Below are 57,577 nucleotides of genomic sequence, written 5' to 3' on the forward strand. Positions count from 1 at the left end.
AAAAGGGGCCCCAGAGCTCAGCCCCTCATTGCCCCCACCACAATTTCCCATTTCCAGCCCCAAATCACCCTTGGCCAACAGACACGGATCCCAACTGGGCCAAGTTCCTGTTAAAAACAAACAAAACCTTGACCTCCTTTGGGACCACGTGCCCTCAGCCTTTCCCAGCTTAACCCTCAACCTCTGCCTCCAGAGAAATCCTGGCCCCCAAACACTTCACCTTTCCTTAATGTTTATTGGAAATAATCACATTTTTGGAGAGAGGCCTTTCCCCTTCCCAGCTTAACCCTGGCTCCAAGGACACTCTTGGCCTCTAAATACTTCACCTTTCTTTGAAGTTTATTGGAAATAATCACATTTTTGGAGAGAGGTCAGAGCTTCGTGAAGATCAGCTGTTTCTCAGTTCTTTGACCCAATTTATCCTAAATATTGACAATAATGACAAGTGGTGCATTTCATACTCCACAGGGCAAGCTGGGCTTGACAAGCAAACACTCATTTCATTCCAGCCGTTAAAACATCAGGAATTTTGGGGGAAGGCTCAGGAAAATTCACTCTGCTCCCTGAGCTCCAAGAAGCCCCCATAATTCCATCCCGACCCGCACAATTTAATCAAGATAAACCCAGGGCAGCAGCAGGAAAAGAAGGGTTCAGAAGCAGCTCATGCCAGTGTCACCCCCGACCCACAGCTGGAGGCTGGGTAAGAGGAGCAAAGTGGAAGCAGAAGCCTCCATTTCTGGATTATTTTGAAGACGTTGCCTGGAACCCTGGCAGGACACAGCCACATTTTTCCCTTTCCCTGGGGGATTTGGCCCAGAATATCAGCCTTTAAAAGGGCTGATTTCTTTTTTTTTTTTTTTTTTTCTATCAACAGTTCTTAGAAGCCACAATAGCACTTCTAATTATTTTTGGTTTTTTGGTTTTTTTTCTCCAAAAGAATTAATTGTAAACTGCCTAAAAATAAGCCTGGAGAGACTCAAGAGGGGAAGGCAACCTCAGCTCCTGGGAGCTCTGCACTGTTCACTGAGGGATGGGGGAAACCTTTCCAGACCCAGAGACCTCCTGAAGAGGCTCAAAAAGAGAAATTAAAATAAAATAAAATAAAATAAAATAAAATAAAATAAAATAAAATAAAATAAAATAAAATAAAATAAAATAAAGAAAAAGAAAATAAAAGAAAATAAAGTAAAGTAAAATTAAATTAAAATAAAATAAAATAAAGTAAAATAAAATAAAATAAAATAAAGTAAAAGAAAAGAAAGTAAAATAAAGTAAAATTAAAATAAAATAAAATAAAATAAAATAAAGTAAAAAAAAGTAAAATAAAGTAAAATAAAATTAAAATAAAATAAAATAAAATAAAATAAAGAAAATTAAAGAAAATAAAAGAAAATAAAGTAAAATAAAGTAAAAATAAAATAAAATAAAATAAAAATAAAATGGAACAGCCACACATTCGAGCTGATAACCAAAAGGAGCTGCCATTAGGAGCAATTCTCCCCTCTGAAATCGATGTTTAAAAACCACCCTCACAGGGAAGGATTTTTCCCCAGTATCCAACCTAAACTTCTCCTCTTTCAGTTAGGAAGGTCCTCATCATATTGTTCTAATTCAGGGCCTGGAAAGGTTTCCCCCATCCCTCAGTGGACAATGCAGGAGCTGAGGTTCCCTTCCCCTCTTGAGTCTCTCCAGGCTTATTTTTAGGCAGTTTACAATTAATTCTTTTGGAGAAAAAAAACAAAAAACAACCAATTAGAAGTGCCATTGTGCCATTGAATAGGATGATGAGGACCTTTCTAACTGGGAGAGGAGAAGTTTAGGTTGAATATTGGGGAGAAATCCACAGCTGGAGCTGTGCCAGGGGAGGTTTAAGGGGTACCAGGGCAATGCTCTTCCTATTGGGGGTATTTTTTATTTTTGGCTTCAGCTCTGAGGGCACAGAGATGGATTTCACTGGGCCAAGCTGCAGAAAGCAATTAAGGAGCTCTGCCTTCCCCTTGCAGAGGAGGAGAAAAGTTTCCTGCTGCAGCCAAGCAACTCTGACAAATCAAAGACTTTGCCAGGGAGGATCTTCAAGCCTCTTGTTAGAGAAGCAGAAAGGCAACGCTGAGCTGAAAGGCAGGGCAGGAAATGTCAGTTCCTCTCTGGAAAAACATTCTTGGGGATCACAGGAATTGCAGAAATGGGGAAGTTAAGTGTGCCAGTAATTGAAAATAAAGAGACCGAGGACTTGCAGCGACAAAGCTCCAGGTAATGCTGCACACACCAAAAATCCTTCTGGACAGGGCTCTGGCAGAGGTTATCAGGACTCCTAAAAACTGCTGGAAACCATCCCTGTTCCCTTCCCTCCTGGATTTTTGTGGAAGGAGGATTTCACCTTGGGGTTGAAAAAATCATCCTGTGAATTCCCCTACCCAAACTCCAGCCCTTTTTGAGGCAGATGGGCTGGAACAGATGTGTTGCCATGCCAACACATCTGTCTGGGCCATCCCAAGGTTTGGGTAATTCAGGTTCTGAGGGGTTTTAACCCTTCCCCTTGGGTTTGGTCACAGAACTCTCACAGGTGCTGCTGGAAAAGGAAAGTGGTGCTCGATTTCCCCTGCCCAGGGATCCACCAGCTCTGCATGCAGCAAGGTCAAAAAAACCACCACAGAAACACCATAAAAACACCACAAAAAGACCACAAAAAGCACCACAAAACCACCACAAAAACACCATAAAAACGCCACAAAACCACCCCAAAACCCCCTGAAGATCCAGCATCTCTGGCCCAGCAGGAATTGCCCAAGGCCTGAGTCACAAAGCAGCCCCTGAGAGGGGCATGTCCTGCTCTGAAGCCCACAAAAAGGGGCCCCGGAGCTCAGCCCCTCATTGCCCTGCCCTGTCAGAGGGGAGGATGCAAACAGGACCTGGCAGGTCCTGGAAGGTGCCCCCAGCCCTGTCTTTAGGAACACCCCCGTGCCACTGCTGCACAAACGGGAGCTGCCAGTGTGGGAGACTTTGGGGCAGGAGGAGCAAACACCAAAACCAAGAGAGCAGCAGCATTTTCCCAGCTTGCCTGGCACAGTAAATATTGACTGGTTAAGGGGGAAAAGCCAGCTCGTCCTCCCTTTTGGTGGCACGGAGGAGGAGCCCTCCCCAGCCACAAGGACGCAGGGAAATCCCTCAGCAAATATTTCTGGAAGGTGGTGCTGGATGATTGATCTGCACAATCAGGGCAGAGGAACCCCAGAGGCTGCAGCAGTCCCCAGAGAGGAGCTGGAAGCACCCAGGGAATTCCCATGGCAGGGGAATGGGTTCTCCACAGCCCTGGAGCCAGAGCGGAGCACAGAGAGCTCCAGCAGAGCAGGAAACCAAGCCCAGCTCCTCCCGGGGAGATGCTGGACCCTCCCTGCCCTGTTTGATGAGGGATTCCTCTGCAGAGGCTGCAGGAACTCAGCTTTTGCCTGCAAGACTTTCCCTGGGCAGGGTTTGCTGTCCAAGCAGCACCAGCACCTCAGTCAGCTGAGCAGAACTGGCCTGGGCTATTTAGGGCGTGAAGAACAGAGCACAAGAACACATCAGCAGTTCAGATCCCCCCTCTGGGAGTGCAGAGTCCACAGAAACTCATCTGGGAACTCACCAGCAAAAAGAACAGCTCATGGAATATCCTGAATGGGAACAACCTGAGAAATGCACATTTTTCAGGTGTTCCTGGTGGTTCTGCAGGTGTCCAAGGTGTTTTTCAGCTGTTCCTGGTGGTTCTGCAGGTGTTCAAGGCGTTTTTCAGGTGTTCCAGGTGATTTCCATGGCTGGAGAGGGGGAACCTCCCTCCCTTTCTGTCCCTGGTCCCCAAGGTCCCCACCAGGGACGCTCCTCAGGCTGGAAAGGAGGGACAGAGGTCCAAGAGTGCAGCCAGCACCGAGCATGGCCTGCAGAGGAGAGCTGAAGGATCCCAGAAACAGCTGGGATCTGGGGTTTGCCACCCTGCTGACATTGGGGTGGATGTCTCACCATGCCCAGCTGGAATCTGGGGGGCTGGAAGGAGGAGCTCAGGTGGGGAGAAGCTCCCACAGCAGCTCAGGCAGGTGCTGGCCAAGCAGAGATCCCTTTGCCTTGCCAGCTTTGGAGAGGCAGAGAGAAAATCATGGGGGTTTGTAAGCAAAGCTGTCTCTAAGGCAGCAGTTTGCAGAGTCTAATAATAGGGTTTGGGCTGGGTGTGATTCAGGCAGAGCTGCACAGAGCTCCTGTCCTGGGAGCAGATTCCCAGGAAGCTGTGAAGGGAAGGAGCCAAACCTGGGAATGAATTCCTCTCCTTGGGTTCTCACACCTGAGCACCCCTGGCACCTGCTGCAGAGGCTGCCAGGGGTGTGGAAAAGCCAAAATCCGGGTGAGAGCACGACCCTGCCGTGCCCTGAGCACCAGGCAGGGCCCAGCCCAGAGCTGGCAGGGTGGAATCACCCCCAGCCACATCCACAGCCCTGGAGCTGCTGACTCCAAGTGCTGGAGCTTCCCCAGCAGCTCCCGGGGGAGGATGAAAAACAGGAAAGGTCAAACCAGCCTGGGCTTTGTGCAAGGGAGAGAACAGGGCTGGGCTGGGCAGCACCTGGACAGGCTGCTCTGAGGCTGGGGCATCCCAGGGAGCAGCTCCCCACCCTGCTGCTCACTCGGAGCCTGCCCAAGCTGCTCGTTTCAACACAGGATTCCTCTGAACGCCCTCAGGCTGGACGGGGGTTACATCCATGCCACGAGGAGCAGCCCAGAGCTGCTGGGTGGGACGCAGGAGCTTCAGCCTTTCTGTGCAAAGATGTTTGTCTGCAGCCTGTGAGATCTGTGAGAAGGTGTGCTGGGGGAGATCAAACAGGAGAGCCTTATCAATGTGATTGCCTGGCAAAAGATCTGGAGAATATGGAAACTATAAACGAGATTGAAATGAAAGCAAGCTTTGAGATCCCTCAGTTACTGAACAACTGGAAAACAATGGTGTGGCTGCTGAAGGTGATCCCCTTTTGATGGAACAACACCCTCTGCTTGCAGACAGCCCCAAGGGGCAGAGCAGACCCTACAGCTTGGCAGAAGGGGCCCAAAGAGTTTTTAGGGTTTAAAATGTAACACAGGATGGTGATGTAATGATTCTTATAGGCTGTATGGAAATGCTGTAGGATTTGTATCTTGGACTAGATTGGTCAGTGAGAATTAGAATATTCAACACAGAAGATTTATGGTGTTGTAATGGGAACCTCGCTCTCTTACCCTCTTACTCTCTTTCCCTTTTACTCTCTCCCCCTTTCTTCTCTCACTCCTGCTCCAGCTGTGCCTGGCAGCTCCCAGCAGGGCCCTGCACTTGGCCCTTTGCAATAAACCCCAAGTTCCAGGCCCTGGTTTCAGAGATCTCTCATCTCTGTCCATCCCCACCATCCTACCCCCCAGTGCTCCCACAAGGTGTTTGCAGCCTGTGGGATCTGTGAAAAGCTGTTTGTTGGTGGGATCTGTCCTGTCTAACACTCACCCAGCAATTCACCTCCCCAGCAGAACCCACAGGGCTGAGCACTGCCCCTGCTCACTCCCAGGGACAAACACTCGCTGTGTTCCTCTGGAAAAGGCTGGTAACTCCTAATTATGGCCAAGTTATCAGCTCCAGAACAGGAAAGGAAGGTGGAGCAGGCACAGTGGTTTCCAGTGGGTGCTCACAGCACTGTGCCCACACCAGCCAGGGCTGAGGGCAGGGACAGTGACAGTGACAGCCCAGAGCTGCTGCCATCCCTGCTCGGGCTGTGCCTGCTGTGACTCCAGCTCAGGGGTGAGCAAGGGAGGAGCAGCCAGCAGGGCAAGCCCAGGTTTGGATTCAGCAGCACCACAGAGCTTCCCTGAGGGGGGAGAGGATGGACTCAGACACAGACACAGAACCTGGTGCCAGCTCTGCCCTCCCCAGCCACTGCACGAAACCCTCAGAGCTCCCCAGGGAAGGTGGGACCCGCATTTCCCCAGGGATGGCACCACTCAGACACCCCCCTAAATCTGAATTTAGAGCCTCAGCTTCCAGCTGCTGCCCCAGGGAGTGGGGGGCACTGGGATCCTCCATGGTGTGACCATCCAGGCCCCAGGCAGGGCACTGATTGTAGCACAAGCATTAAGAAAAAAATCCCTTAATGGGATTCAGAACCTCCTCCTGTTTCTGAGGCTGATGCTGTGATTCAGCCCAGCCTTGCTGCTCTTCCAGCTCCTCCTGCTCTGTCCCAGCAGGACCAGGTTGGATCCCAGCCCTCCCACCCTGCTGAGAGCTGCACCCACCACCTGAACCAACACAGGGATCCCCAGAGCTTTTCCTTTTTTGGATCCCAAACATCCAAATCTGCTCCCCAAGCCCCCTGCTCAGAGCAACCCAACCACAGCCACAGCACGAAGGAGGTGCAGAACATCCCCTCTGCTCCATCCCAATCCCAATCCCACCCCATCCCATCCCAATCCCAATCCCAATCCCACAGAGTTCCAGGCATGTGAGTGAAAACAGCTCCCTCCATCCAGCTGGTGATGCTGCACATTTAAAAATGGAAATTAAACAAGCACAGCACTGCTCTGAGGCATGTTGGACCCACGTAACACATCCTGGCTATTCTGGGAAACAGAACTGCAAAAAAAAAAAAAAAAGAAAGGATTCATCCTTCTCTCTGCATGATTCCAGAATTTTTAAGATGCTGAAGTCCAGAAGTCAAAGGATCTTGAAAAAATCATTATAAATAGCAAACACACACTTGGCTTCACAGATAACACAAACATTGATCCCATTAAACACATAATTGTCCCAGTTTGGTTCTTTCTTCCCAAAAGCAGAGGTTTTTCCCTGGCAATGTCTCCTGGACAGAGCAGCTTTGGCTGTTCCTCTGTGGTGCACGAGGGTTCACTCCTGGAGATCCAGTGCATTCCAGTTCACTGTCAGGTGTTCTTCCTCCTTTTCCCTTTGGAAAATTCCTAAACTTTGTTACCTGAAAGAAAAATTCCCTGGGTGAAAGCCACAGCAGGTGAGGAGAGCAGAGGGGCAGGTGGGGGAGACACAGAGAGAATTTGAGCTGGATTTTCCCACATTTGCAGCCTGAGCAGAACCTCAAGGTGCCACCCCCTGTTTTATTTTCCATTTTTCTCTTCTCTGGCGTAAGAGGGAACAGGGGGAGCAGCAGGGATAACCCATCTTATCTTCCATTTTATTTTCTATTTTTCTTTTCTCTGGTATAAGAGGGCCATTTTATTTTCCATTTTTCTTTTCTCTGGTGTAAGGGGAGTTTGGGGGGCAGCAGGGATACCCCATCTCATTTTCCATTTTTCTCTTCTCTGGTATAAGAGGGCCCTTTTATTTTCCATTTTTCTCTTCTCTGGTGTAAGAGGGAACACGGGGAGCAGCAGGGATAACCCATCTCATTTTCCATTTTTCTCCTCTCTCATGTACGGGGGGTTTGGGGAAGAGCAGGGATAACCCATCTCATTTTCCATTTTACTCTTCTCTGGTGTAGGAGGGGAACACAGGGAGCAGCAGGGATACCCCATCTCATTTTCCATTTCATTTTCCATTTTACTCTTCTCTGGTGTAGGAGGGGAACACAGGGAGCAGCAGGGATACCCCATCTCATTTTCCATTTCATTTTCCATTTTACTCTTCTCTGGTGTAAGAGGGGAACACAGGGAGCAGCAGGGATACCCCATCTCATTTTCCATTTTACTCTTCTCTCGTGTAAGGGAAGTTTGGGGAGCAGCAGGGATACCCCATCTTATATTCCATTTTATTTTCCATTTTTCTCTTCTCTGGTGTATGGGGGGTTCAGGGAGCAGCAGGGATAACCCATCTCATTTTCCATTTTACTCTTCTCTGGTGTAGGAGGGAACACGGGGAGCAGCAGGGATAACCCATCTTATTTTCCATTTTACTCTTCTCTCGTGTAAAGGAAGTTTGGGGAGCAGCAGGGATACCCCATCTCATTTTCCATTTTTCTCTTCTCTGGTGTAAGAGGGGAACACAGGGAGCAGCAGGGATACCCCATTTCATTTTCCATTTTTCTCTTCTCTGGTGTAGGAGGGGACACAGGGAGCAGCAGGGATAACCCATCTCATTTTCCATTTTACTCTCTGGTGTAGGAGGGAACACAGGGAGCAGCAGGGATAACCCATTTCATTTTCCATTTTTCTCTTCTCTGGTGTAGGAGGGGACACAGGGAGCAGCAGGGACACCCCATCCACAGGTGGCTGCTGGATTTTCCACTGGCTCGAGGCGGAGGAGCGGAGGCTGCCAGGGCTGCTCAGGGAACCCTCCCAGCCCCATCCTTCCCTCGGGGGGGCTCCAGGAGTGCCAGCAGCTGCTCTGGGTGGGATTTTGGCCGGCCCAGGTGTGTCCTAGCCCCCCAGTTTCCTCCTGGGCTGCCTCCTGCGGGCCTTCAGGATGCTGTAGTTGGCGTAGCGCGTGTGCTGCTCCGACAGCAGCGGGACGTAGAACGCGCGCAGCAGCCGCGAGGACCTGGGGCAGCAGGAAGGGAAAGGAAAAATAAAATAAATCATCCCCTCAGCGCCCAACCCTCTCCTCCTGGTGCCACCAGAGCTGGCTGGCACAGGTCTAAGAGTCCAGGCTGTGTGGCATTCACGTTCTCTGCAGAAATCCCTTCGAGAAATCTCTTGAAAAATCCCTTTCGCCCAGAATTTTTCTCCTGGGAAGCCTCAGAGAAAAAGGAAAACAATTTTATCTATTTATTTTTTCATCTATTTATTTTTATCTTTTTTAAAAATATATTTATTTTATCTATTTTATTTTTTATCTATTTTATTTCTTATCTATTTTATTTTTATTTATTTTATTTTTTATTTATTTTATTTTTTATCTATTTTATTTTTGTTAATTTAACAATTTTATATCATTTGCTTCTCCTGTGTTTTGCTCATGTGGAATGTATTTGGGGACTGTTCACCCACAGGTGATTCTTTCACTGGATTCTGTTGTGAGTTGTTTTCACTCTTTGGCCAGTCAGGGCCAAGCTGTGTCAGGACTCTGGAGAGAGTCACAAGTTTTCATTATTACCTTTTTAGCATTCTGTAAGTATTCTTTCTGTATTATTTATGAGAGGAATAGCAGATTTGTATTTCCAAACAAGCTGTGGGGCTGCTGGTGGATAAAACCAGCACTGGGAGAGAAAAGAAACAATGGGAAGGATTCCACTGATTGATGAATGGATAAAGAGATTTGCTTTTACAAATAAACTTTAGGTTTGCTGATAAATGAAATTGGATATTGAAAGATGAAAGAAACAATGGGGAAGGAAAACCCCTAAATTCCCTAAGAATTAAAAATTAAGAGGGAGGGTTATATATTAGAGGGAAACCTTAGTATAGTATTATTTTATACAATATAGTATCACAAAATAATAAATGAGCCTTCTGAGACCATGGAGTCAGATTCATAATTCCCTCCTTATCCGGGGTTCAACACAAATCCAACACATCCTCATGCCCACCGTCCATTTCCAGCAGGACTGAGTGGGACAGAGGGCAGGGAGATAATTACTGAGAGTAATTATGGAGTATTGAAATTATTGAGAGAAATTCAACTGAACTGTAATTATTGAAAGACATGGAATCCCAGATATCAGCAACCAGGGGCTCCTGGGGGTCACACAGCTCTGTCTTTCGGGGCACTGTGAAGGTGAAGGGGCCGTTTCCCCCCTGGAATCTCCTCTTTTCTATCCCATCTTTTCTATCCCATCTTTTCTATCCCATCCTTTTTCCCCCACGCCTCTCTGAGAAGCAAAAAGCAGCTCCAGTGGGCACTGGCATTTTGCAGTTTGGCTCTGGAGCCGATCTTCTGTGGAAATATTGAATTACAGAGGGCTGGGCAGCTCGAAACCCACACTCACCCCACGCCCTGCCAGGGCTGGGAGCTGGCATTTCACAGCCTTTCAAAAACGGGACCAGTGGAGCACGGAGGCCTTAATGATGTCTGGGTGAAATTAGCACCTTTGATTGGGTTGCTAATTGCTGGAGCTGTGCTGGCTGAGGGCATTGTGAATGAATGGATTCTCTCACTAATGGTACGGTCCGGGTTTCGGTGTGAAGTGGACAAATAAAACCTCCTTCAGCAGCAGCTCTGAGCTTGGTGAGGCTTCAAAAATCTGAGCAACCCATTGAAATCGGGGCTGAGGCAGAGCTTTGCTTCCTCAGCACCACAGCTGCTCTTTTTATGTCTTTAAGATCACCTGGATGGGAAAACATCAACCCTGCCAGCCACGAGTGTCACCCCAGCCACAGAAACCTTGGAAAAGCAGCAGCAGCAGCTCTCAGACTCCCAGATCTGCATTGCTGAGTGCTCAGGGATGGCACACTCCTGCTGGCCACTTCTCCCCCAGCTCTGCTGCTCTGCACACCCAATTCGAGCGAATTTTATTAATTTTTTTTTCCCCCATCAGAAAGACGGATTGTGTTTTGTTTGCCTGCACTGGAGATCTTTCAAAAACGCAGCAGAAAAACAAAGGCAGGAACAGCCACTGGGAGCTGCATCTCCCCAGGGGCTGCCGAGGCTCTGGCACAGCCTGGCTGGGCTCAGCTGGGACCAGCAGCTCCTGCAGCCTCGCAGCTCAGAGACAGAGGGGACCTTCACCTCCTGTCACCTCCCCGTGCCAGCTCAGCCACCTCAGACAGCAGATGGCACACGGAAGGGGCTGGGTGACAGATGACAGGGAATATATTTAATGTTCTATTTGCATTTGCTGCTAAATTTGTCCCCCGGAGATGGAGTGTGTGGAGCCTGGATCAGCACTCGGCTCCCAGCAGCAGGGCTGCTCCAGGCTGGCTGAGCAGGGGCTGCTTTGCCAGGGATTTTGGGCTCTGAAAGAGGCACTGCTGCAGGACAGAGCAGCTCCCAGAGCTGGGAGCACAGTGAGCCTTGGAGCTAAGCCTGTGTCTGCCTGAATTTCAGGAGAAACAGCTCAAAAGCTGCTCCAGCAGTGCCAGAGGAAGCTGTTGTGGGATGGAAGGAAATCCCAAGTGAAGATGTTCCAGATGTTCCCAGATTCCCAGACTAACGTGGACTGGCAGCACTTGGACACCTGCACTGGTGAGAGATCCCTCCTAAAACTGCATTTTGTAACCTGAGATTGGGAGAGGCAGGAGCAGAGCAGGGAATGGCAGGAATGAGGCTGAGCTCTGCCACGGAGCCACCTGGGCAGGTCCCAGAGACACCTGGGCCAGTTCCAGTCACAGGGACAGGTCCCAGAGCCACCTGGGAAGGTCCCATTGCCACCTGGGCGGGTCCCAGAGACACAAGGACAGGTCCCAATGCCACCTGGGCAGGTCCCAGTGCCACCTGGGCGGGTCCCAGAGCCTCCCAGCCACAAGAAGCTCATGATCAAAGCTCTCTGAAAGCCCTTTAATGCTTGCACTTCCTCTGGAGGTTAAGTTCTGTACCAACACACACATTTCAGAAGTAATTCAGCGACTTTAAAAACAAAAATATGGAAAACAACCCGAGGAAAACAGCATTAAAGGGAACAAGACAGCCTCTTATCAATGCTATGCTCCTGCAAGGTGACCCAATCATTAATTTTGCACAGAGAATTTTATTTTTTTTTGATGGAAAACCCAAGTGTTTGGAGCAAGCAGACAGCTCAGCCCTAAAGAGCTGGAAAATATGTGCTCCTCAGAGGGGAGCTGTGATATATTTCCCCTTTTCTGTGCCAGATTCAGAGCATTCAGCCAATATAGAATTAAATGGACCTTGGCAAAGCAGCTTCCTGAGGAGCATAATTAGCTGGTGGCTCGGAGTGCTCTCTAATTCAATTAGCAGCAGCATTTATCAGAGCCAGCTGAGATTTACATTTGCACTCGCTGACGTCAATGGGAGACTCACAGTGAGCCCCAGAGCCTCCAGTGCAGCAGGACTGAACCGAGCTGCTGGGGTCATTGATTGCACTGATTTCATTGATTTTCACACAAGAGCTGCGCTTTGGGCTGAGCTGGGGAGGTGCTCCATGCTTTGGGTTGATTTCTTTTTTGCCCCTTGCTCTGCAACCGCAGAGCTGCAAACTTGAAACCTCAACTCAGCTCCAGAGATCAGGCAAGCAAGATAAAGCAGCTGTGAGAACACACGAATGTGGCTTTAAAGCAGAAATGCACATTTAAGGGCAAATCCTCTGCACAAGGAGAGCCTTTGATGCCTCAATTGCCTCATTAATAAAAGTCATTGGCCACCTCCCCCTTGCCCCAGTGTAGCAGCAGGTTGTCCTGGAAAATGCAGCTCATGGAAGACCTTGCCAAGGAAAGCTGCTTGTGTCAGGGAGCTGGGAACACCAGAGCCCTCCTGGGAGCTGCCCAAACACCCCCATCCCTGCCCTGCTCTTCCCAGCCCCACTCCCTGCAGGGCCCAGGCAGGAAGCAATCGGGTCCCTCATGGAAAACAGGAGGGCACTGAACTCTGGGCTGGTTTGGTACAGAGGTTTTTCCAGCCTCTGTCCTGGGGTGACACCTTCAGGAGCTCTGAAGGGCTAAATCACATCCTGGTGCAGCTGAGGAGTGTTCCTGTGTTTGCAGGAATGCAGGAACATCATTCCCAGCCCTGATCCCACTCCCTGCCAGCCTGGAGCAAATCCCAGAGCCTGCAGCGAGGTGCTCAGTGAGCAGCACAGCTCTGCAGGACACACTCCAGCAGGGACCTCTCCCATGGATTTTCTGGTGCCTCATCAAGGTGTGGCCCTGCTGACTGCCTCCCCTCTCTGCCAGCTTCCAGAACATTCTTCAGATCTCGTCCCCTCTGATGATTTATGCCTGTCTTGAATCTGGCTGGGACAGAACAGAGGGAAAAGTCCCCTGGGAGGAGGTGACATCCACCTCATTTCTTTGGAAAGCAACTCCCAAAAAACATGGCTTCAGCAGGAAGCTTTATAAAGAAATTGTTTATTTCTTTATAAAAATATTCCTCCCCACCCTCCTCCCAGAGTTTCACCCTCTAAAGCAACTTAGGTCATAAATTTTGCAAGCAGGAGTTTGACAAAGGCTCCATTTTGCTGGGAATTGCATTTCAAGCTGGCATTTGCCCATGGATCTCTCCTCCCTGCCCACTTTTGCAAACAGAAATCCCAGACTGCCCCATCCCTCCCTCTCCAAAGTGCGAATCCTACCTGGAAGCATCAAGGAATGGCTTGTAGGCAATGGTCACCCACTCCTCCCTGTTGGAGGAGTACCTGGGCTCCCTGGGGGTCTCTGCTGCTGTGTCCAAGTCCACCAGGTAGTGGCATTTGGAGATGTCCATCTGCAGGGACACAGACAGTGCTGGCTTTAGGCTCACTCACAGCAATCAGAAGGGGCTGCACTCCCAGCAGCAGGTGGAAAGCTCTGTGCAGGACACAGGTGACCCCATTCATTGTGTGGGGGAATCCAGCAGGAGAGCACATTATGAAACCTCCTCCTTCCTGCTGGGAGCCCTGTGTCTTACCCTGCCCTACTCCCTCCAACTCTTCCTTGAGTGATTTCAGCTCAGTCTCCCACAAAATTTTACTGCCAACTTTCTTGGCCGTGCTTGAGATCCCCTTCTTGAAGCACCTTTGGGGTTTGATGTAACAATCTAGGCTGGAAACAATTTAATTAGGTGGATAGCAGATGGCTCTGTGGCATCACAACTGAGTGGCAAATGAAATTACACCACAGGAAACGCAGCTGAGGATGCTGAATCCACTTTGTGCTCTGTGTGAGAGGAACATTCCAGGCCCTGGGAGAGGCTCTGCCTCATTAGCACAAGGACTCCCAAACCACTAACGGAGTTTTTCTGGAAGTGATGGAGAATCATTCAGAGAAAGACAAGTTGCTGCCTCAAGGACCTCACTTGTCTCATCCTAAATGTTGCCCTGACTCCAAATTCCAGGTGCAAGCCACGTTTCCCTTGTATTTTCACATTCCTTCAATCACTATGAAGCCAAGGATGATATTCCTCCTGCTCTGAGGGCCAACACAGCACCTCTGCATTCATTTTGGGATTTACACAAGAGCTGGGTGATGCCCAGACCTTGAAATGAAAGAAAGGAACTCGTTCTACTGAACAAAGCTGTGAGGGATTTCTAAACTACATCCTCTCCTCTTCTGTTCCCCTTTCCTCTTCCTCCTCCCACTCTTTCTTTATTTGATACCACTGCTCTGCCAAGTGGAGGAGAGCTGAGTTGGATCCCACCCTGGCTGACAGGAGTGGGAACAGCCCAGAGCTGGAGCTCAGGGCACATCTGCTGCTGCCACGGGGTCTGGAGGGTGCTGGAAGTGAGGAGAAAATGCTTTAAAACCCTTTTCATTGAAGGCAGCTGCTGTTAGCAGCTTTCAGCCTAATCTGCTGGTCCTGCTTGGATGTATCTTGGGAAGAAATAATATTCCTTATCTGTTTCTTAGCACTTTCAGAGACAAATGCACCTCCCCAGCTGGGCAAGTGCAAGGTAAGTGCAGCTCGATGTGATTAAGGAAAGAGAGATTGCAAAACAAGATCAAATCACTCTTCCCCCAGTGTCTCATAGCAACAGGAACACTGAGGTTCCCTCTTCCATTTCCAAGCAGAGCAGTAATAGATACTCACACCTGAAACAGTGAGATCACAGCCACTAATGGCTTTATCCATGGCTCAGATAATCCTCCTGAACCATTTGTTTTCTCCCCTTTAAATGACCAAGAGCCTCGTGCTATTGAGATTTATCCCCTCTCACAGTCCTCACCAGTTCTTGCTAATTATTCTTCTACTCTTTAAAAAAATCTGAATATGCTGGTACTCACTAAATCTGGGGAAAGATCTTGATCTCCTGGTGTAATTAGCAGGCCAAAAGTAAGAGTTTTAAGCCCCTGTTTAATTTCTGATTTCTCAAGTCCTAGGCCCTTGAGCTTGCATGAGAAAGAACAAAGTTGTAGGGTGACATTAAGGAGCAAGCATGAAACAAAAGTGTGTTTTGCTCTATTAGTCACAGGCTGGAGCAGCCAGCTGTCTGTGCTAAAAATAAGCCCCAGTTAAAGATTTCATAAATTAAATGCACTGCAGCAGACAGCTCCTCTCAGGTGGGAACACGCCTCCTTCCCATTTCCAGTAACTGCATAATGAGCCTCAAAATAAGAATTTTAACCCAGAAGACTGCCAAGATTGAACCTGTCAGTAATTTTAAACATTGCTAGCTAGCAATAATTTTAAGACATTCCTATCTGTGTTTTGTTTAGTTCAACCAGGAAATAAATCAATAATACCAATATACATTATCTTAACAGATTCCCATTAATGCAATTAAGTTCCAAATTAAGTTCCTCCTCCTCAGCTGAAAATATGATGAATAGTTTTATATTTAAAAAGAAATAAAAGAGGAAAATTTCAATTCCTGCTCAGTGACAAATATTTTCTGTGGGGGACTTCAAATTACTCATTCCTGTGATCACATTAACACACTACACTAAACCCAAAACTGCAGTAATTAGGAATTCTTACTTCTGCTGCTTCTTTTATTATCATTATGTCTTCAAACTGGCAGATGAAAGGCAAACAGAAGCCACTCACAAGAATGGGGAGATTTCCAAGTGCTGCAGAGGGACCAATTTTGCTTTGGAACTCCCCAGGAAGCAGAAATGGGGAGAGGTATTGAATTAATTTACATTATCCAGCAGAAACGGGGAGATCCACCGTGAGGCATTGCAATAATTTCCATTATCCAGTGAGGTAAGGGAAAGAAAGCAGAACAAATCCTTACATATCGAGATGGCTCCTCTTTGTTCTGGTCGTTCATGTCTGCAGGAATGATCCTGGTGGCCAAGGGCCCCTTGGCAAAGGGTTTGGGCAACTGGCCCCGGAATTCTGACAGGATGAACTGGAGCTGCCAGCTGCAGAGAGCAGGGAGAGCATGGTGTGAGAGCAGCAGCACCAAGGACTCCATCCCCAGGAACCTGTGGCCAGTGTGCTCATCAGAACCCTTCAGAATCCTTTACTTGGGTACTTCTGACACCAAAACCAAGGACTCCATCCCCAGGTGATTCCCAGGAACTTGTGGCCAGTGTGCTCATCAGAACCCTTCAGAATCCTTTACTTGGGTACTTTTGGGCCCCAAAACCAGAACCAAGGACTCCATCCCCAGGCACAGCAAGGATTCCCAGGAACTTGGGGCCAATTTTTCTGATGAAAAACCTTCAGAATCCTTTATTTGGGTACTTTTGAGCCCCCAAAACCAAGGACACCATCCCCAGGCACACCAGAGACTCCCAGGAACTTGGGGCCAGTTTTTCTGATGAAAAACCTTCAGAATCCTTTATCTGGGTGCTTTAATATTGTTTATGACACTGCTGGTGACACCAGAGATCCAATTCCTGAGGGTTCCCCACACCCATTACTGTGCCCCTCGTTATCCACCTGCCCTAATTGCCCCTTTCCCATGGCAGCACTCACTTGTCTGGCAGGAGGAAGCTGCTGGGGAACCTGTGCCACTCCTTTCCCACACAGACATGGACTGGCCTCCCCTCTGGCACCGTGTGGATGCTGGGGTCAGTGGCAATCCTGTGGAATTCAGGGTACAGGTCCAGGGGCCCGTGGTAGCCTGTGGGAGGCAGAACATCATAATTAAGGTTAAAGGAAGAAGGGTTATTTAATTAAAGCCTGCAGAAGTTGTTTCATGTATAATTTTTTAACTGGTAACTCAGTGAATAAATGAAATGGTCTCTGCTAAGAAGTGGCTGGATTCAAAGCTTCCCCTCTTACCCTTGGTGCCCCTACCAATTTTATTCACATTTCCCTGTCCTGGCTGTCAATGGCCACCAAAACCCTCAAAAAAATACTGATGAGGTGGGAAGGCTTTGATTCCATCTCCATTAAGGACTCATGCACCTAATTCACATTTTTCACAGGAAAATGCTTTTCCAAGTGGGATTATCCATCTGAAGGCTGAAGTATCTCCTTTGAAAAGAGTCAGGTTTTAGATCAGTGGAGTTTACTGGTGAAAGGTGAAGAGGGTTTTTAAAACCCGAGGATTTTTTAAAATCCTTAAAATTTTTAAGGATTTTTTTTTTGTAATTCTGGTGACCCATTCACACATATATATGGATGAATGTATAATTAATAATTAATTAATGGTGACCAGCAGAATTTATTCCTTCCCCTGCAGCAACAACACCCAAACTTCTCAAGGACAAACTTCTCAATAAATTATTTTACCTGCAGGGCACAGGTAACATAATTTGAAGGTTTTCAAGCAAAACCTTTGTGGGGGAATCCAGCAGGAGTCCACATTATGAAACCTCCTCCTTCCTGCTGGGAATCCTGTGTCTTACCCTGCCTTACTCCCTTAAACTCTTCCTTGAGGGATTTCAGCTCAGTCTCCCAGGAAATTTCCCTTTTCTACAGCACAACTTGTGCAGCCCCGAGCCCCAGAGCCAGGAGAGCAGAGGGCAAATGTGAAACACCAACCTTTGAATAAGGCAACAGAGCGTGACAGTGACAAAAGGCCAAAGAGGAGGACAGTCCCCAGGGCCAGCCAGTTGGAGGACACTGTGTAGTGCTCCAGGCGGTAGCGCTGGAAGATGAAGTGGTAACATTTCTCAGGGAAGAGATTAAAAAAAAAAGAGAGACAATATGAAGTTACTCCAACTCTGATCCATTCAGCAAAGTTCTCATTTTTTCATAAAGCTCTTACAACAGTGTATCCCCCACCAGATTTTTTAATTCAGAGCCATCAAAATGACAGAAGCTCATAGGGTTTGGTCTTATTTAAGTGATAATTTGGGGGATTTCAGTGCTTTTTATGCTTTTAGGAAGGCCTCTGGACTAAAGTTCTCTCTCAGGGGCTCCAGCTTGGTTGCTCCCAGGTAAACCAGGGGCAAGAGTTCCTTTCAGAATTTCCTGCACACTCACCTGATTTTCCATGCTGGACTGAACTCCTGCCTAACACAAGCTCCATGACCCAGATTTCCAGAGTGACCTCTGGTTGTTTACCCTGCCTGCACAAACCACAGCTTTGAAGTGAATAAAACACCACAGAGCACATTCTGCGTCCAGCTTTGAACACAAGTCACTCTGGAAGTGATAAAAGAAAAACTGATAAAAAGAAAAATTGATAAAAAGAAAAACTGATTAAAGAAAAATCGATAAAAAGAAAAATCGATAAAAAGAAAAATTGATAAAAAGAAAAATCGATAAAAAGAAAAACTGATAAAAAGAAAAGCCCTTTAGGTTCATTTTTTTTTTTCAATTAAAAAGCCATTCTGGGAATAGCCAGGAGGAAATGCATCCAGTCCCTGCCTTGGTCCCTCCCTGCTGCTCTGCAGGAGTGGTTATTCACTCCCTACCCTCAGCTGCTTTCTGCTTCTCTTGTCCTGTTTGCATTTTTCTCATAACATCCACATAGTTTGGAGGGGGACAGTGACAAGCTTGTCCTGCTGGTGGGCAATCAGCTCCAGATTCTCAGCTGGATGCTCCATACTGGGCAAAATGTCATCAAACAGTGGCAAAATATGCAAGAAATGTACAGGAAACCTTCCTCAAGCCATAGTTACAATAAAAATAAATGAACACTGCTCTGTGATGTTCTGAGAGCACAGAGGAATTCTCAGTCAGAGCCAGAAAATTGGTGCCATTCCAAGCTGGATCCTGTGTGAAGGCAAGGACTGGAACCCATCTGGGAGTGATGGAGATCCAGGGTGAGAACAGCACCTGAGCAGAGGAAGGATGAGGGACTGAGGGTGGGCAGGAATTGCAGCAGTGCTGCACAGCAGGGTGAGGCCAAACAGCTGGAACAGGCTCCAGCAGGGACTCCTGGCTGCATTCCTGAGCCTTTTGAACAGCAGGAGATGAATAATTCTGAGCTTTGGGAAGGTTTATATCAGTCTCTATTAGTGCTTTGCTCTGTGAAGTGTTTCAAGTGATGTTTACTAAACATCCAGTTTTTGGCTCTTCCAAATGTTCAATGCAATTCCCAACATTTAAATGAGATCCTTTTGCCTTTTTTTCAGCCCAGTGAGGGAGGGATTCCTTCTGAGACACATCAAAATGCATTTCCCACACACCCACATTCCTGCCCTTGGAGCTGAGCAGCCAAGGAGGCACAATTCCATCAGCAGGCCACTGAACCCTCAGCAACCTCTTGGATTTTGGGTGCTGCTGGCACTAGAGCACCACAACTCCAGAATTCCCATTTGGGACTGGAGAACAACTCAAAGTCATCATGAAATAACAGCTGGGAAATATTCTCAGCTGTTTATTAAAAACCACTGGAATTTACCTGAAGAGCAGAGAGAGCCACAGCACCAGAGAGGCAGATGAGGGGGTAGATGGGGAAGAGAAATCTCTCTTCTTTGTGGGGCTGGCTGAAGAAAATCAGGATCCAGATGTACATGGGAGCCAGGGTCAGCCAGTAGGGACGGCCCAGATTCTGAACTGGAGGAAACAAAACCTCAGCAAAGGAGCAATGCAAGGATTCCTTCTCTTGCACAATCCCCTCTCACAGCCAAAGCCCACTCTGGAGACCCAAACACGCCCTGTCCTGAGCACCACTGCTGCCAAAACCCCAGGGAACACACCCCAAACAGCCAGCAGGGCATTCTCCTCAGAGGACTTTCGCAGATTCCTACAATACTGACAATTCCAACGGCCTTAGGAAGAGCAGAAGCAGAAAACAAGAGTGAGTGGATCCAAGAAGACACAAAAGCCATCAGGAGCTGCCAGGTCTGAGGAGGCAGACAGGAGTGCTGCCTTTCCTGCTGGGCACTGTACACACAAAGATCAGAAAAGGCCTCCTCAGGAGCTGCCCTTCCCCTCCCAAATGGTTGTTTAGAGCCCGAAGTTTGCCCAGCCTTCATTGCCTCATTACAAAAATAACACCGGGAGAGGTCTCCCAGGCGCCTTCTGCCGAACGGAGGAAATAACTGATTCAAAAATAACAACAATTACCCTGAATTTCAGTCACACTGAGGAGGGCTCTACACTGCCTGACAATTTTCAGTCCCTTTCCTACCCCTCGCTACTCCCAACAGCAGAGTTAAGCAATTAAGCCACCGGCATTTCACAGACAATAAGAACAAAGCACTTGGCAGAGTCGCTCCTGCTGTTAAGTACAAGAACACCAAGTGAACAGCAGGAAATCTTGCATTTACAGGAGCTCCTACTGAGCTTTTACTGCTTTCTGAGACTTTGTCACTCACAGCCAAGGAACAGACACAAGCAAACACCCCTTAACATACATTTTCATCGAGGATTGTGTTACTGTTTGTTGTAGTCAGTAAAAAAAACCCAAAAAAACAGAGCAAAGCAGTGACTGGACTGATGAATCTGGATCTGGAGGCTGCTGCTGAGCCTTGATGAATTTTCCTTAGGAAAACAGCAGAAAGGAATTTACACTTCCCCTCTGGAGTCACTCTCAAGTGTCATGTGCTCAAACTGATGTCATTTTGTTCAAGAAAAAGCCCAGTGTGAAATAGGGAATATTCTGGTTCTTCTTTTTTTTTTTTTTTTTTGTTTTTTTAAACTCTCAGTATATCCACACCCACAGGGACACTTCCCAGAGCAGGGCTCAGTCCTGGCAGCTGAAAAACCCACAGTGCCCAGAACAGTCCAGCTTCAATCCCAAAAGGTTTCTCCCCATTCCCAGCTGCAGACAAGGTGGGAACAACACCAGGTTCAGCTTCCTCCCTCTTCAGGATTATTGACTGGGCCACTCCTGATGGATTAAATGTCACAATGGAGCTCAGGAACCTTGTCAGGCTCACCTTTTTTAACACATTTTTCCTCTTGAGGTAGAGGCAAGGAACAATCCTGGATCTTAATGAGCTCCAGGAACTCTCCTGGTGCTCCAAAGGCTCTCCCTGCTGCCAGGTTCACTCCCAGTAAGGAAAAGCTGCTCTTGGGCAGGCAAACCCTGCACTCACCACGGAATTTCTGCAGAAGACACTCCATCAGACAGGTCAGAGGCAGCACGAGCAGGGCCAGCACAAAAACCACATTGAAGTTCAGAAAGCCATTGATGAAATAGAAGTACCAGGGCTCTGTACCTGAAGGGTGAGAAAAAAGGAAAAGAAAAAAGGTTTGAGGCACAAGCATGAATGGATGGAGCAGCAGCTTTGGCCCTTCTCTGCCTGACACAGCCCTGTGTGAGTATCTCACACTCACCCCTGCCCAAGGAACTCCACTGTCTTCCTGCTCAGAAATTATATTTCTCCTTATTTTTAATCTGAGGGTGAAAAATAGCCAGTATTCCAGCTGCTGCTCATGAACCCCAGAGCCAGCAGAACTCTGTGACACAGAGCTCAGCCCTGCATTCAGAAGGACAGCAAGGAAGCAGAGGTGGAGACTTGTAAAACTGGGAAATTTGACCCCAAATTCATTCTTTCTTCCTAACTGCAGAGGAGTCACAGAAAACCACACAATGTCCTGTAATTCTGGAGTGAGGATGTTCATTCTGGGTTGGCAGCAACAGAAAAGGTACCAAAAAGGATTAAGAAGGAAAGGAGTCTGTATTCTCCCTTCACCCCAACAAAGACTCTGCCACTAAATGCTGGTTTTGGTCCCTCCTTTCACTCAGCACTATTGAAATGTCCCAAATTCAGCCTGTTCTGACACAAACAGGAGCCAGGCAGCTCTGCCTCCACACTTGGGAACTGGCTGCAAGCTCTGGAGGATGTAAACTGAAAGAAACTCCAGTCCAACTGTCATTTATTTAGACTCTTAATTCAGGATGCTTAAAGCCCTTAACAATGAGGAATGCCAGTTCCTCTCCACACATTTCCCACTCTCTCAGTGTGATTAGCTCAATCAGCCAGTAAATGACACGCGGGGGCTTTAATCACTGCACTGTTGTGACATGTGTCACATGCCACAGCAATTTCCTGCAATCAGAGCCACTTACATCGGGTCCGTGTTGAAATTAATCAGACAACTGAATAGCAGCAAGGAAAACCCGAGAGTTCTGCAGCTCCTGCAGCTAAAAAAAGGGGAGAAGCTGCACTGGGGATGTCACAAACATGGCCCTGGAGTCACTGCCTGGCCAAGCAGCTTGGGTTCATAGAGGAAACCCTGAGTTATCAGCTCGGAAAGCAAACAGCAATTATATAAAAAAGTTCTAAATCTTTGAAGGGCAAGTCCAGGGACCATCCTGTCACCTTTGTGGCTGGAATGGAAAGCAAAGGGAATTCACCCTGAATTCACCTCTCTCTGCTCTGGTTTCAGATCTGGCAGCCTGGGGGTCAGGAGTGAAGGACACTCCATGAAACACAACTCCATGATCCAAACAGAGCCCAGATAACACTGCTAATAAACAGAGCAGCTGCTCTGAGGCTTTCACCAAAGGAAAAGCTGCTCGCTCACATTTTTGTGCAGTGTGACTGAATTGCCCAGAAAAAACAAGCACTGGAGCCTCCCCTCATTCTCCAATGAGGGATTTTCTTCTCTGTGAGAGGCTAAAAAAAATAAAATAAAAAGGGGGAAAATAAGAGAAGAGAACAGTGCACAGCAGGCAAAGAGCACCAGGCTGGCTCACTGGTGACGCAGCCATTCAGAGGCACTCAGGCTCAAAGCCTCCCAGGGCAAAAGGGGTTTTATTCTTCTTAATTCTTCTTATCCACACGGCTCAAGGTGAACTGCAGCCTCAAAAAGGAACAACCCCACTGCAGGCAAGAAGTCCTGGCCCAGAACATCATCTCTGAAGCAGGCAGAGGCACTGAGAGCTCTCCAGTAAAGGGAATATGCTTGCAGAGCAGGAGAGGAGCTGGAGAATGTTCCTGCAAGGATGCACATCCCAGAGCTGGGCAGGGGTGGGATCCAGGAGACAGACTGGTGAAAGCAGTGGGAAAGGAACACCCAGGCAGCTCCTGGCACGGTGGTTCCATGGGGAAAAGCAGCTGGAAGCTCTGTCAGACCCCAGTGAGAAAATGCTTTGAACTCTGAGGTCTGGGAATGGGCCCAGGAGCAATTCCAGAACTCAGGAGTGAATCAAATTTAGCCAGGCTGCACCTTGACCACAGGAATGGTGAGGGCAGCTCAGGCCAGAGCAGGGGAGCTGTAAAAGAGGTTTGGGACAAGGAGCCCCACCCTGGGCTGAAGCCTGAGTGCAGGAACTGCAGCTGGCAAGCAGAAACCAAGCTGCAATAATTTGGTCATGAGTCACAGCCCTCGTTCTGATTCAGTGCTGCTACAATGAACAGTCTGCTCACTGAATTTCATTTATTCTCACTCTGCTGAAGAAGCAGGGCTCCACGGAGAAAGGTGGCACACACAGAGCAGCTCCAGCACCTTCCACCCAAGCTGAATAAGGCTTCCTAAAGTGGGACAAAACTCTGGTCACAAATTAAGTACACAAAAACACCCCAAAGCCTCAGAAACAGGGATGGACTCTTGGCAGCTGTTTTCCCTTGGCTGTAGAAACCAAATCACTCCAGGGAAATATTAATTGCACAGACAATATTTATGTAGAGGGAGCTTATTGCTAAAGACAGAGGAAAAAAAAATTAATTGAACCTTGTCTCACAAACACTGCAGTGCTTACACTGGAGATGATCTGGGCTGGTGACTCTGCCCCCATCATGTGAACGTTGGGAAATCCCAGCGTCCAGAGCCAAGAGGGATTGGCCAGCCTTTCATCTCCCCTGGCAGTGTTATTTTTCCCCAGTGTTTTGGAGCTCTCTAAACACACAGCGTTGTCCTGGCCACACTGCATTAAAGAGCAATTCCAGGCAGGCTCCTTTACTAGCCCGAGGATGTTGTGTGAATGTCACTGTGAATAAAACTCTTCAGGACAGATGGGTCCCTGGAGGCTTCTGGAAACAACTCATGCACCAGTGTGGAAAAGGTCAGGCACAAGGCCCTGCCAAAACCTATCAGAGACAGAGCCTGGAGTTTACTTACACAAAACTCCCAGCCCCACACTTCAGAGCCTTCCTGCAGAGGCCAAGAGCCCTGGCAGAGCAGCTGCTGTCCTGCTGTGCCAGGCACAAGTGACAAATCAGCACTGAGCACCACCCAGAACAGCCCCTCAGTGCCAGCTGCCAGAGAAAGCCCTGATGTTGCTGCTCCCCACTGCTGAGCCCTCCTGGAACAGCTCCTCTGGCCTCACACAGAGCACAGAGATGCTGCAGGCATCCCCTGGTCTCTGCCAGCCCTTCTGAAGCCCCGCTAGAAATGAATTTCCACCTCTAGAAGTGCAGGATATGGACAGAAGGAAGTGTGGATTCTGCACCATTCCTCACTTTGCCAAAGTTCTGCAGCCTGACTGCGAGGAGCAGCAGCCAGGGACTGATTCAAGCTGACAAACACACACGGGCCACTTGTGCCCAGCCAGTGAGACACCTCCTGGCAGTTTCACGGGAGTGGAAAGTGCAGGAAAGCAGCACAGCTCCCAGGCTGGAGGAACCGGGAGCGCATTGCCAGCTCGACAGAGACATCCCGTGTCCAGAAGCAGCAGCTGCAGCCCTCGGAGCTGGCAGGAACAGGAGCTGGCAGCTGCTTTTGCTGTAGGGCACGGCACAAGAAGCACTGCAAATCGAGGGCCAGGACAGCCAGGAAACCTCGGGCTGCCTCCCTGGCTTGGTACCCCAAACTCACCGTAGAGATCAGGCCCATGAGGGGTGAAGACATTGTACAAAACGATGTTGAGAGGTGCCACCACCAGCTTCCCATAGTAATAGCTGTCCACCAGCACCAAGGGCACCTGGAGGAAAGCAGATTTTGGTTAAAGTGCAGCAGCTCCAGCAGATTTTCCTAAAGGAACTCATTCCTTGTGTTGCCATCCATTCCCTCTTTGTGTTGTGGCATGTCACAGACACATTTTATGGAAAATCCTTTCCTTAGGATTTTTCCTCCTGAGAAGCTGAGAGGCCTCAGGAACAAAATGTAACCAATGGTTATCTGCTGCTGTGGAATGCAACAGGTGCATCTGGGATTGGTCTCATGTGGTTGTTTCTGATTAATGGCCAATCACAGCCCAGCTGGTTCGGACTGTCTCCGTCAGTCACAAGCCTTTGTTATCATTCCTTTCCTTTTCTATTCTTAGCCAGCCTTCTGATGAAATCCCTTCTTCTATTCTTTTAGTATAGTTTTAATATAATACATATCATAAAATAATAAATCAGCCTTCTGAAACATGGAGTCAGATCCTGGTCTCTTCCCTCATCCTGGGCCCCCTGTGAACACCAGCACAGTGGCAGGCACTCACCAAAAACAGGATCAAGGACACCACACACCAGTTCAGGAAACTTTTCCACCTCTTCTTCAGGATCAACAGGTCAAAGGCAATAGGAAGCCTGGAAGAGAGACCAGCTGTCAGCTGGAGGCTTTGAGAACCCCACTGCAGCTTCTGCTGCCCCTTCAAAGCAAGAGACAGAACCACCACTCTGCTCCTACTCCAGATTCATCATTCAGCCCAGGTTTTACCCGAATTAATGCCAGGAAATCTGCCCAACCTGAGTTTTCCAAAAGCCAGGAAGGCTGTAGCAACGATCCTGGGCTAAGCTGGCTAAGCTGGTTCTCCCCAGGCAGGTGAAAAGCAGCTGAGAAAGGGCAGAGAGTGCTCCTTACCCCAGGGCTGCGCTGAAGGGCCAGCCCAGCAGGGCCCCAGCAGCCACCCCCAGCACTGCCACCGAGGTCCTGTCCATGTACCAGCCTGTCATGGCCACCACCGTGGTGTACATGCAGAAACTGCTGGGCAGGAAAGCTGCAACACAAGGGGATTAAAGGTCAGCACAGCTTCCCCACACTTCACACAACGCCTGCTGCAGGTCTTACAGCGGCTGGGAAAACAGGTACAGCCAGCCAGAGGGGACAGCACACACAAAGGCAAAGTGCCAAAGTGCCAAAGTGCCAGCTCCTTCCTTAGAACAAAGGCTGTCCAAGGAAGGCAGGACAAGAGCCTGTTTAAAGGCACTGCAAATATTAAAAAACAGGAGGCAGCAACAGAAACAGGCCTGGAAATTGTAACACAGAGAACAAAACTTGAATCAGTGCTTGTTCTGTCGTGGGAATACAACAAAGAGCACCCTGGAGATGTGATTTTCTTCTCTCTGAACCTTTGTCAGTGCCAGTGCCAAGCCAACTCACCTGCAGAAGCACAGAACATGCCCGTGCTGAGCACCAGGAAGGCCAACATCAGCCTGCTCACGTGCAGCCCAAACTTCTTGCACACAGCCCTGGGGAAGCAGCAGAGAAACAGGTACCACAAAACAGCCCCAGGGAAAAATCAGCAGCACCAAGGCATGCAGAACCACAAACAACCCATGAGAGCTCTGAGCTGGGGCATTCCCAACACTCAGCTGCTGCCTCTCCTGGGGTTCCAGACCCTGAGTTACCCCAGTAAAAAACTCTGGGTGGGGCCTGGATTCTCCCAGCTGTGCTTGTGCAAATCTCAGGAGTTGTGGCTGCACTGCTGCACACTTCCATCCATCCCCTCACCCCTCACAAAACCCCACCATGCAAAACAGCCACAGTTCACCTCTTTAAGTCAGAATGTGGATGAGAAAATAGGTGTCAGTGCTCTGGTTTAAGGAGATGAACTCTGGCTTCTGACAAACAAAAAACTCATGCAAGGTAGTGGATTAAAAATCAGGAATCAAGAGGCAGCAGGTAAAAATAAAAATCCAATTTAGACAAGGTAATAATTGCATGTTAGGGCTACTGATTTCAGTGGATGTAAGCAGCACTGGCAGAGAGATTGCAGACAGCAGCAATCAGTGTGCTCCAGTCAAATTCACTGTGATAAGCAAACACAGCACCAGACTCTCCTCAGCCTGCAACACTCCCACCCTGCTTGCTGCCAGCAGTGAGGAAACGAGTGGAGTCAACAAAATGCTGGAGTAGAGGTGTGGGTGGGAGATCTGGGAGTGCAATTTTCTCCTAATTGTGACGTTCTGACCAACACCTCAGTGAGTTATCATGAGAACTGGTATTTTCTCATCTACACACGAACCTCAAAGCCTATTTCTTGTGGCAGGAACTGTCCCTGGCACTCACACTGCTCCCACACACCCCCTGCAGACACTCTGACACTCACTTGTAGAAGTAGAGTTCACAAATGCAGCTCAGGAAGGCCAGGAAGCATCGCAGGAAATAGAAGATGAGAACCTAGCAGACACAGAGAGAGTCTGAATGAGGCACAGGACACAAAATGGGCTTGTAAAACATCAGGGGAAACCCACAAACCCTTGGAAATCCTTCCAGGGAGGTCAAGGTTTGTCAACAAACCAGTTTTATAAAAATGGAGTCAGTTTCAACCATGTTTTATAAAAATGAAGTAAATTTCAACCATGTTTTATAAAAATGAAATCAATTTCAACCATGTTTTATAAACACAAATTCAATTTCAACACCAAACAGGACAGCTGTTTCCCACACACTAAATGTACATTTCTTCCTCTCAAAAGCAGCTTCCACACACCAAATTTACCTTGTTGGTTTGCAGAACCCTGGCATGGAACCAGGCTGGCAAGGCATGGAGCCACAGGTAAGCATAGGAGCGGATGGCGTAGGCAGGAGAGTACTCCCAGGTCTGAAACCCCTTCCCATAAATGAGGTAGTGTGTCTACAAAGAGAGATCAAAGAAATAAATTAACAAGCAGCACACAAAGCAGAGAGTTTGCCACAAAGCAGACAGTTTCCAGAGCAAAATATTTCTTATTGAAACAGAGGGATCAGCACAAGGCTCTGAATAAAGCTGCATTTGCACAAGCCAACTGGGAACTGAAACAGAGAGCACAAGGTGTCCTAAATAAAGGGGTATTTGCAAACTGCCAATCCCAAGGGCAGGAAGGGACTCACCGGCTCCCAGTAGTTAAATGTCTCGTCACAATCCGAGATGTTGCTCAGCAGAGCTGCACAGAACCTGGCTGAGATCAGACACTTGAAAGCTGTTGATCCTTCAGGGGCCCAGACGTGCCCTGCTTTGCTCCCGGATGATCTAATCCAAAAGCGGAGGAGGTACAAAAAAAAAATAATTACAAATATGCAGCAGAAAACTCAGCTACAAGATCACAGCTCACAAGGTGACACCGAGCAAAGGGCCGAGGGTGCATTAGGGCAGGAGGGATGGGGATGCCGGTCCCCTCACAAGGAAGCAGCAGCAGCCCCTCGGCACCCCCAAGGCAGCCGGGCCGGGGATGCTCCGGCACCGTCCCCACAGCACGGACCGCCCGTGTAAACCCCGGTCCCGGTAGCCCCGGTAGCCTCAGCAGCCCCGGTAGCCCCGGAGGCCCCAGCAGCTCCGGTAGCTTCAGCAGCCCCGGTAGCCTCAGTAGCTCCGGTGGCCTCAGCAGCCCCAGCAGCCCCGCAGCGTCAGCAGCCCCGGTAGCCTCAGCATCCCCAGCGGCCTCAGCAGCCTCCGTGGCCCCGGTGGCCCCGGTAGCCTCAGCAGCCCCAGCAGCCCCGGTAGCCCCGCTCCGTCCCCGGCAGCACCCACTCGTTCCGCGCCTCCTCGCTGCCCGTGGGCTCGGGCCGCCGCCCCGCCGCGTCCCCGCCGCCCGCCCGCGGCCGCTGCCGGGCCCCCTTGGCGGCCATGCCGGGTACGGGCAGGCAGCGCCCGCCGCCCGCCGCGGCCGGGCCCGAGCAGCTGCGGCAGCGCGGCCGAAGCCGCCGCCGCCATCACGGGTGTGGGCAGCGCGCTCCCTGCGGGCGGCGGGAGCGCCACAGGGAGCGACAGACGGACAGGGACCGACAGAGGGACTGACAGGGGGACCGGGACCGACAGACGAACAGGGACCGGGACCGACACAGGGACTGACAGGGGGACAGGGACCGGGAACGACACCGGGACCGACAAACGGACAGGGATCGGGACCGACACAGGGACCGACAGACGGACAGGGACCGGGACCGCGACAGGGACTGACGGACGGACAGGGACCGCGACAGGGAGAGCACTGCCCCGCACACCCGGGTCCATCACCCACCCGGGTCCATCTCTCACCCGGTCCCTGTCCTGCACTCCCAGGTCCGAGCCAGGCTCCATCCCCCCCTGCCCCTGCCTGCCTTTTTGGGCAGGAAAGTGAGGGAATGGGGAACACAGCGACGGAGAATGTTCTTTATTTGGTGGTACCCCCTGTGATCAGGAGATGGGGCAAGAACAGCACAGGAAAGATGTGGAGGAGTTGGAGCATGTCCAGGGAAGGGAACAGAGCTGGGAAGGGTCTGGAGCGGCTGAGGAAGCTGGGAAGGGGCTCAGCCTGGAGCAAAGGAGGCTCGGGGGGCCCTTGTGGCTCTGCACAGCTCCTGCCAGGAGGGGACAGCCGGGGGGATTTGGGATCTGCTCCCAGGGAACAGGGACAGGAGCAGAGGGAACGGCCCCAGGCTGGGCTGGGCAGGCTCAGGGTGGACAGCAGCAGGAATTTGCATTAGTACAGAGATGGAATCCACTCTCACAGGAGCCCAGGAAAGAAAAGCTCCACTTTCTAAAATGAGATTTCATTACACACACAGAGAACAGGAGCGCTTGCTCTTCATTAACAGGAGCTCCCACATGGAAACGTGGGCAGGTGCTTAAAGTCCACCCCGCCCTTGTGACAGGCACGGCAGTGACACAGCCTCAGGTCCAACGACGTGCAGGTGACATTTTCCAGCTCAGAAAGGGGCACAGGAGCCCCTGCAAACCACGGGAGGTGTTCTACCTCAGGGTCACACCCAGGTGCTGCTGCATTTCCTCCCGAAGGTGCAGCTGCATCTCTGCTGCCTCCCGGCAGCCCAACGCCCTGTCACAGGACTGGAAAGTCACCCTGTAGCAGAGGCTCCTCCGTCCTGTCCCTGGCTGTTGGAAATTGTCCCTCAGCTGGATGGAAACGACCATTTCACCTGACACCCTCCTGGCAAGGGTGTGGAAAGCCACTTCATCAAAGTCCTGCCCGTCAGGAAGCCAGAAGCTGACATCGTGCACGTAGGAAGGTGGATAGAGGGAAAAACTCTGGAAAAGCCTCAACTTTCCCTCAGGGAACTGCCTGAGGAAGCGCCTGTCCCACGTCCAGAGCATTCTCCAGTCGGATATTCCGCACAGCAGCATGGCCAGGAGGTCCAGGTTCAGTGAGGCTGAGACAACAACCAGCTCATGGCTTTTTAATTCATCAGGAGCTGCCCTGATAACCCCCACACAGGAGCCTGGGGTGTCTGGCTCTGTCCCCACACAGAGGAAATGCTGAATTTCACCAAGCTGCCTTTCAAAAGCAGCAAAGTCACTTAGCTCAGTTCCAAAACTCGCTGCTTCCTGCAGGGTGATGCTGGGTTTGACACCAGAAGTGGCCTGGTGCAGGGAATTCATGGTGGTTTTAATGTTATCCACCAGCACCTGCACACAGCTGTTCTCTGTGCCCCTGCTCACTGCAAGCACAACCAGCATCTCATGGAAAGCAGGCATGGAGTGGGGAGTGATCCGACATTTCCTAAAGACCGGCCCAGAAAGAACCTGGAGTGTCCCTGGGGAAAAGGCTCCTTTCTTCATTATTGCCCGAGCATGAGGCAGGAGGGAAGGCCTAAGGTAAAACTGCTCTGGAGCTGGGCATCCTTCCTGTACATTCTCATCTGTGTCCTGGCCAAAATGGGAACACAGAGCTGCATCTGCCAGTCCCTGGGACATTTCCCCAGTGCCTGGAGCCTCCCCTGGGCTCAGGGTGATCCAGAAGATGTTGGAGTGGCAAACACCACCAGGGCAACCTTGCTGGAGCAGGGGGAGGCAGGAGCTGATGTTCTGCAGAGGAAAAGCTTGGCTGAGCCCTGCACTGAGCTTCTTCTTTACTGTCCTTACTGGATGACTTGAATTCACCTCGAGAAAACCCCTGTGAAAAATAAAAGCGCAAATTACAAACACCGTCTGTGATTTCCTTCCTGTGGCCGTAATTTGAGTGCAGCAATTCACCCAAAACATTCTTAAGCCAGGAACTACCTGATCAAGCCAAGTCTTTCACCAAAGCTGTTGCACATTTTCAGGGCATTGGTGTTTGTTTGCAGGTTACAATCAAGAATTCACTGCAATTTGCTGGCTAAAAAAAGGATTTCCCAGTCACCATATCCATTTATCAGACCCCGCTGCTGGGCATTCCCACATTCCTACTGCCAAAGAGAAACCAATTATAAAACTCACCTATTAATTTTGTCCACAAGGACTTGTGGCACTTGAAAAGAAACCTTTTGGTTCCCCAGTTGTGTCTGGCAGGTCATGGGTGTGAAGCACATGGGTGCTGTGCTCCGTGTGAAAATGTGGTTCAAAGCACCTTCTACACAGAAGGATTTATCCTGACTCCTGAAAATACACAAAACCAGAGCAAAGCCACTGCTAATTTCTGATATTTAATGTGCATAATATTTAATATTTAAGTAGGCAGGAGCAGAGGTCTCTGCCAGCACCAACCCCCAGCCCTCCTGTCTTTAGGCTGAGATTGATATTTGTTCTGAAACGGATGCTTTTGACCTTTAAAATCCTCAGATAGTCTTATTTTTAGAGGGTGCTTTGGCAGGAAGCTTGCATTTTAATCTTGGTTATTCTGCTTAGAGATGAACAAGAACTGCAGCTATTTTAAGGAAAACTGAAAGGAAAACTAAAAGGAAAACTAAAAGGAAAACTAAAAGGAAAATTAAAAGGAAAAGTAAAAGGAAAATTAAAAGGAAAATTAAAAGGAAAATTAAAAGGAAAATTAAGGGAGTTCCTCTCCAGCCAACAAGATACTAAAAGAATATTCTAGCACTGGGGCATTTTAAGAGCACAAACATCAGAATTTCAGTTTGTGATGGTTACCTGTAACCTGTGCATTTGTATCCCTCGATAGTCTCTGCTTTAAAAGGATGAACGTGGCTCAGGATAAACCCAGCTCCTGCAGCCACAGCCACGATTTGCCAGCTGTTGTGCCACTCTCTCCTGGGCTGATCCGCAGGAGTCCCTCCCTGGCCATTGCAAAGGGCCACGTGCACCTCTCCCTCCTGTGCCAGCACTTCTGCACAGCTGGAAGGGAAGCCAGAGCAGAAAATCCTGTTAGCACAGCCCCAAAAAACCCTGTTAGCACAGCCCCAAATCCCCAAAAAACACCTGGAACGCAGCTGGAAAGCTCTGCCACGGCCGGTGATTAGCACGGAATTAATTCGGGTTTTCTCACCTATGGAAAAAGCCGGCAAGGAGCTGCCTGTTCTTCACCACCCCAGCCTTCCTCCCACAGTGGGGGAAGTTGAAATAAATCCGATCAAATTCCCGTTTTCCCAGTAAAATGTGCTCCTTCAGCTTGGTGCAGTCCACGGAAAACACAACCTCGGCTCCTGCGACAGCAAAACAAGGCTCTGCTGGCTATCAGGGGGGAAAATTGTAAAGAAAGGCGGGAATGCAAATCCTCCAGGGCGTTTTGGAGTAGGTGAGAACTGCCTGGAGAACTGGGAACGCCAGGGAGCCCTGTGGGGTTCTCTTTGCCTTTTGATCTCTTTCGTGGCAGCAGAAACTTCTGATAACAGTTGACAACAATAGTTTCAGTACTGTTTCATCCTGATGAGATTTTAAAGCATTTTAAACCATGACACTGGGCTATTCCAGTCCCTCCCCTGAGACGCCTGGAGGGGCGAGGGGCTCCCAAGGGACAGAGCAGCAGGGGACAGCGATGCCAGGAGGGTGACACCAGGGTGACAGCGATGCCAGGGGGGTGACAGGGATGCCAGGAGGGTGACACCAGGGTGACAGCAATGCCATTCTGGGTGGCACCAGGGTGAGAGCAATGCCAGGAGGGTGGCAGCGATGCCAGGAGGGTGACAGGGATGCCAGGAGGGTGACACCAGGGTGAGAGCAATGCCAGGAGGGTGACAGCGATGCCAGGAGGGTGACACCAGGGTGACAGCGATGCCATTCTGGGTAGCACCAGGGTGAGAGCAATGCCAGAGGGTGACAGGGATGCCAGGAGGGTGACACCAGGATGGCAGCAATACCATTCTGGGTGACACCAGGGTGGCAGCGATGCCACTCTGGGTGGCACCAGGGTGACAGGGATGCCAGGAGGGTGACGGGGATGCCAGGGGGGTGACCCCAGGGTGACAGGGATGCCAGGAGGGTGACCCCGGGGTGACAGGGATGCCAGGAGGGTGACAGGGATGCCAGGAGGGTGACCCCAGGGTGACAGCGATGATGCCAGCAGAGCTCCCAGCAGCATCCATCCCCACGCCCATCCCAGCCCATCCCCGGCGCGCACCCACCGCTGTCCCGCAGCCGGCGGAGGCTCCGCGCCGCTGCCCCGCGCCCCGCCGCCTCCTCCTCGCTCTCGTAGCAAGTGGCCACCACGTGCGTGGCCCGGGCCCCGCAGAGCGCGGCGGCGAAGGAGAAGTTTCCCTCTCCGAGCAGCAGGACGCGGCGGGGCGGCGGCCCCATGGCCCCGGCCGGGAGCGGCGCTCGCAGCCCCGCAGCCACCGGCGCTCGCTCATGACGTGCGGCCGCTCCGCGGGCGCTGCCGGTGCCGCTCCGGCCCCGCGGGCATCCCCGGGGCTCCTCGGCGGCCGCTGCTCCTCCCCCGAGCGCGCAGAGGCGGCGGTGTCCCCGTGGAGGCACCGGCAGCGGCACCGGGGATTGTGCGGGGAGCGCTCTCCGCCCGCCGTGCAACAGGAAATGGGTGTTGCGTTCAAATAAAAAAAAAAAAAAAAAAAAAAAAGAAAAAAAAAAGGCTGGTTAGGAAGCGGCGGAATCGATGAATCGTAGCCCCGCAGAGTCACTGAATGGTTCGGGTTCGAGGGGGCGTTAAAGCTGAGCTTGTGCTGGGACACCTCTGGACACCTTTTGCGGGTTGCTCCTCAAACACTTCCAGCCTTTCCCAGCTTCTGTGGGCAGCCCGTGCCCGAGCCTCCCCGCCCTCAGAGGGTAAAATTTCTCGTTAATATCCAATCTAACCCTGCTCCCTGTCGGGCTGGAGCATTCCCCCTCGGCTGTCACTCCAGCCCTTTGGGAACCGCCTCTCTCCACCTCTCTTGGGGGCTCCCATCATGTACGGCAAGGCCACAATTAATTCACCCTGAAATCTCCTTTCCAGGCTCAACAATCCCAATTCTCTCAGCCTTCCCTCATAGCAGAGGAGTTCCAGGCCTGTAATCAAATTTTGTACCAAAAATTACAGGTACAGGTACAGGTAAAGGTCAATTCAAAGCCTCCTCTGAACTGGCCTTTACCTGTAATTTTTATTCTCTTACAATCTTTCTGCTGCTTGAATTCCCAAAGGGGAGAAGCAGAGACAGACAAAAAGAGAGGGAAAAGAGAAGAGGAGCAGTGGAAAGGTGCTGGAAGCATCATTAGGTGTCAGATAATTGCAGACATAATCAAGGTGTAATAAGAAGGTCCCTAATTCCTCAACTGGGTGACACAAGGTAAATTAATTACCCTGCCTCACATGTGTGTATGGTGCCTTTGAGAAGGAAGGAAATTATGGTCTAGAATATCTACAACAGCCAGGCTTGGGTGTCACCTGCTCCATTTGTGTGCCCACAGCCGCCCCACAGGGCAGGGACAGTGTTTCACACAGATAATGAGGAACACAGATAATGTGAGTTCTGCACAGACTCACTGCCACAATTTGTGAGCTCTGTGCTGGCTCCCTGTGGCCTTGAGAGAATAATTTTAAATATTTTAAATGACGTGCAGTGGCCTGGAGAGGTGTTGGGTACTGAGAAAATAGTTACCACACAATGTTCCCATTCCAATAATTATGAAAAAAATCTCTTCAAACTTGTATTTAGCCATGCTAAATGTGAGTTTTCCTTGTCAGCACCCTCACTGCTTTGGAAACAACCTGCTTCAGATTACAGGGAAACATCAGAGAGGGAATTTCACTTGTGCAGAACTGGGACAATCTGCAGGATGTGAGGAGCTCCTCAATGATGTTTGTGCCTGCAGATGACAGAGGTGTTCTGTGTCACTCTCCCTGTGCTCCTGTGCCACCCCAGAACAGGTATTTCAGGTCACTCAGGGAGTGGTTCAGCATTTCAAGTATTCTTGTCTGGCTGACCTCATCCAGTTTATCCCCACAGAGCTTTCACTCAAAATTCCCATTTCTGGCTGCTGATTTGAGCGTGACAAAACCCCCCGTGCTGTAAAAACCACTCGCCTCAGTTGCACTTTCTGGCTAAATTCTTACTGTTTTACATTTACTTCCTTTCACTGTTGATTCTTTTAGGATTTGAACAAAAACCTCCTTGATTTCCAGGCCGCCACCCTGAGCTGGAACCTCTTTTGTGCAGCCCTCTGCCCCGTGCTGCTGCACTCTGGGCCTGGAGAAGGAGCAAGAAGGAAGCAGAAAAAGCAGCAGAAACCCTCAGGAACCAGAGGTGCTGGGATTTCCTTCCAGCACCAAGAGCTGCACACATGAAAGCCATGTGGGAAATGTTCTTCCTGCTTTTTAATCTGAGCTGTTTGTAACCTCTGTGTGTGTGTCTGGGGTTTGTTCTTTGGTGCAGAGGTTGTGCCTGGCCAGACAAGCCCAATTAACACCTTAGCTGAGAGCTAATTAGAAGCAGCTACTAGGAAACAGCAGACCTTGGAAATGAGGGGGGATTTGGGGTGTCTGACAGTGACCCTGCATCACAGAGTGCTCGTTTTCTTTTTCTCACCCACAGCCACGGGAGGATGCCCTCCCTGCTCAGCTGAGGGCTGCTGTGATCCCTGCTAACAGAACTTTTGTCTCAGCAGGTGGAAGGAACACAGAAAAAAGGCTGGGTCATGACTGAGTCTGATGATCTGTGCGACAGATCTGTCCTTTTTGAAGATGGATTTTAGAAATTCAGTTCCAGTCATCCAGACATCCCTTTCTACCCCTTTGAAGAGAGGTGCTAGGCAGATGAAGACGCCTGAAAAGGACTTTAGGAGTGGTTTGTATCACTCAGCAATGCTGGCATAAATCAGATTATTGCTGTAGCCATCAGATCCTGCTCAGTGTTTGAAGGGCACTAACAGCAGGGTTTCAAAGGGATGTGATTTGCATCATCAGAGCAAGATGTTTTCCTTCTCTTTGGGTAGATGTGTGTTTCCTGCAGCCCTGCAGTTTTCACCTGGAGCTGCTCTGAGCAGCCTGGCTGTTTCTCCATTGCATGACTCATTGGAGAGATTTGAGATACAGCTGTCGTGCAGCCAGCTGTTATCAAATCCCCACACTTCAGATGGGGTTTAGTTGGCATGGAGCTGTTTTATCAGTTTAATCTCCACAGGAGAAACTCTCCCTTTGCTTGTGAAACACCCTGAAATCCTCTGGCAGCGTGGAAGGGAGAGAGAGCACAAGGTGTGATGAGCAAAGGGCTCCTGAGCACCAGATAGGCCGTCCTGGACACGGATATATTTTATGAAAAATCCTTTTGCAGGATTTCTTCTCCTCAGAAACCAAATGCAAACAATGGTTATCTGCTGCTGCGGAATGCAACAGGTGCATCTGGGATTGGTCTCATGTAGTTGTTTCTAATTAATGGCCAATCACCGTCTGGCTGTCTCAGACTCTCTGGTCAGTCACAAGATTTTATTATCATTCCTTTCTATTCTTTGCAAGCCTTCTGATGAAATCCTTTCTTCTATTCTTTTAGTATAGTTTTAGTATATATAAATATATCTAGTATATTTTTATTATATATAAATATATATTTATATATAGTATATATTTATTTTTAGTATAGATAAATAAATATATACACTAAATATATAATATATAAATATATATAATAAATAGAATAAATAGAATAAATATATATTTATATAGTATATATATAATAAATATATATACTAAATATACTACATATTTATATAGTATATTTAGTATCTACATATATATTTATTTAGTATATTTAGTATATATATTTTTTAGTTTATATATATTTTTTCTTTTAATATAATATAAATCATAAAAGAATAAATCTGCCTGAAACATGGAGTCAAGATTCTCATCTCTTCTGATGAAATTCTCATCAAGATTCTCATCTCTTCTGGAACATGGAGTCAGGATTCTCATCTCTTCCCTCATCCTGGGACCCTCAAACACCACCGCAGCCTGCCCCCCATAAAACGACGTCACCCTGCACCTTTTATCCACCTTCCTCCACCCAACCCCGAAACAAACCAATCCAAACTGCTTCTCCATGGTTTTATTCGTTAGTAAACTTACTCAGCATAAATAACACCAGCAGCCGTTCGGCACAGCCGGCACCTGGCGGAGGGAAGAGCTCTGGAATGTCCCTCCAGGGTGGCTTTGGGGCCAGCAGGGCAGCCCCTCACTTCCTCTGGGCGCCTGCGATGGCGGGTTTGTCCTCGCGGGTGATGGGGATGCTGCGCTCGGGGACATCGCTCTGCCTGCGGGGAGCGCTGACGGTCAGCACCCCGTCCAGGGACAGCGAGGAGGTGATGGTCAGAGGGTCCACATCGTCCGGGATCCGGTACTTCCTGCTGAACTCCCGGGCGATGAAACCGTGCTCGTCCTGCGCGGGGAAGGATGGAAGTTTGGGCAGGAAAGTCTCACAGATGTGTGTGTGTGTGTGTGTGTGTGTTTGTGCCTGGCAGGAAGGTTTTCGGATGTAGAGTCTGAAGGAGGAAGCAAGTTTTGATATAGAAATGAAAGCAAGACTTGATATAGAAGAAAAGAATTGCTGAGCCATTAATGTAGTGTAATGTAATATAGTAATATAGTGTAATATAATGTACTATACTATATATTATAATATAATATATTATATATTATATATTATATAGACTATAGAATATATTACATTATATATTCTATATAATATATAGAATATAATATATAAAATACATTACGTATTATATATAATATATAATATATAATATATAATATATAATATATAATATATAATATATAATATATATTATATATTATATATTATATGTTATATGTTATATGTTATATGTTATATATTATATATTATATTGTAATTATGTATAATTACTATAATATAATAGTAATTATTATCTAATTACTATTATATTACAGTAATATAGTATAATATAATATAGTATAATAATGTAATTTATTAGCCTTCTGATAAGATGGAGTCCTCATCATTTTCTCCTCCTCTGTTGCTATGCAGGTACCCAGAGTTTACAGGGGGAGGCTTTGTGCCCACCCTGTGCCATTCCCCAGGTGCCACCCCAGCCACACCTGCCCCAGACACCCTCAGAGCCTGGTCCCACTGCTTGGTTGCCTTCTTAGCCAAAAAAGGGTTCCAGAAATGGTGTCAGGATTACAGGCCCCCAATGCTGCATCTGCTGGTGGGTGACATGCTGTGCTCCTAGGGGTGACAATTCCAGGGACTGGAAAATGCCTTTACATCCAGCTCTGGGCATGGCTTTGTGTTTCTGCCTGCCTGGTGTTCACAGGGGTCTCCAGAGCCAGCAGGGAAAGGGATGAGTGACGGCAGAACACAACTTTTAAGGATTAGAAACTGATAGCTGGGCCTAGGAAAGGTAACACACAGGGCAATGCACTGATTTTTTATGTGGCTTAATCGTTAGTTAATTTTTAGCTTGTTAGTTAATTTTTAGATTGTTAGTTAATTTTAGATTGTTAGTTAATTTTAGATAGTTAACAATTTTAGACTGTTAGTTACTTTTTAGCTCATTGGACATCTCCCTGCATTCCTGGCCTCTTCCCAGAAAGAGGGGAAGCCCAAAAATGCCCATTTCACAGATGATTTTCCAGTTCACTTCACAGTTCATGCAACATCAGCAATAAACCTCCACCCTCTTGCTGCCCTGTCTGGGATCAGCTTGGGGGAAATTGCACGGAGCATCTTGATTAAAAAACAATGTCAAATATTTGAGATGGGCAGGGGGTTGTTTTGCAGTCACCAGGGGTCAGGGGGAGCCCTCAGGGGTGACTGAAAGCAGGGGGTACCTGGCGCTCCTCGTGCTTGCCGTGGATCTCAATCATGTCCCCGAGCACCTTCACCTTCAGCTCCTCAGGGGAGAAATGCTTCACATCCAGGTTCACATAGAATTTGTCCTTGTCCAGCCGCATCTGCAGAAAGCAGGAGGTGACTTCAGAAAAGAGCAAGAGCAAGGAGGTGATTTCAAAAAAGACCAGGTGAGGGATTCAGCTTAAAAAAGAATGCAGCAGGCCAAGACTCAGGCTGGTCTCTACACACACACTGACCTTTATTTTGGGGTCTGATCTGAGTGGCTCTGTCCCTTGCTGGCCTTGTGCTAATGCCCATCCCTGCAGGAACTGAGATTCTCCACCTGAATTGGTTAAAACTGACTCTTGATTGAAAACTGAACTCTTTATTATGGCTGCTTCACTGGGCAGCCAGACCCAGGGCACTGAATCAAGAGGGACATTATGCAAGGATTAAAATAATACTTTCACTCCTTCTGCTTGGAATAGCTCCTCAAGCTCCTTGTGAATAACAGAGTTGACTTGCAGGACAGGCAAAAGCTTCTTGGCTCAGCCCTTGGAGGGAGGAGGCGCCTGCTCCATGATCCTCTGGGTCCTGGATCTTATTAAAACTCTGTTTTTCAGGGCAGTGGTTGTTTAAAATAGGCCCCTTTTCTCTCAGCAGCCTTGGGCTCCTGCACTGCTTGGCATGAGGACCCCACTGCCCCTGTGCTCTTTGCTTCTCAGGTGGGAGTGGGATGAAAGTTTGGAGCAGCAGACTGGGAAATTAGGGAAATTTGAGAAATTAGGGAAATCAGAGAAATTAGGGAAATTTGAGAAATTATGGAAATCAGAGAAATTAGGGCAATTAGGCTTCCTCCTTTCCTCTGCCTGCTCCTAGGGTGACCCGCCATGCACGCTGAGCTCTGTCCCCATCACTATGGCCAGACTTGCTCCATCCCAAACAATGCAGAGGCAGCACCTTCCCCCCCAGCCTTTTTCCTGATAAAAACCACCTAGGAGCATCTTCCACGCTCCCAGCTCTCCTGGGCCCGCAGCAGAGCCCAAAAAGAGCCCCAAGAAGCAAAGGTTACCTCAGAGAGTCCTGTCTCTAGCCAACTGGGCATCCGGAGGATGGGGGATCTCATCAGGAAGGGGCTGAAGCTGGGGGAAACGGGGAGCAGCTCCGACTCGGGCAGGTGCTCCCCGAAAATCTGGTCAAAGATCCGGCTGGGTGCCAACCAGGAGAAGAAAGGTCTGCGGATCAGGGGGTTGTGGATGGTGATATCCATTGGAGAGCGCTGGAGGAGCCTGGCAAACAACTGTGCTGCAGTGCTGGGAGCGGGGACAGCTTTATAGGCGTGCAGCTGGCCTGGCCTTCCACCCCCCCGAGGCCTCTTGAACAGTGGTGTCAGGGATTTTATTGTCCCACTCCTGGGCTGGGCCCTTCGGCGGTGCCCAGTCGCTGTCTGAGGGATTTGAGCGCGCTGCTGAGGAGGAGGAGGAGGAGGGGGAAGGGGACAGGAGGAAGAGGAGCCCAATGGGGCAGCAAGAAGCTGGAGTGGCTGGTGCCCGCCCTGCTGCCCACGTGCTGTTTACCCACAGTGCTGGGCAGGCTTGGCCCGTGCTCCAGCTGCCCTGGATGCCAGCGGGATCAATGCAGCTCCTATCTTTGGATGGCAGGAGCAGGACAAGGGGCCCTTGTTTGTTCCCAGGAGCTCAGCATCCCCCAGCAGGGCTGAGCCTGTCCCAGCAGCAAAGGGAGCCCCAAAGTCAGGGTGAGGGAAGGTGCCAGGAGGGCTCTGCCGGGCTCCTGGCACTGCAGCTGCAGGGTTAGGTATTCCTGTAGTTAAATTTTGTAACAATGGTTTTTCAGGCCAGAGATCTTGGAGAGAGGCTGAGTAGGAATTTATGATAGAATTTGATATGATAGAATTTGTTTTATTTTTAGGGTTGCATCTAACCCCTCCCCTTATTACGGGGTGTTGGGGTTGGTTGTGGCGGCTGTTGCAGGGGGTGATGTGAATAAAGGATGGATCTCTCCTCTTGGCTTTTGCTTGGGCTTTTTCTCACATTTTCCCCACTCTGTGACCCCAGAGAGAGAACCTGGGCATGGTCAGGGCCTCCAGGGTGCTGCAGAACGCCCCTGCCCCTGCACTCACCTGCCCTCCTGCAGCTCTCCCCCCAGCAATTCCTGCATTTACTTTAATTCCTGCCTCACCCATGAACCCCAATCACAGGAATGGGCTCAGCCTAGCAACTGTTGAAGGGCAAGAGCTTCTCTGCCTGTGGGAGCTGGCAATTTAAACACAATTTCTGCTCAGAGGCACTGCCAGCTCTGCCAGCCCTTTGCCAAAGGCTCTGAGCCTCTTCCTCTCGGCTTGCCTGCAAGAATGGGGGGCAGGATTTGCTCTGTGCAGCAGCCCAGGCCATAAATACCCTCTCCAAGTCCCCATTACATCAGCAGCACTGCACCTGCTCTCCCACACTGCAGGGCTCAGGGAAATCTCTGGTTTCAGGGTGTGCAGAGCTCAGCTGGGCACTCCTCCCCTGCTGCAGCACCTGCAGCCCACCAGCCCTGCTCAGTAAAGCTGGACCTAGGCCAGGTTCAGAGCCTGGGTTAACTGGGGAGGGCTGGCACCAGCATTTCTCCGTGGCCTTGTGCCAAACCCTGGCCAAGGGAAGAGCCTGGGCAGCCAGCAGGGCTCAGGATGGGGAGGTGGCAGCAGTGGGACCTGGATCCCTGCTGCACTCCTGCAGCCCTTCCCCACTAAAGGAAAAGGAGACTTGAGCTCAGCTCCTGGGCAAGTCAGGCTCCTCACAGAGGGAACAGGAGCGGTTTGAGCCCCAAGCCCACAGTGGGCAGTGGATTTGGGGCACAGTTTCGCCCCAAGCTCAAAGTGAGCTTCAAAGTGAGCTGAACAATCTCATCCAGCTTTTGCAAAGAATTGCTGCCTTTAGCCCACGTTTGCTTCCACACTTTGTGGCTCCCCACTCCCTCAAAGCTTCATCCCTGAGCAGCAAGGAGGACTCCAGAAGATGAAGAGCTCATTCCTGCTGCTCTGCAGCTGTGGCTGGTACTAACAAAGACCATCATTCTCCTAATGGGTGCTGTCCAGCCATGTGGCTACCAGAGATAAGCAGATTCCTTCTGGATCTGATGGAGGCTTTTGGAGAGCAGCACAGGGCTGGCAGCTCCCTGACATTACAAACCACTCCATGTGCCTCTCCTGGGGTCTCTCCTGCGCCTGAATCCAGGCTGTGCTGGGCTCCCCATCCACCCCCTGCTCCAGGAGGGACCCCAAGGTGTCCCCTGCCCTCCCTGCTGGAATGCAGCGAGGAGCTGCCCTGGCCCGGCATCCTGGGGCCTGTGTGGGGCTATTTTGGTCCATCTTTTTTATCACTCACTCACTCACTCCTCCCTTTGGAATCCACCCAGCTGGAGCCTTGCAGCCTGCAGCCCTCACTTGGAGAGGCAGCGAGGGCTGGGAAGGCAGGAAGGGAAGAAGGAAAGAAGGAAGGAAAGAAGGAAAGAAGGAAAGAAGGGAAGAAGGGAAGGAGGAAGGGAAGGAGGAAGGGAAGAAGGCAGGTGTCTGTGCTGACACACCATGGCCGCCCGCACCGTGCCCCACGCCTACCCCATGAGCTCCGAGTATGAATTTGCCAACCCCAGCAAGATCTACGACCAGAACTTTGGAGAAGGTAAGGAAGGGAGTGGGATCCCCCCCCTCCTCCCCCTCTTTGCACCTTTCTCCCCTCTGCTGCTGCAGGGCTGGTGGAATTCCCTGTGGGGAGCTTGAGCTCCAGAGGGGGAAGCTGGAGCTGAGGAATGAGTGGAGGAATCTGGATCAGATCAGGGGGGAACAGCCAGGGAATAGCCATGGAAAAAACAGGGAATAGCCATGGAAAAAACAGGGAATAGCCATGGAATAAACAGGGAATAGCCAGGATAAAAACAGGGGAAAAACAGGGAATATTCAGGGAAAAAGCAGGGAATAACCAGGGTATATTCAGGGAACAGACAGAAAATATCCAGGGAAAAACTAGGGAATAGTGAGGGAATGACCAGGGAATGACCAGGGAATGACCAGGGAATAGCCAGGGTCTGTCTCTTCATGTCCACTTCCCCATCCATGCCCAGTGCTGCCCATCCCTCCCTCCCTGATGCCAGCCATGCTCTGGCATTCGTGCACATGCTGTGAAAACATGGAGCAAAAGCACTCAGGGGAGGGGGGAAAAGCTTTTCCAGCCGGGGGGGATGTGGAGAAAAGCTGAGCTGGGGTGTTCAGCACAAAGCTGGGCAGTGGCTGGCCAGGGGGAAGGAATGTGGGCAGCAGCAGAACCATTCAGCACCAGCACAACAGCGTGAAAAGGCAAAAAGCTCCAAGGAAAGCCCTGTGGACAATGGCACACAAAAGGCCTTTAGTCCTTCACCATCAGCAGTTTCCATGCCCATCCCTGGCTGTGGGCTCTGCTCTGCTGAGCTCCCAGAGCACCCACCAGGCCCTCCCAGCGCACCCAACATGCGAAGCTGGATGCCAGCCCCAGCTCTGGGCAGCCCGTGGCACGCAGCAGCTGGCAGGGATGCGGCTCTGGGTGGGCACAAAGGGGCACAAAGGTGGGAACTGCAGCAGGCTCCACCCCTGCTGTGGGCATGGGGCAAAGCCAAGGTGTTCCCCAGGTCCCACACTGCTCCTGCTGCTGCTCCAGCCCCACGCTCCTCACGGGGTGTCCTCCGCAGGTGTTTCCCCGTCGGAGATTTTAGCCCCTGCCCTGTACCATGGCTACTACATCCGACCCCGCATCAACAAGCAGCTGGAGAGGGGCACCTCGGAGGTCTGCCTGAACCAGCACAAGTTCCAGGTGTTCCTGGATGTCTGCCAGTTCCTGCCCGACGAGCTGAGCGTCCGCACCGTGGACAACCTGCTGGAGGTGGCGGGGCAGCACCCGCAGAGGGCCGACCGCCACGGCTTCGTCTCCAGGGAGTTCACCAGGACCTACATCCTGCCCCTGGACGTGGACCCGCTGCTGGTCAGGGCCACCCTGTCCCACGATGGCATCCTGAGCATCGTGGCTCCCCGCACGGGCAGGGAGGTGAAGGCCAGGGTCAACGAGGTGGAGATCACCCGGCAGGAGCAGCCCCTGGGGAAGGAGGAGCCGGCCGAGGAAGGAAAAGAGAAGGAAAAGTCCTAAAGGCTGCAGATGTGGGAAGGTGGGAGGGACAGGGATGGGGAATCTGCAGTGCCAGAGCCCTGTTTGTCACCACCAGTGTTTAGCAGCCACGCTGATGCTTCTTGAGGCTGATGGCTGGGAACAAAAGGGACTTGGAACTGGAAAAAAGAGTGGGGCTGAAGTGTGAGTGTGAGTGTGAGTGTAATGCAAGTTGTTTTCGAGGTCAGGTGAGCGTGCAGGGAGCTCTGCTCTCACCCCAGGGTCACTCCTGCCCTTAACTGTGAGGCTGTGACTCAATGGGCTGAGCTCTAGCCCAGAAGGGCACTGGGAAGAGAGAAAAGGGGATCCCAGTGCCTGGATTCTGAGATTTTGGGGTGGGTGTTGGTCTGTCAAAGTGCCTGCAGCAATCAGGAGGAGAGAGGAATAAATCTGCCTCTGCTCTTCTCGTGTTTGCCTTGGATTGGTGTTGCTCCTGTGCAGCAGGAAGGGTGGCAGTGCCCACCTGGGGCTGGGCTCACCTCTGGAAGTGGCACCAAGGGGACATGGAGGGGCTGTGGCCGCCTCTGTGCCTCACCCCCCGGCCCAGCTGCTGCTCTGGGGAGCCCAGAGCGAGGTGATCTCAAGGACAAAAAGGTGAGGAGGAGTGATGAGCCCTTGGAAGGTCCCTGAGCATCTCCAGAGCTGCAGCTGGAATGAGCCCAATTAATGGGGCACAAATTAATGCCCAGCACAGCCTGTGCCAGCTCAGCCCCTTTGTGGGGGGACTGAACCCAAATTACTGGAGGGAGAGGCTCTGCTCAGCCCCCAATGCCTGGCTGGTGCCCCAGCCCTGTCTGGGAAGCAGGGAGGGGCTGCACTGGGCCCCTTTTGCAGACACTGTGAGCAATGTCCCCGTGATGGGGACAGGGATCGTGTGTGCTGCCGCTGGCAGCTGCTGCCCCAGGGCTCAGCAGGTGACAGTTGCCACCCTTGTGTCATCAGGGCCAAGCCAGGCACACAAAATGCTGTGTCAGTGCCCAAATTTGGGGGTGCCTGGCATGCCTGGCTGCAGCTCTCCCAACAGAGAGGAGGGAAGGCTCCAAAATCTTGGAGGGATGTGAATTCCCCCTCTCCCTGTGGCTCTGCCCACCCCTCCCAGGGCCAGCAATGCCTGGGGCAGGAATGCCAGGGTAGGAATGGCCAGGGGCAAGAATGGCCAGGGGCAGCAATGCCAGGGGCAGGAATGGCCAGGGTAGGAATGCCCAGGGTAGGAATGCCAGGGCCAGCAATGCCGCCTCAGGCCCCCAGCACATCCCTTGGGACTGGAGCACGGGTATCAGGCTGGTTTTCATCCCCTGACAGGCCAAGAGCAGGGCACTGCCCAGCTATTTTCAGCTCTCTTCTCTTTCCCAGGGCACTGCCAGCCCTGGGATCAGTTAGATGAGGAGCAGCCCTGCCAGGCTCAGGGGGCACAGTGAGGGCACTGAGTGCAGAGCAGGTGACCCCGGTGCCCGACCTCCTGCCCTGACCCCTGAGGTAAAACCAGATCAAGTGTCAAAATAAAAAAATCACCTTTCCAACAGGCATTGTGGAAGTCATTAATAAGAATTGCAGGCATAATTCTGAGCTGGGGGCTTTGAATCTCACCCAGCCAGACCCCAGATCTCAGGAGGGCTGAGCTCCTGAGCGCTGTGGTGAGGCAGAGCCCCAGGGGTGTGTGTGGGCTCGGGCATGGCCGTCATTTCCTCAGGCCCACAGGCACACTCTGGCAGCAGCTCTGAAAGGCTTCTCCTTGTCCCTGCTCTGGCAAGAAATGCTGCTGGTCCCTTTGCTCCCTGCAGCTTTCCTGAGATGGGGATGAGCCCCTGCCCTGCCTGGGCATGGGGATGGCCAGCAGGAGATGGGCAGGGAGGGCACACACACAGCCTGGCACACCTGGCACAGCCTGGCACACCTGGCACAGCCTGGCACAGCAGCTCCAGGGGCTGCCCGGGGAGAGGATTCTGACACACAAGGAGTGCCCAAACCAGCCCAGAGCTCTCCCTCCTGCATTTCTGAATGCACAGGTGCCAGCTCTGTGAGCCACACCACCCTGCCCCGGTGCCTGCGGGACCTGGATGCTTGTGCCCAGAATAAATAAAATAAATAAATAAAATAAAATAAATAAAATAAATAAATGAATAAATAAATAAATAAATATGCCCAGAATTAGCAGTGCCAATTCCAGCTCCTCCTGGCTCTGCTTTTGCTGTCCCCTGTCCATTCTCCCCCTTGGGGTGCTTGTGTTGGTGTCACAGCAGTGTTACTGTGCAGGACAGGGGCTGGCAGTGCCTGGGCAGGACAGGGGCTGGCACTGCCCAGTGTCACCGTGCAGGACAGGGCTGGCAGTGCCGGTGTCACTGTGCAGGACAGGGCTGGCAGTGCCCGGTGTCACAGCAGTGTCACTGTGCAGGACAGGGCTGGCAGTGCCCGGTGTCACAGCAGTGTCACTGTGCAGGACAGGGGCTGGCACTGCCCAGTGTCACTGTGCAGGACAGGGCTGGCAGTGCCCGGTGTCACCGTGCAGGACAGGGCTGGCAGTGCCCGGTGTCACAGCGGTGTCACCGTGCAGGACAGGGCTGGCAGTGCCGGTGTCACTGTGCAGGACAGGGCTGGCAGTGCCCGGGGCTGTCCCTGCAGACAGGGAATGTGGGGTGGCAGCCAAGAGCTGCCGTCCCCGCCAGTGTTTGTGATGCTTTTCTGTTTCTCTGGTGGAGCTCGAAGCGGCAGCTCCAGTGTTTGTGGGAGAGGCTGATGGGAACAGGATCCCAGCCGGTTTTTTTTTGCTCCTTCCCCACAAAGCAACAAAGGCCGAGTTATCCCGGGAATCACAACAGACGCTGGCTCATTAAAACAACAGCGTCTGTGGCAAGGCCAGAGACACAGAGTCTGCACTTCCCAGGCAGGGACAGGCTCCTGGGAACACCTGGGCTCTGCAGAACGCAGAATCCCAGCTGTCTGCACAGATCCAATCCTGAATTCTGTGGTGTTTCTCCAGCCCCAAGCAGTGTCAGAGCAAGGCAGGGCACAGTGCTGCTCACCCAGAGCCAGCTGTGACCCTTCCAAAGCAGAATCCTTCTCCTTCTGCCACTCCTGGGCAGCTGCAGGCTTTGCTGTGCGTTGTTATAGGGCACAAAAGAACACACCACACACCACTGCTCTCAAAGTGAAGAAAAGGGGAGTTTATTTTCTGACTCCAACATTTATAGTTCCCTAAAAGTGGCAGTGGATTGGAGGGTGACAGTGCCACCTCTCCAATGACACTGGGCAAACCAGCAGGCTCAGGGGGCACAGTGAGGGCATTGAGTGCAGAGCAGGTGCCCCCAGTGCCTGACCTCCTGCCCTGACCCCTGAGGTAAAACATGCATTTTTCACAATGGTAAACCATGGAATAAACTTAATAAACTGGGATAAACGGGCAGCTGGGGGCTTGGCTGAGTCCAGGGGCTCACCCTGGGCAGGGACAGAGCCCAGCTGGAGCCGCAGGGCTGGCTCAGCCCGGGGGCGCTCCCCGTCCCGCCGGGGCTCCGGTAGATGGCACACGGGGCCAGCTCCGAAACCCGACACCGGGGACACTCCCTGAGAGCCGGGCCCGAGCAGGAACCAGGAAATACGAGCTCAGCCAGCCCGGGGAGCGCTCGGGCTCGGCGGGGAACCGGGGAGCGCCATGGGCAACCTGTGCGGCTGCGGCCGGCGCTGGTGAGTGCGGGGCGGGCACCGGGCACCGGGAACGGGCACTGGGAATCGGGAATCGGGAACCGGGAATCGGGAACGGGCACCGGGCACCGGGAACGGGAACCGGGAACGGGCACCGGGCACCGGAATCGGGAACCGGCACCGGGAACTGGGCACAGGGAACTGGGCACCGGCAGGATTCGGGAGATTTGCACCCTTGTGCTGGGCTGCCCAGGGCTCTGTGCCCCTGTGCTGGGCTGCCCAGGGCTGGGCAGGGCTCTGTGCCCCTGTGCTGGGGTGCCCAGGGCTGGGCAGGGCTCTGTGCCCCTGTGCTGGGCTGCCCAGGGCTCTGTGCCCCTGTTCTGGGGTGCCCAGGGCTGCCCAGGGCTCTGTGCCCCTGTGCTGGGGTGCCCAGGGCTGCCCAGGGCTCTGTGCCCCTGTGCTGGAGTGCCCAGGGCTCTGTGTCCCTGTGCTGGGGTGCCCAGGGCTGCCCAGGGCTCTGTGCCCCTGTGCTGGGGTGCCCAGGGCTCTGTGCCCCTGTGCTGGGGTGCCCAGGGCTCTGTGCCCCTGTGCTGGGGTGCCCAGGGCTCTTCGGGCTGCCCAGGGCTCCCAGCCCTGCACCTGCCCTGCACGGACAGGTGGGCACGGCAGCAGGGCTGTGCAGGTGCCCGGGCACGGGGACAAGGGCACAAGGGGGTTTTTGTCACATCTCAGCCCAGACGGGAGCGGCAGATCAGGGCTGGTAAATCCCGAATCGCTCTCCTCAAATCGCTCTCCTCAAATGGCTCTCCTCAACCAGAGCCCCCACAAGGTGTCCCTTTGAGGGGTCCCTGGGACAAAGGGGGGTTCAGCCACCCCGTCCTGCCCTCACCCATCCCAGCCCCTCTCCCTGCCCGCGTCTGTCTGGGGTTTATTTCACAGAATCCCAGAATGATGAGGTTGGAAGAGACCTCTAAGATCCTCGAGCCCAACCTGTGCCCTCACACCTCACCCAGACCATAGCACTCAGTGCCATGCCCAGTCTGTTTTTAAACACATCCAGAGATGGTGATTCCAGCACCTCCCTGGGAAGGGCATTCCAGTGCTTTGTGTTTCTGCTCGGGAAATCCTGGGCACGTTTCTGGGGTGCTGTGGCTCTCTCTCACTGGGAGGGTGGCACTTTAATCCCCCCCGGCTCCTGCTGTGCCCTGCACCTCCTGCTCTCAGAGAAAGGACAGCACTCCCTGCCAAGTGGGAATAATTTCAGCTCTGCCGGGGAAGAGCCATGAATTTCAGACAAAAGTGCAAGAAATTCATCCAGTTTTTAACAATTCCAAGAGGCACAGCATCACCTAGTGGAGGAAGGCTCGGGAGCTGAGGACAGCGAGGTTCTTCCAAGCCCTGAGCCTTGAGGAGTTTGGGATTTCAGAACAGGAGTTGAAGGTGGGAGGTGGAAAGGTGGTAACCCACCAAAATTCCCATTTTTCATTTCACATGAGGCACCCGGGGCATCAGCAGGCAAGGGCTCCATTAGGGCACGCCTGGGGCACACTCTGAGGTCTGGAAAGAAAATTGATCACAGCAAATCGATTCTGTCTGGGGAGTCATTGATGAAGGAATTGTGCCCTCGGGTCTGGACTCCTCTGCCCCATGCAGGGCAGACCCAGGCTCTGACCTTTCAAGTGGCACTAAAGTGGCACAGACAGGGCAAGCTGCCCAAATCCAGGCCCCAGGACTGTGAGGGGCAGGGATCAGCCTGGCCTTGGCACAGGGACAGGGCAGGCAGCAGGGCCTGGGTGCTGCCCTGGAGAATCCTCTCAGGCTGGGAGTTCCAGCGGCCTGGCCCGCCTGGGAGGGGAGGGGAGAGGTTTCCCTGCTCCCATTTCCCCTGCCACACGTGTCCCCATTCCTGGGGAGATGCCTGGCTGTGATTATCCTGCAGACAGGAATAGCTGCAGCCCACACACTGCCTGCAGTGCTCCCTGCACTGAGGGAACAGCCTGGAATGCCAGCCCAGCCCCTGCCTGCCCCACAGAGGGCAGGGACGCTGCTGCTCTGCTGAAATCCTCCTTGTCTGGGTGCTGGCAGGAAGAAAAGTGCCCCAAAAAGTGCTGGTTTGGTGAAATCCTCACACCTGGGTGCTGACAGGAAGGGAAGTGCCCCAAAAAGTGCTGGTTTGGTGAAATCCTCACACCAGAGTGCTGGCATCAAGGGAAGTGCTCTGCCACACAAACTGGGCACTGCAGGCAGGGGAGGAGGAGGAGGAGGAGGCTGGGAGAGCCCCACGAAGGGGCTGCTGTGAGTCAAAGCCCAAATTCCTGGGGAGAACCCCCCGAATTTTGCCTGTGAAGGGCTGGAGGTGCCCCCGTGGCAGCGCTGGAGCCTCGGCCACGCTGCCCTGCCCAAAGCTGCCAGTGCCTGCCCAGTCCTGGTTAATCATTCCTGGCCATTCCAGACTCCCTGCCTGCATTCCCAGGGAGTTTTGTTTTCCCTCTGCAGTGCCAGGGCATGGCTGCACAGCCAGTGCTGCCCAGGGGCACACACAGCATTCCTTCCCCAGAGCCCCATCCAGCCCCTCAGCTCCCTGTGTGTGCAGGAGGGGCCACACCAGGGCTGGCACCTGCTCCCCAGCCCTCTGAGCTGCCATTTCCTTTGTCCATCTGTCCCAGAGGGGGACAGGGGCTGGCAGAGCAGCTGACCCCAAAAGGAGGGGCTGGTGACCCCAAAAGGAGGGGCTGGTGCCCCCAAATGGAGGGGATGGTGACCCCAAAAGGAGGGGATGGTGACCCCAAAAGGAGGGGTTGGTAATCCCAAATGGAGGGGATGGTGACCCCTGTGGTGGTGTTTGAGGGTCCCAGGATGAGGGAAGAGATGAGAATGTTGACTCCATGTTTCAGAAGGCTGATTTATTATTTTATTATATATATTATATTAAAAGAAAATGATATATTAAAACTATACTAAAAGAATAGAAGAAAGGATTTCATCAGACGGCTTGAAAGGAATAGAAAGGAATGGAATGAGAATAAAATCTTGTGACTGACCAGAGAGTCCGAGCCAGCTGGGCTGTGATTGGCCATTAATTAGAAACAACCACATGAGCCCAATCCCAGATGCACCTGTTGCATTCCACAGCAGCAGATAACCATTGTTTGCATTTTGTTCCTGAGGCCTCTCAGCTTCTCAGGAGGAAAAAAATCCTAAGGAAAGGATTTTTCATAAAATGTGTCTGTGACAGCCCCTAAAAGGAGGGGTTGGTGGCCCCAAAGGGAGGGGTTGGTGGCCCCAAAAGGAGGGGTTGGTGCCAGCTGCAATGGTGCCCTGCAGCCCGTGCCTCGGAGCTGAGATCAGGAATGGAGGAAAATGGAGAAATGCAAAGCTCCAGGGAGAGGAGCTCCCATTCCTGGGGATGCTGCTGGGGCAGGAGGGAGAGCTGGGGTGGCTGGGGGGGTGTGGGTGTGCCCCACAGGAGGAACCACATCCCATCCCCTTTGGACACCTTCCCTTTGGACATCTCCCCATCGAGGGTCACTGGGGCTCCTGGCCGGCTCTCCTGGGGTCTGTGCCACTCCCTGGTACCCAGGTGGGGTCAGGGGGGCAGAGGTTTGGGATGTGCAGGGCTGTGTCTCTCTGATGTGTCTCTCTGATTTCAGGAAGTGTCCTTCACCTTTCAAAAGGAAGAAAGCAAAGCAAGGTAAGGATGTGTGACAATGTTTGGAGTGACAGAGCCCCTGAGAGGGGACATCCCCTTCTGCACTTAACCTTCCTCAGGAGGAGTTTGAGGCAGAATTTCCTTAAATCCTGAAGGAAGGAGGGTGATGGGGAGGGAAGGGACTTCAGCAGTGCCTTTAGAACAACCAGATCAGCCTGGCCTTGGCACAGGGAGAGGGGAGGCAGCAGGGCCTGGGTGCTGCCCTGGAGAATCCTCTCAGGCTGGGAGTTCCAGCAGCTTTGGAGAGCTCTCCAGCAGGGCAGAGGCTGCAAACATCTGTCTGACAGCACTGCCAGAATCAAGGGCATTCCTCAAGCTGTGTCCTGCGGCCTTTGGACCGTGCTGGGCAGAACACGTTTGCCAGGCAGCAGAGGAAATGACAAAGTTAAAAGTGGCTCTGACTCCTCTGAGGGCCTGACAAGGAGCTCTCTGTGCTGGGGCTGTGGCTTCTGCCAAGAACTCTGTGGTCCACAGTGTGCTGCCATCCTGGGAAACCTCATTTTCCCCAAAGAAACAAGCCCAGGCTTTCTTCTCGGGCGGCATCGGGGCTGAGGGAGTCGGATGAGGTGGAAATGTGATTTGTGCCCAGAGGAGAGCCCACCCAGCACTGCTGCACCCCAAGGTGGAACAACAAACTGGTTCAAGCTGAGCCTTAAGCTGGTGTTTCTTTTGCAGGAGCTAAGGTGAGGCAGGAGGGGCAGCAGCCTGGCAGCAAGGTAAACAACTTTCCAGAGGGTTTTCCCCAGTGTGGGTTGGGGAGACAGAGCTGCCCTGGGCTGGGGGGACACAGGGCAGAACCCAGAGCCAAGAATCCTCTCCTGCTGTGCAGCCTCTAACCTGGGCACGCTGCCCATGGCTTCTCCCACATTTTTTGCCCCTTGTCTGTAGGAATGTACCCCCTGTTGATGGAGTGACCAGATTATTCTTTGTCTGCTTAAAAAGGCAAAAAGCCCAGAAGTTTCTCTCCCAAATTAAGTAGAAAGACACCTCACAGGACCTTTGGGAGTTCACCTCAAACCTGGGGCTGAGGACAGAGGCCAAGAGGTCCAAATTGTACCCAGCTGTACCCAATTTGGTACAGAAACACCTCACAGGACCTTTGGGATTTCACCTCACACCTGGGGCTGCCCAATTAGAGACCAAGAGGTCCAGCCTAGGTAATTCACTAGAAAAGGAAGAGAACAAAGGAAATAATCCCTTTAGTGGGGTGTTTTAGCAGGAGCAAGAACCTCTCACCCTTGGCTTTGTTTTTCTCTGTAAGAGCTTTGTTATTTTGCCTTTTATTAAACCTTTTTCTGTTTCCAACACTGCCTCAGAAGCCATCCTGCTGATTTGATGCTGTTTGGGGTAGCTGGGTTATCTCAGGTGCGATGGATTTCTCCTATTCATTTCAAAGGAGAAGTCTCTTTTCTTTATGAAGGAGGTGTCCTAGTTTAATAAAGAAGTGAGTTTTTTGGACAGAATTTTTTTCTACAGTCTGGGACTCTTGCTTTCAGCTTAAACCAAAGTTCAAGTCCATAACAGGTTGTAGCTCAGGTAAAATGCCATGCAAACATGAAACCCAATATAAATCAACCATATCTAGTTATCAATTTAAAACAGAAGATATTGACTACTGAAAGTTGAAAGCAAGATTGTTTTTAACTAAATACATTTTTGGACAGAATTTTTTTCTGGCATTGCACCAGCATCAAACCACGACAGGAGTTAAGCCGATTTTTTTTTTAAATATTTGTTATGCTGAAATTATTCTTTGTAAGAGTCTCTCAGACCAATTCTGGGAAAACTCACCTATTTTATCCTTTTCTGCCCAGGCTGTCACATCAGCAGTCCCCACGTATGAGGATGTCCCAGATGTGCCAGTGTATGCCACGGTGAGCAGAAGGGGTGTCCAGCAGGAGGAGAGCATCCACTACGCCGACATCCAGGTGCTGTGCAGGTCCCAGCAGCGCTCAGCTGCCGAGGTGAGGAGCCTGCAGCAGCACCAGGCCACCGAGTACGCCACCCTCAACTTCCCCAGGGCCAGGCTCAAGTACGACAGCAAAAACGGGACCTTGGTCTGAGAGACACCGTGGCCTCATCCTCATCCTCCTCCAGCAGGGAAAGGAGCTCAACCCATGGACTCCTCCTTCAGCAGGAAAAGGAGCTCAACCCATGGCCTTGTCCTGCTCCTTCAGCAGGGAAAGGAGCTCAACCCATGGACTCCTCCTTCAGCAGGAAAAGGAGCTCAACCCATGGCCTTGTCCTGCTCCTTCAGCAGGGAAAGGAGCTCAACCCATGGACTCCTCCTCATCCTCCTTCAGCAGGAAAAGGAGCTCAACCCATGGACTCCTCCTCATCCTCCTTCAGCAGGGAAAGGAGCTCACCCCATGGACTCCTCCTTCAGCAGGGAAAGGAGCTCAACCCATGGCCTTGTCCTCCATCAAAGAAAGGAGATCACCCCATGGTCTCATCCTCATCCTCCTTCAGCAGGGAAAGGAGCTCAACCCATGGACTCCTCCTTCAGTAGGAAAAGGAGCTCACCCCATGGCCTTGTCCTGCTCCTTCAGCAGGGAAAGGAGCTCATCCCATGGCCTCATCCTCTTCCTTCAGTAGGAAAAGGAGCTCAACCCATGGTCTTGTCCTCATCCTCCTTCAGCAGGAAAAGGAGCTCACCCCATGGCCTCATCCTACAGCAGGGAAAGGAGCTCATCCCATGGTCTCATCCTCATCCTTCTTCAGCAGGAAAAGGAGCTCAGCCCATGGCCTCATCCTACAGCAGGGAAGGGAGCTCATGCCATGGCCTCCTCCTTCAGAAGGAAAAGGAGCTCACCCCATGGCCTCGTCCTGCTCCTCCTGAATTCAGGAATTCAGCACTAGAGGGGGGTTTTGGTGCTGCCTTTGGGGATTGAGGAACTCAGGCCTAAAGGGAGGTTTTGGTACTGCCCCTGTGAATTCAGGAATTCAGGCCTAAAGGGAGGTTTTGGTGCTGCCTTTAGGAATTCAGCACCAAAGGGAGGTTCTGGTGCTGCCCTTGGGAATTCAGGAGTTCAGCACTAAAAGCACTAAAGGGAAGATTTGGTGCTGCCTTTGGGAATTGAGGAATTCAGCACTGAAGGGAGGTTCTGGTGCTGCCTTTGAGGATTCAGCACTGAAGGGAGGTTCTGGTGCTGCCTTTGAGGATTCAGCACTGAAGGGAGGTTTTGGGGCAGGGTTTTGTGTCAGTGTTAAAGCTCTGAGCCTGCAGAGTGACTCGTGGATGGTGAAGAGAGGAGAGGAGGCCTTCAGCAGGATCTGCTGCTCCCGGAGGTGCAGCCAGGCCTTGGGTGCATCCCCTTGCCCCAAAATCAGTGTTGTACAGCCATGCATGGTACCTGGCAGCCAGAAATGCAGAATTAGGAGGGTACAGAAGGATTTCTGTCGCTGCTGGGCTGCTCAGAGCTGCATCCTCAGTGCAAACAAGTGAGGAGTGCGCTCCTGGCTCTGACTGGAACTGAAATAAGAGAAAATTGGCAGTTTAGCTGCCTATTTACTGCCTATTTTTAGGGCAGTTCTCCGAGTCCAGCAGCTGCCTGGGGAACTTGGAATGAACCCTGGGCAGCTTCAGAGAAGACTTTGGACTTTGCCTCCACTTTTCCCTCATTTTGTGCTGTCAGCCCTGGTTGTAAACCCCAGTGACACAGAGCACTCCCCTCGTGGGGCTGTCAGCTCCACCTCTGTTTGTGGGTTTGAAACAGTGTCAATAATTCAGTGTACCAATGGTCCAAACTGGGCAGCACTGGCACCAGGGCTCCCCAAACCCCATCTGCAGGCACTAAAGCAAGGCCTGGCACATTCTGCTCCTCAGTCAGGGCCTGCAGAGCAGATTCTGGGCCAGCCCCTGTCGCTGGCAGCGTTTAGAGATGGTTCCTTTTATAAACACACAGAACTTTGCATTTTACAGCTCACCTGGGTGGGAAAAGCACAAAGGAGTTCCTGCTTGTGGTGGAAAATAAAGCTGCTCCAGGCTGGGTTTGCCAAGGTGGGAGTGTTTGAGGACCAATCTTCCCATTTTTTCTATGTGTTTTAATGAGTGCCCGAGCCCCTGGAATGGTTCTTTACCTCCCATTCCCCCAGGAGCTGCGGCTTCCACATCACCCTTGGGATGTTCCTGGAAGTGCAGCTCATCCTGGAGACAACTCCATGCTAATCCTGGAGACAATTCCATGCTCATCCTGGAGAAAATTCTGTGCTCATCCTGGAGACATTTCCGTGCTCATCCTTGTCATTATAGGACACAAAATAACACAAGCACACACTGCTGCTCTCTAGGTGAAGGAAAGGGCAGTTTATTTTCTGACTCCAACATTTCTAGATTTCCAAGAGTGACAGTGGATTGGAGGGTGACAGTGCCACCTCTCCAATGACACTGCACAAACCAACAGCCCATCCAATTTCTCTTCTTCAATAAAAGAATGCAAAGCAATGAGTTATTTACAGAAAGTGTGCGAGAAAGTTTGCTACAAGAATGTAAACATGAGAAAGCTTAGAAAATCTTAAAAAATCAAAGTGACACATCCTAGAGTCAATTCCATGCTCATCCTACAGACAATTCCACACTCCCATTCCGGTGACTTTCCCCAGGTTTTCCGAGATTTCCCTGAAGGATCGGTTTTGCACTGAACATTAAAATCGGCACTTCCCGCGGCTGCCGTGTGTGCCAAACGAGTGCTGCTGTGCCATTAAAGATGCAACATTCAGTTTGAAGTGAGAATTCCGCTCTTTGGGCGAGGCTTTGCGGGGCTGGGGGCACACACAGGGTCCCGCTGCCGGGGGGGCGGTGCGGGGCTGGGCAGGGGCACCCCCGAGCTGGCTCCGATCCCATCCCGATCCCGATCCCATCCCGATCCCGATCCCGATCCCGATCCCGATCCTGGGGCGGAGCCAGCGCCATCCCGCCCCCCCCATCCCGCCCCCGTTCCCGTGGCAACCGGAGACGCGCCGGGAGCAGGTAGGGCCGGGAGTGCGGGTCCTGGGACCACCGCATCCCGCGGCACCGCATCCCACGGTATCCCACCGCATCCCATCCCACCGCATCCCATCCCACCGCATCCCACGGCACCGCATCCCACGGTATCCCACCGCATCCCACCGCATCCCATCCCACCGCATCCCATTCCACCCCTGCCCCGCTCTCTCTTCCCATTTCTCCCCGTGCCCCCAGCATCTCCTCAGTTATACTAGCAAGATGTTTACAGTCATTTGGTGTGAGTGTGTGTCCTTCCAGGGTATTTTTCAGCAGTTGCTTAAAATATGGGGAGCAGATGCCACCGTCCCTTATTGCTTTTCGCAATTCTTTTATCTCATGAGGTGGGACAGCCACCCGTGTTCTAGGACCACCGGCTCGCTGGCTGAATAGCACAGGCACAGCTAAAGGATTTAGACTTTTTTCTTTGTAAATCTGGTGTCTGACTTCATGCCAGTCTCTTAGTTGAAAACTATCAAAATATTTTTGTGAGTTTTCTAATTTTGGGATTAATGCTGGCCGTGTACGGACCCGGTGGCGGCGGGGGCGGCGTGCCCGGGGCACAGGGAGGGCGGCGGGGGCGGCGTGCCCGGACACAGGGATGGCGGCAGGGGCGGCGTGCCCGGGGCACAGGGATGGCGGCAGGGGCGGCGTGCCCGGACACAGGGGTGGCGGCGGGGGCGGCGTGCCGGGGCGCAGGGAGGGCGGCGGGGGCGGCGTGCCCGGGGCACAGGGAGGGCGGCGGGGGGCGGCGCGCCCGGACACAGGGATGGCGGCGGGGGCGGCGCGCCCGGGGCACAGGGAGGGCGGCAGGGGCGGCGTGCCCGGGGCACAGGGAGGGCGGCGGGGGCGGCGCGCCCGGACACAGGGATGGCGGCGGGGGCGGCGCGCCCGGGGCACAGGGAGGGCGGCGGGGGCGGCGTGCCGGGGCGCAGGGAGGGCGGCGGGGGCGGCGTGCCGGGGCGCAGGGATGGCGGCGGGGGCGGCGTGCCCGGGGCACAGGGATGGCGGCGGGGGCGGCGTGCCCGGGCGCAGGGAGGGCGGCGGGGGCGGCGTGCCCGGGCGCAGGGATGGCGGCGGGGGCGGCGTGCCCGGGCGCAGGGAGGGCGGCGGGGGCGGCGTGCCCGGGCGCAGGGGTGGCGGCGGGGGCCGGACGGCGGCTCGGAACCGGGACCGGGCTGAACGAAAGCTGCGGCGGGGGGGCCGTGGAGATGGAACTGCGCATGCGCGCGGCTGATCCCGAAAGCAGCGCTGTGCTTGGATGAGGGGCGGGGGTT

The 57,577-nt window shown here is 51.7% G+C and overlaps 5 protein-coding genes across 5 annotated transcripts; 2 read left to right on the plus strand and 3 right to left on the minus strand.

Annotated features, from left to right (window-relative positions):
- Nucleotides 1–6,621: 6,621 nt before the first annotated feature.
- On the minus strand, nt 6,622–28,562 carry ALG9 (ALG9 alpha-1,2-mannosyltransferase). The gene is given in 16 exon segments (XM_071449787.1): nt 6,622–8,479; nt 13,122–13,252; nt 15,702–15,831; nt 16,391–16,538; nt 17,405–17,534; nt 19,215–19,369; nt 20,857–20,979; nt 24,524–24,629; nt 25,134–25,221; nt 25,496–25,631; nt 26,015–26,103; nt 26,964–27,034; nt 27,357–27,491; nt 27,728–27,866; nt 28,365–28,496; nt 28,498–28,562. Coding segments are annotated over 16 exon segments (1,884 nt in total). The 5' UTR covers nt 28,548–28,562; the 3' UTR covers nt 6,622–8,358.
- Nucleotides 28,563–28,971: 409 nt separating this feature from the next.
- On the minus strand, nt 28,972–33,540 carry FDXACB1 (ferredoxin-fold anticodon binding domain containing 1). Its single transcript, XM_071449786.1, is given in 7 exon segments — nt 28,972–30,723; nt 31,029–31,187; nt 31,680–31,883; nt 32,035–32,191; nt 33,110–33,290; nt 33,293–33,357; nt 33,360–33,540. Coding segments are annotated over 7 exon segments (1,953 nt in total). The 5' UTR covers nt 33,388–33,540; the 3' UTR covers nt 28,972–29,564.
- A 3,463-nt stretch (nt 33,541–37,003) lies between these two features.
- CRYAB (crystallin alpha B) lies at nt 37,004–40,263 on the minus strand. Its single transcript, XM_071449674.1, has 3 exons — nt 39,855–40,263; nt 38,782–38,904; nt 37,004–37,348 (listed from the first exon to the last, which is right to left on the minus strand). The coding sequence occupies exons 1-3, from the start codon at nt 40,050–40,052 to the stop codon at nt 37,145–37,147; spliced, it is 525 nt and encodes a 174-aa protein (XP_071305775.1). The 5' UTR covers nt 40,053–40,263; the 3' UTR covers nt 37,004–37,144.
- A 1,965-nt stretch (nt 40,264–42,228) lies between these two features.
- HSPB2 (heat shock protein family B (small) member 2) lies at nt 42,229–44,373 on the plus strand. The gene is made up of 2 exons (XM_071449492.1): nt 42,229–42,462; nt 43,502–44,373. The coding sequence occupies exons 1-2, from the start codon at nt 42,369–42,371 to the stop codon at nt 43,951–43,953; spliced, it is 546 nt and encodes a 181-aa protein (XP_071305593.1). The 5' UTR covers nt 42,229–42,368; the 3' UTR covers nt 43,954–44,373.
- A 3,059-nt stretch (nt 44,374–47,432) lies between these two features.
- On the plus strand, nt 47,433–56,040 carry CUNH11orf52 (chromosome unknown C11orf52 homolog). Its single transcript, XM_071449661.1, has 4 exons — nt 47,433–47,649; nt 51,258–51,298; nt 51,992–52,032; nt 53,131–56,040. Exons 1-4 carry the CDS (start codon nt 47,618–47,620, stop codon nt 53,377–53,379), a joined length of 363 nt encoding a protein of 120 aa, XP_071305762.1. The 5' UTR covers nt 47,433–47,617; the 3' UTR covers nt 53,380–56,040.
- The last annotated feature ends 1,537 nt before the right edge of the window (nt 56,041–57,577 follow it).

This window comes from Agelaius tricolor, unplaced genomic scaffold, assembly GCF_023055355.1.
Source record: "Agelaius tricolor isolate 1412-34295 unplaced genomic scaffold, bAgeTri1.0.p SCAF_29, whole genome shotgun sequence".
Taxonomy (NCBI): domain Eukaryota; kingdom Metazoa; phylum Chordata; class Aves; order Passeriformes; family Icteridae; genus Agelaius; species Agelaius tricolor.

Excerpts from the sequence above, each read along its gene's own strand:
- CUNH11orf52 (XM_071449661.1), top strand. The coding sequence starts at position 47,618 with ATGGGCAACCTGTGCGGCTGCGGCCGGCGCTG. Across the intron at positions 47,650-51,257 it reads TGCGGCTGCGGCCGGCGCTG|GAAGTGTCCTTCACCTTTCA; the intron begins GTGAGTGCGGGG and ends CTCTGATTTCAG. Across the intron at positions 52,033-53,130 it reads GGCAGCAGCCTGGCAGCAAG|GCTGTCACATCAGCAGTCCC; the intron begins GTAAACAACTTT and ends TTTTCTGCCCAG.
- CRYAB (XM_071449674.1), bottom strand. The coding sequence starts at position 40,052 with ATGGATATCACCATCCACAACCCCCTGATCCGCAGACCTTTCTTCTCC. Across the intron at positions 38,905-39,854 it reads TAGAGACAGGACTCTCTGAG|ATGCGGCTGGACAAGGACAA; the intron begins GTAACCTTTGCT and ends TGCTTTCTGCAG. Across the intron at positions 37,349-38,781 it reads GCAAGCACGAGGAGCGCCAG|GACGAGCACGGTTTCATCGC; the intron begins GTACCCCCTGCT and ends TTCCCCGCGCAG.
- HSPB2 (XM_071449492.1), top strand. The coding sequence starts at position 42,369 with ATGGCCGCCCGCACCGTGCCCCACGCCTACCCCATGAGCTCCGAGTAT. Across the intron at positions 42,463-43,501 it reads CGACCAGAACTTTGGAGAAG|GTGTTTCCCCGTCGGAGATT; the intron begins GTAAGGAAGGGA and ends TGTCCTCCGCAG.